The sequence below is a fragment of the Papaver somniferum genome, chromosome 11 (assembly GCF_003573695.1).
Source record: "Papaver somniferum cultivar HN1 chromosome 11, ASM357369v1, whole genome shotgun sequence".
Taxonomy (NCBI): domain Eukaryota; kingdom Viridiplantae; phylum Streptophyta; class Magnoliopsida; order Ranunculales; family Papaveraceae; genus Papaver; species Papaver somniferum.
In genome coordinates this window covers 24,690,926-24,762,478 of record NC_039368.1, presented here as the reverse complement: position 1 = coordinate 24,762,478, position 71,553 = coordinate 24,690,926, and the positions used below count along the sequence as shown (strand labels likewise).

General features: G+C 37.9%; 6 protein-coding genes across 7 annotated transcripts; 4 read left to right on the top strand and 2 right to left on the bottom strand.

Moving 5' to 3' along the window:
* Positions 1 to 8,724: 8,724 nt before the first annotated feature.
* Positions 8,725 to 12,348, top strand: LOC113322992. Its single transcript, XM_026571207.1, has 3 exons — positions 8,725 to 9,153; positions 11,322 to 11,429; positions 11,750 to 12,348. The coding sequence occupies exons 1-3, from the start codon at positions 8,833 to 8,835 to the stop codon at positions 12,059 to 12,061; spliced, it is 741 nt and encodes a 246-aa protein (XP_026426992.1). The 5' UTR covers positions 8,725 to 8,832; the 3' UTR covers positions 12,062 to 12,348.
* A 1,039-nt stretch (positions 12,349 to 13,387) lies between these two features.
* Positions 13,388 to 14,446, bottom strand: LOC113324229. Its single transcript, XM_026572549.1, has one exon. It carries the CDS (start codon positions 14,444 to 14,446, stop codon positions 13,388 to 13,390), a length of 1,059 nt encoding a protein of 352 aa, XP_026428334.1.
* Positions 14,447 to 39,170: 24,724 nt separating this feature from the next.
* LOC113323584 (nuclear transcription factor Y subunit A-4-like) lies at positions 39,171 to 45,596 on the top strand. 2 transcript variants are annotated; one of them, XM_026571906.1, is made up of 6 exons: positions 39,171 to 39,485; positions 40,644 to 40,899; positions 42,401 to 42,507; positions 42,624 to 42,692; positions 44,127 to 44,267; positions 44,754 to 45,596. In XM_026571906.1, the coding sequence occupies exons 2-6, from the start codon at positions 40,656 to 40,658 to the stop codon at positions 45,120 to 45,122; spliced, it is 930 nt and encodes a 309-aa protein (XP_026427691.1). In that variant the 5' UTR covers positions 39,171 to 39,485; positions 40,644 to 40,655; the 3' UTR covers positions 45,123 to 45,596. The 2 variants fall into 2 exon arrangements, with proteins under 2 accessions (XP_026427691.1, XP_026427692.1); XM_026571907.1 differs by lacking the exon at positions 39,171 to 39,485 and having other exon boundaries at positions 39,571 to 40,899.
* A 302-nt stretch (positions 45,597 to 45,898) lies between these two features.
* Positions 45,899 to 50,322, top strand: LOC113321835 (GTPase LSG1-2-like). Its single transcript, XM_026569764.1, has 7 exons — positions 45,899 to 46,246; positions 46,349 to 46,456; positions 46,561 to 46,647; positions 46,953 to 47,046; positions 47,653 to 47,709; positions 48,846 to 48,925; positions 49,006 to 50,322. Exons 1-7 carry the CDS (start codon positions 46,023 to 46,025, stop codon positions 50,105 to 50,107), a joined length of 1,752 nt encoding a protein of 583 aa, XP_026425549.1. The 5' UTR covers positions 45,899 to 46,022; the 3' UTR covers positions 50,108 to 50,322.
* A 246-nt stretch (positions 50,323 to 50,568) lies between these two features.
* On the top strand, positions 50,569 to 52,675 carry LOC113321836 (33 kDa ribonucleoprotein, chloroplastic-like). Its single transcript, XM_026569765.1, has 4 exons — positions 50,569 to 51,084; positions 51,184 to 51,285; positions 51,683 to 51,991; positions 52,184 to 52,675. Exons 1-4 carry the CDS (start codon positions 50,671 to 50,673, stop codon positions 52,322 to 52,324), a joined length of 966 nt encoding a protein of 321 aa, XP_026425550.1. The 5' UTR covers positions 50,569 to 50,670; the 3' UTR covers positions 52,325 to 52,675.
* A 233-nt stretch (positions 52,676 to 52,908) lies between these two features.
* LOC113321837 (putative deoxyribonuclease TATDN1) lies at positions 52,909 to 56,323 on the bottom strand. The gene is made up of 11 exons (XM_026569766.1): positions 56,188 to 56,323; positions 56,057 to 56,077; positions 55,867 to 55,967; positions 55,722 to 55,779; positions 55,511 to 55,635; positions 55,297 to 55,367; positions 55,054 to 55,164; positions 54,776 to 54,858; positions 53,946 to 54,162; positions 53,471 to 53,554; positions 52,909 to 53,256 (listed from the first exon to the last, which is right to left on the bottom strand). Exons 1-11 carry the CDS (start codon positions 56,207 to 56,209, stop codon positions 53,187 to 53,189), a joined length of 963 nt encoding a protein of 320 aa, XP_026425551.1. The 5' UTR covers positions 56,210 to 56,323; the 3' UTR covers positions 52,909 to 53,186.
* Positions 56,324 to 71,553: the final 15,230 nt, after the last annotated feature.

Genomic DNA, 71,553 nt, shown 5'->3' with positions numbered 1-71,553 from the left:
GGTACGCATACCATAAAAGATCTGTGAGTTCTTGAACTCATTTTTGTCTTAAGGGTATCCATTACCGGTACACGTACTATGACAAGAACATTCACGAACATGTACAATACACATACCAAGTACACGTACTTACCCTGTCGAATATTTTCAGATGCATCAGAATTATTTTTATGGGATAATCGACACTTGAACAACTCTCTAAAAGCACAATTTAGACATTTTTGATCATACGTGTGATTCAAGAAAAGTCTTAAAGTGTTATATGAAAATGGTTAAGCTTATCGTTCAATTCGCTAGTTTTGGCTAACCTACATGAACAGGTCATTGTACACGGTTCGGTTACAGTTCATCCTAACCATAGTGTATATTCTATTATGTTAATGTTAAAGTAAGGTTTTTTTTAATCAAACGGTGATTATTGATTGTTGGGTTCCAAAGCTATCTTAGCTTAAATCTAAAGAAACCTTAACCTTGAAAGTTTATAAAAGGAGAACCTCAAATAACTGGGATCCTTGAATCCCCTACACTATTCTTGTGTGTGCTAGTTGTAAACTAGAGTCCCCATCTTTTTAAAACCCTTTTAGGGTTTAGCAACTAAAAAGACTTCACCTGGGGGTTAGTGAAGTCAGGTCCAACTATCTTTATCTTGATAGTTCGAGTATCCTGATCTTGTTTTGATTGTTGAGTTGCTCATTCAAACAAGATAGATATAAATCACAAAGTATTTTCGTCTCAGACTTTGTGATTCCATAAGTTTCGACTTGTGAGGTGAATAATAATCTAGGCTGCTCTTCGGGAGTCATAAGACCGAATTTTGAGGTTTGCAAGACTTTTTCTTCTGCAATTGATTTCCTACCTCACTTTGATATTTGATCAGAACGAAAATCACGTATATGCTTATATATGGGAGGAAGATTAGTTTAAAGTCTTCAATTGAGTTGAAGCAACTCTTAGGCTGTAAAGGACGTCAGCTAAGGGAATCATTTGTGCAGAGTCCTATTGGTATCAAGAGGCGTAAGGAGCGCGAATGTAACTGAATTGTTGTAGACGGTTCGATTCTGTCTTAACTACATTCTAGTCCGAAGTTCTGATAGTAGGCTAGTGTCTGTAGCGATTTAATACAATTTTGTGTTCAAGTCTGGACTAGGTCTCGGGGTTTTTCTGCATTTGCGGTTTCCTCATTAACAAATTTTCTGGTGTCTGTGTTATTTCTTTTTCCGCATTATATTGTTTATCTTTATAATTGAAATATCACAGGTTGTATGTTAATCAATCAAAGTAGATATATCCATCCTTGTTTGTTGGATACGACTTGATTGATTCTTGGATATTGATCTTTGGAATCGTTCAAATACTCTCACACATAATCAGGTTCACGGATTTGGTTCTTTGGAGTCATACTCTTGTCTAATCTTGGGCATTTAATGTGTCTTGTATTTCTTTCTGACTTCTCATTCCCTTCTTTTGCTGTCGATTTTTGATTGGTCAAGGTTTAACTTAAATTTGATTCATTCATTTCTTTAAGGTTAGTCTTTCGAGAAATCTTGCTCACGGACTGATTCAGACAGTCTATTTAATTCGTATTTTCTTTGCATCTCTTCTTCTTCAATGCCTTAACTCCTCTCTCATTTCTTCCTTATTGTGTTGTATTGTTATTCTATCCTTTTGTTGATCTTATACTTTTTATTTCTTATTCAATATGAGTAGTTATAATTTATATAAACATCTTAGTGGTCTTTCAGTAGCTCAACGCAATGCAAACTATACGAATGTAGGTCTTCTACCAACTCCTCCTGCTTTAATGAGAGATTACGGTATAAAAGAAAATAGCATTCTAGCTAGAATTTTTTCGACTGAGTTTTATTCAGCTGAGGACATAAGAGGAGTTTTACGCTATTTCTAGGGTATTAATATCGGCTTTCAAATTCGTGAAACTGATCCAAATCTATTCATCCTTACTTTTCGTACGACAGAAGACTTGAAATAGATAACATTGAACATGCCGTGGTACCCTTATGGCAATGTTTTTTCTGCTACTTCCGCTTCTTCAGGAATGTGCATAACAACTGAGGTTGTTAAACAAATCCCTCTTTGGTCTAGCATTTCCAATACTAGGCATGAACACAGATTTGGGGAAAGACTAGGTTTAATTGCTAGAAGTGTAGGATCGGTTAGTCAAGTATGCAAAGGAAGTGGATTTTTTGATTTCCTACCAAGAGTCTTAGTTTGGGTAAACATCGAAAAACCGCTTGTCATGAAGCTGCTAGTCAAGGTGGATAACTACCCATTTAGAGAACTTGTTTTCACATATCATAACCTCCCTTCTAGATTCTTCTCCCATTGATTTCGATCCGGCATAAGATCAATCAATATGTCATTCTTCAAAACAGACCTTTGGAGGATATTTATGATATCTCTATGCCATTGCCGGTTCCGGGGGATGACATTTTTTGGCTAGATAACACACCTATCCAGATCTGGAACCCTAAAGACAACACAGATGCTCATGGCAATATAGAATAAGTGGAGCAGTACTTAGCTATTCCAGGAAATAGGGAAAATCTGTATGAACTATTTAGAGAAGAACATCATATGGTTGCGCAACCTAGTCTTATTCCTCCTGCTGTTGATTGTCCTTATGAGGTGCTGGGACCGGTCATTTATGATGAAGGTATGTCGTTAGCTTCCAGCTCCATCCTAGGAAAAAGAACGTTCCCTTTTAACATACCTGAAAATTTTATCCCTTTGCATGATTCGAGTACTGAGTCTTTTCGTTCGGATAACTCAGAGACTCACCGAGTTATCAACTCTATGGAACCGACTGAAGCTAACCCGGAACCAGATAGTGAGAGATCCCGTGTTCCAGTTTCTTCGAATAGTCTTAACTTAGTACTAGAACTTCATTTGGTTAATAAAAGATTGTCTTTCTCCTCACCTCCTTTCGAAGATGCTCAGGAAAATTTGGCCTCTCCAATTTCTTCTGAATCAATATCTTCGTCTCTTTTTGCATCTCATGATAGCATTAATCATCCTAGCCTACATCCATTACATGCATCATCTGCATCTCCCAAAACTCAGCCTAAATCTACATTTAAACTCTCAGTCCCGGATTTCCCCTCTTCTTCATCTTCTGAAGGTCTCCGTATCTTGGATTCGGATACGGATAATTTACTTCAAAATGATCAATACGAATCAAATCTTAAGAAGAAGACACATGCAGCAAATAGCTATTTACCAGTTCCTTTCATATTGGATTCCCCATCTGAGCAAAAGGTCGACATTCAGGTAACCCTAATCTCTATCATTTTTCTTTTTAAAATTCTTTATTATTGTTGTTTAATTTTGATTGCTTAAACCTCTTTGCATATCTCTTAGACTCCCATCTAAGTTAGAATTATATTTCCCCTTTTTAGCTTGTGATCTTATGTGCCTTTGTATTAACAATGAAAATTATAGCATGGAATGTGCAGAGTTGTGGTAACCCTTTCACTCAAAACCATCTAAATCAACTGATTAATATAGATAAACCTGAAATTTTATTTATATCTGAAACAAAATCTCAGAAATGATTAGTTAAAGACCTTCTTAAAAATTATCCTAATACACATATTGTAGACCCTATAGGACTAGAAGGAGGCCTATCTCTAGCATGAATTGATGGATTCTCCTTTTAAATAATACACTGGAATATTAACATGATCAATATCCTTGTTCAAACTAATTATGAATCTCATAAGTGGTTACTAACTTGCTTTTATGGAAACCCTTATCCTGCTAATAGAAATTTAGCTTGGTATTTTGTTACTGATATCTCTGAACAAGTAGACAAACAATCAGTGTCTTGGATTCTCTTAGGAGACCTTAATATGATTTTCTTCCAAGAGGACAAAATAGGGGGATTACCCTTTAAAAAAAACTGATTGTGATTACTATCACAATATCCTTAGAAAAGCATGTCTTTTAGATTTAGGATTCAAAGGTTATGAATATACTTGGAATAATCATAGATAGGATGTTGCTAACATGCAAGAGAGATTAGACAGAGAAGTAGCTAATGCGGAGTGGAGCTCTCAATTCCCTAATGATGAGCTCACACACTTAGTGGGAGCTGGTTCTGATCACTGTCCTATAGCTTTAAACTTAGATACTAATTTCATCAAACTAGAATATACATTCAAATTCTATGACACATGGAAAAAGGAAAGTTATCGTGTTCAAACTATTAAAGAGTCTTGGAATCATGTTATTAGAGATAACCCTACCAACTCCCTGGTTTTGAACCTTCAAACTCTTCAAACTAACCTAGACTTTTGGAAGAAAAACATCTTTGGTCTCCCTTCTAAACAAGTCAAAAGTATTTTATTCCAAATAGATAACTTGAATAAATCCAGCCATGTTTACAAAAAAGAAGATAAGATAAAGGAAAAACTTCCTCAATTAGAAAAACTCTATGATATCCAGGAAGCAATAGCAAAAAAACAATCTAGGGATAATCTAGTCCAATTAGGGGGGGGGGGGGGGGGGGGGGGGATACTAAATTTTGTCATACTAAAACCATGAAAATAGGGAAGTGGAATAATATAGAATGCCTGAAAAGGAGTAATAATGAAATTATCTTCAAAAGATCTGAAATTCAAGAAACTCTTTCTGACTATTTTTTAAATCTTTTCTCTGCTCCTTCTCCTCCTCCCTCCCTTAATCCTATTTTATTTCGGAATATTCATCCTTGCTTTTCTTTAGAAGAGAATGTTTCTCATAACTCTGTTACTTCAGCTGAGGAAATTTGGTTAGTTATTAAAAAACTAAAACCAAACAAATCAGCAGGACCAGATGGTTTCCCAGCTAGTTTTTTCAAACTCAGCTAGGAAACAGTAGAAGAACAAGTGGTATCTGCTATCCAGCACTTCTTTGAATCAGGAGTGCTTCACCCTGAATTCAACAAAACTTTTCTTTTCCTTATCCCCAAAAGTAGACATCCCAAAGACCCTAGTGGTTTTAGACCTATAGGTCTTTGCAATACCATGTATAAGATAATAGCTAAAATCATAGCTAATAGGATGCAACCATTACTAAACATTATAATCTCCCCTTTCCAGGCTGCCTTTCTTTCTAAAAGGAAAATCTCTGACAATATTGTTATTGCTCAAGTGCTAATTCACTCCTTTAAGAAAAAGAAAGTGAAACATGCTGGAATGGGAATCAAAATTGACATGTCTAAGGCTTTCGATAGAGTAGATTGGTAATTTTTGATCACTGCAATGAAGGCATTTGGTATTAACAAAATCTTTTGTAACCTTATACTTCAATGCATATCAACTACATCAATTGCAGTTTTACTCAATGGCTTCCCTGGGAGTTATTTCAATCCTTCCAGGGGTCTTAGGAAAGGGGATCATCTTTCCCCTTACCTGTTCATAATTTGCATGGAAATCTTCTCCAGATTTCTCATAATCTGGTGAAAAAGAGAAGTTAATAAATGGAATTAAAATAACCCCTAAGAATAGACCTGTTTCAGACCTTTTCTTTGCTGACGACTGCCTCCTTTTCATTAGAGCTGACCTTATAGAATGTCATAATATTCTAGCTATAATTGACTCTTTTGGTAAAGCTTCAGGATAGTTAATAAATTTTGATAAATCAGGGGTCTTCTTTAGCAAAAAAGTTCAACCCAAACATCAAAGAATGATTAGTAAATTACTGAAAATGAAAAAAAATAGACCTAAAATACTCTTACTTAGGAACTCCACTCTTTATTAATAAAGCAAAGATAAAGCTTTTTGAAGGAATAATTGAAAAAATGGAACACAAAGTACAAGGTTGGACAGGCAAAATACTAGCTCAGGCTAGTAAAATGGTACTTAATAAGGCAACACTGGCTAGTATGGCTAGCTATCAAATGAGTTTCTTCATTTTACCAAAGAAAATCACAAAAAATAGATACCTTGCAAAGAGATTTCTGGTGGGGAAAGGAAACTAATTACAAAGGGTATTACCCAAAATCTTATTCTTGTCTTTGTAAACCTATACGCAAGGGTGGGTTAGGATTCATAAATGCTCATAAATTTAACTTAGTTATGATAACAAAATTAGCTTGGAGGTTTCTAACCGAGCCTGAAGACCTTTGGGTGTCACAAATAAAGCTTAAATACTTCAGAAAGTCCTCTGCTTTTAAAGCAAAAATTCCATCAACTAGTTCATGGATTTGGAAGTGTAAGTAAGGGAATCCATCTTGTTGAACAAAACAATATTTGGGAAATAAGAGATGGCAACAACATTAATATATGGGATGATAGATGGATACCAAATTGGAAGAAAACCTTAGTACTTTTAGAACAACTACTAACTCTCACTTAACACTTGTGAAGGATCTTATTGATCCAATCACTAAGAAGTGGAACTCCCCTTTAATTTTTGAACTGTTTCCATAACATATTGCTAGGAAAGTCATTAACATTAGAATAGCCATAAACAAAATAGATACACTCAGATGGCTTCTTACTAACTCAGGCATTTTCACTGTTAAGTTTGTGTATAACAAACTTAACGAAAGAACAGTGAACCACTACAACTTAGGACAGCCATACTCCTTTTGGAAAATTTATGGAACCTAAATGTGTCTTAAAGAATTAAAATCTTTGCTTGGAAGTGTTTGTAAAATTCTATTTCTACGAATCTGAAATTATCTAAATTTATGAAGGATATTCATCTTAATTGTTCTTTTGGTTGTCAAGATTATGAATCCATAGAACATTTGTTGCTTTTTTGTCCCTTTGCCAAGTCTGTTTGGGCAGCTGATTGATCTGAACTTTGACAGTTCTATTACTTTCTTGGATATATGTAAGGAATGGTTAGGAAAAAAGACCCAACTATACCCATAGAAATAATATTGACAAAAGCCGGGTTCATTTGGAAGGAAAGATGCAATAGAATCTTTGAAAAACAACATCAAACAAGATCTCAATTAGCTTTAGAAATACAAAGATTTTTAGATTTCTGGTATAAGAATAATCCTTTTTTTAGACAGATCACAACAGATAAAATTGAGATTCCTAAATGGATTCCTCCTAGGAGAACACAAAAGAAATTCAATATAAATGTTGTTTAGATTTATATGGATATGCCTGCAGGTTTTTCTTTAATCCTTAGGAATGATGCAGGCAAGTTTGAACAAGGCAGAGCAGGACCAGTCACAGCTTCTACCCCAGAAGAAGCGGAAGCTTTAGAACTGTTGCAGGGAGCTAAATGGGCGACCGAAAGGGGATTGACAAACTTCAGCGTGGAAGGAGATTGCAAGAGATTCTTTGACTACTTAAATAAGACACCTTCTCAGATTTCCTGGCATAATCAAGCAATTATGGATGAAGTAAAAAGAGAATTTAATCGTTGCCAAAACTTTTTGGGTTTCTTTTACATCCCTAGATTAGCTAACAATGTGGCAGATACTCTTGCAAAAGAGGCAAAAACCTTCTTTAGTCTTGTTGATTGGAACAGTACTACACCTAATTGTATTTTGCAAAGTTTAGAAGTAGATAAATAAATGCAAGGGATGGAAATCCTAATCCAACATTAGAAGGCTCTACTATCAATGATGTAAGGGTTTCCTAACTCCCTAAGTTAGTCTTTTGAATGTATTTGAACTTACAAAAAAGAAAAAAAAAACTTTTTACATCTCTGTTAATCTCTACTTTTTATACATGTATAAGTTTTATATCTCTGTTAGTTTTTATTTGGTACTCAAGATCAAAATTATGATGCTAGACAACGAGATTCATATATTTTACAACGTAACAAGTTAGTTTTATTAGTATTATCTAACTCTAATAGTCATGATACGATACACATCTCAATTTTCAGGCGATTAATACAGTTATAGATTCAATAATTTAAGTTAGCAAACTCATTTTATGCCATGCAATGATGAATTTTTTTTCAGAATGAATAATAAGGGTCGAGCATTCTCAATATCCAATGCATGAATGTCGGTTGTGGAGATAAATCATATGAAAATTGACCTACTCTTTACACATCTTCTACCAACGGAATATCAGCCAGAAGAATAAAGTCAACTATCTATTACAGTAGTTTCAATTTTCCAACAAAATATTAATTCGAACTTTAATACATTTTCATATTATTGTCATGACCAATATGGAGACAATAATATATGCTCAGTCACATTAATGTAACAATTTATTTGAACTTATAATATTTTTCTGATTCAGTGAATCAATCAGCTTCATTAACTTATTTATTATCCTTGAAAACGTATTTTAAACATATGATAGATATTAATTTATACGCAGAAGGATGACAAAACCTAAAATAGACAAAAAGATCATACTTTTGATCAGTTTCAGTCAGTATCACATATACGATCGTATCCCACCTGCAAACACCAATACGATACCGATAAATCATGAATCCGAAATCCGAAAACAAATTTTTTTTTCCCGAATGAGTCAGGATGGACTAAAGAGTTTATCTCATAATATAACAATTTTTTTACGTCCGCTTACCAAAGCCTCGACACAACCCACATAGGCACGATACCCGTAAACCATGGATCCAAACCTCATAAAATTTGTTACCAGCATCTCTTGCCGGCTACAACCCTCTAACCGATCAAGTCGGAGGTTAATCCACCGCAAGAAGCGTCTTAACTGTTTATTTCTTGGATTCTGTTCATTTATTGGGCTCCACACTTTTTAAATTATTCTTTTCTTTCTCTACTTTGGTTAATCATTTCTGATCTGTCAGCTCTAAGAAAGAAGAAGAAACTTCTTCTATATTCAGTGTTCTGAAGTCTAAACTCAATTACAGAGAATTATTCAGATGAAAATATCTACCACGAATCCAAGCATGAAAGTCATCTTATTGATGATGATCATGGTTATTTCGGTTGTTGTTGATGCAGCAGATGATACAAATAGGGTTTATCAACCATGTACAGATACAAAAATTCAGAGATCTGATGGTTTTAGTTTTGGAATTGCATTTTCTCAAAGGGAATCATTTTTCTTGAACAAGAATAAATCAATTCAACTTTCTCCTTGTGATACTCGTTTATCTCTATCCGGCTCTCGTCTTGCTATATTCAGACCTAAAGTTGATGAAATATCTCTTCTTACCATCAATACCACTTCTTTCAATCCGGTATGTAAAATTTCTTCATATTACCTCTTAATTTATTATGTACTGAATTTTATTCATACCCTAGGGTTTAGGACTGTTTAATTTGATTAGGTCTGGGACAAATTTCACGAATTCAGATCTGTTTGGTTTTACTATTTATATGTATTCCCTTAGTTTGAGCATGATCTGCTTATATGTGTTAGGGTTTATGAGATCCTTGTTGATACATTACCTGACATTTATCAATATTAGTATCAAAATGAGGAAAAATTAGGATTATTGATTATAAGTAGGACACATTGTTCCTGTTTATATTTTTTCTTGGGGAATAAGGTTTAGTTATATTTGAGTTCTGATACTAAGAACTTACAGGTGTGTTTACAGATTTAATTATACTTGAAATATATGGTTGATTTGCAAATTACCTTCATTAGGAAGATCTGGTGGAGGATTACATATGTAGATTAAAAAGATTTTACTTCATCATCTGCATTTGTAGAGTAGGTGAGGCAAAAATATATCAAGGGGTTGAGTGACAGGAACAAAACAATGCGTTCCTACTGGAGTCTATACCTTGGTAATCATACCCAGTTTGATCTGTTTGAGAGCTTATTTGGAGGAGCCCATTCCCTTAGTTTTTGGAATTGTTTTCACTTAATCATATCACTAGATTTGGCAATCAACTCAGATAATCAGGTTATGTAGGTCTTTAGCCGCATGAATTGTGATGAGTCTTTAGAAATTTGATAATTTATATGTTTTCGATGGCGGGTGTTTATGATTCTAGTGATAAAAGCTCGCCTGAGGGTTTCTCCTGGTGTGATTATACTTACATATGGAGATGGGGAAAGTTTCTACGTTGAGAACTAAATATAGTCCCGCTCAGCTCAGTGTCTTTTACTTTCGAGAAACGTTTTTGAAGTCTTAACTTCTAAGGTTGAAAAGGATAAGAGCAAATGTAATCCATGAGTGCATTTTTGTCACTTGTTTGGTGGATTAACTTTCTTTATTCTGGTTCTATTATAACATGAGCAAATATTTTTGACGGGGTATATTTTTCCAAAACTGTAGAAAGTTTTTATTTTTATTTAAACGGAATGTGTCAAGGGTTTCCGGTTTGAGGATTGAGTTATTCATGTTTAAGCAAATTTGTAATTTCAAATGTAATATCTTTCTGGTTGTCAGTTAGCCTAAGAAGGTTTGTTTCTTCATAAAGTCCAATTTTCATCCCTCATTCATCTTATAAATTACATAGTCAAACACAATAGAAATGGTTTGTGCTAATATGTTTGAGTAAGGGATATTGATGAATGGGATAAACTATCAAAAGATGGTGTTACTGGCAAGTGAGGAATACACTGGAAGTTGCCATATCATGAAAGATACTGAAATGATCAAAGGGACCCAATGACTACACTGTTGTCTTGAAGTATATCACTCTTTTATTGGACAAAATATTGAAGCATAGTTGTCCATGGTTGTTGGGGTATCAGTATAGCACCCGGGATGCTTTAGATTTGCTTTAAGTGGATTTTGACCAGGAAGTGAATGCGGTCTTCTTTTGATGTGGATTACCTGGTCTTAAAAAGATTATAGAGCTTTGTAGAAAAACTTCAGATGCTTATTTTTTTTTTTCAAAGGTGAAAAAGTAGGAAACAAATGGGAGTTTAAGCACGGCTTCTGGGACCATGTAGCTCACCCGAGTATACACCGTAGTAGTTTACGCACTAATCCGACCCCTACGCCCACTACTAGAAAGCGAGCGATCCGCCGGAAGAAGAGTAGAGAAAAAAAGTTTCTTTTTGTTGTTGTTGAAACAACATACAGAACTTTAGGTTTGAACTAGTTACTGCCCGTGTATATGCTGTATGAGTTTGAGCATCATCTATGACCCGGGACTATCTTTTTCATTTACTTCTTCCCTTTGATCTGAGGATCTTCCTTACAGAAAGGTTTGTCTATCTGAAACAATTTAGAGTTGGGAGTTGGTTGTTTTTCACCGTGGTGTCGTTCTTTTGAAAACTGGAAGACTAAGTTTGAAGAATTATTTCCTGTTGTTTGATTTTGTATGTTTTCTGTTGAATTAAAGCAATTGCTCATTACAATTTGAATGTGAAAAACTCTTTGGATTCTTGTGGTAAGAGGACACACTCTTCAACTCTAATGGTGTAGTTTTATGAACTTTACAGAATTCTTTTGGTGGCCACATGGTAGCATTTGCTGGCCGGAAATATGCAGCAAGATCACCCCCTGTTTTTGTTGCAGATAATGACCACATTGTAACCAGCTTTACTCTGGTACGAGCCTTTCTAGTAAACTCATTCAGTAGCAAATCTGTTTTGAATGTTGGTATCTTATGAATCTGCTGTGAACTTCATAAATGTGTATGGATATCTGACATCATTATACTCGAAGTACCATTATTTTTTTAACTTGTCTGAATCTCGCAAAGATACATCTTATTCCTTCAATTAAGTATTGTTCAACCAAAAAATTTGACTCCAAATGGGATAAACAGTATGGAGATAACATTAAATCAAGGTTACATATGTTATACTACTTTCCGTCTCTTCAACTCATAACCCAATCCAATGATTTAAAACCTGTACAACTGCAGGTACTTGAGTTCCAGAAGGGGACATTGCAGAACTTGTTTTGGAAGAATGATAAATGTGACTCATGCAAAGGCAAGACAAACTTTGTCTGTGTCAACAACCAATATTGCGCGATCAAAACAACTAGTTGTAAACTCAATGGGGGTAAAGTTGACTGCAGCCTCGGCATTCAGCTAGCATTCTCAGGCACTGATAAACACCTTTCAGCTCTAAATTCATGGTATGAAGTAGAAAAACTCAGGCAGTACTCCCTCTACAAATTGTATTCAAATCTCAGGGGTTCTCTCACTGATCAGTTCAACAAAATCTTCTGAATTGCTGGGTAAGGTAGCTCATTGATTATACTCCCTGTATGCTGCCGTAATTACTTATATATTCTCGGCGGCACATCGTTCATTTTTTCATTTTCTTTGTAATATGCTGATGTGTTGTTTTCTTCCACTTCATCTCTTTCAGTTTTACATTTTTCGGTTTGTGAAATTCTGTAAATTCACTTCAGGTTTGTTGTGTGATAGTTGTAGCTGATACTCATCATTGTATTGTATTTGCCGGAAAACTTTAATGAACATTTGAATCTCTATCTCTGTTCTTTGGTTGAAAATATTGGGACTGTTTCGGGCTTTGGTTATTTTAGACAGTGTTTTACCCAAGGGACTCAAGAATGAGCCAGCCAAAGGAGGTAGGCTGGGCATATTGAGGTGGGCACTAAGTGCGAATTCTTTTGAGTCGCTTCCTCTTTAGCTCGATTGAGACAGATGCTTTACAGTTGGATGGATGAATCTCTTTTCAAATGGCAATGAGCACCTGAGGAATTGGCAACCTTACATTTCCTTTTCTCCCTGATGTGCTGGACAATTGGTGGACAAGTCACCTGAGTTTGGGTCCTAGCTTCTTTTTCTTGTTGAAATGTTCCTCTGCTTAATGTATTGTTCCGGAAATTTTAGTGTTCACTATCTACTGTGAGTGTGGCACAAACCTAGATAAACAGCATCTTTTTCTTAGGGCCAATTACAGAATGGTCATACTTTTTATAATTCGTTCACAAAATGATCATACTTTTGTATTTCGATTACAAAATGGTCACACTTCCATCCGATTTAACATTTTTGAATAAAACGGTGTTAAGTTTTCCTATAATACCCTCTTCCAAAATACCCTCTTCATTTATTAAATTGGTTGATGTGGTGGTGATGAAGCGGTGGTGGTGGTGGTGGAACATTCCATAGGGGAAGCGATGAACCCTTTGGGTGAATACGGTGTAACGATTCTGAATGCGTTCTAATGATCCTGAATGCGTTCTAGCGAACCTGAATGCGGCGTAATGATATGTAAGTGGCGGCACCACCACTTACAAATAGCACCACCGTCAAAAAAACTATAATGAAGGTAGAATTTAAAGTTATGTATAAAAGGATAAATATGAAGGATATGTAGGTAATTTTATTATCATATTTAACTTTTTATTGCTAGGAAAAAGGAATTTCATTACTTGGCGAGAGTTTACAATATTTTGGAGAAAATATGGACAGTTATTTCCATCCCATTCTCCTGACACATTTCCATCTACTATGCTTGGCAGCTAAATCCGCAGCAGTATTAAAAGATCTTTTGACATGTTTAAATCTAATCAAATGAATATCCTATAAAAGAAATAAACAATCATCTAGAATTGAGCAGGAAGTCCAACTAGCTTGGCCTCTGTCATTATTAAGATATGCCACGACATTTTTGGCATCACTGACTAAGTAGACATCTTGAAGATTCTTCTCCTTGATCCATTTAGCAGCTTCTAGAAGAGCACCACTTTCAACATCTTCAGAGCTTGCTTTTCTTCCAGATACTAATTTGCACCCTTTGAATTCACCTGTATTATTCATTGCCACAATACCAATTCCAGAATTGTTAGTGTCTTTGTCAAAAGAGGCATCAAAATATAATATTAAACTGTCTTGTGAAATCTGATGCAGGAAAATAGGATTATTGTCATGCACTGGAGAAGTAGTATTGGTATTAGGAATGGACACTAGATTATTGAAAATATCTGCAGAAATCTTAAGAGCAGTTCTAGCTGTGATCTGAGGATTAGATGTTTTGTTTTCAAAGACTTTAAAACACCTATCCTTCCAAATACACCAAGCAGTATTCATAGCAGTAACTAGATGAGTCTGTAATTGGCTTGATGTGAGCCATTTAGTAATCCAGTCTTTTAGACTAATGTTAGAATTCAGGTCCTGCAAAATAAGATTACTGACAATAGGGATGTTAGACCAAACATTTCTAGCAAAAGAACACTGAAGGACCATATGCTCAGGGGTTTCAACAACATCAGAATTACACACCTTACATTTATCATGATTGCTATTATATCTAGCTAACTTGCTACCTGTGAGAATGATATTTTCAACACATTTCCATAGGAAAATCTGAGTTCTAGGAAATAGAGGAGATTTCCAAATAGCTCTATAGACCTCAATATCAGGATTATTGGTCGAATTATGAGGTAGTCCATTAGCAAGTAATTTGTACACAGATTTGACAGTAAGAATCCCATACTTGTTATAGGGCCAAACTAGAGTGTCATTACCAGGGATAAGAACTCTCATGCTGCAGATTTTCAGACAATTTTCTCTAGTGAAGAAAGCTTGTACCAATGGAACATTCCATTCTCTAATGTCATGCATAATAAATTCAGAAACCATATAGTTAGTATTTGATTGGTTAACACAGAGAGGCAATGAAGGATTAAGAATCCAATTATCAGAGAAAGCATTCACAGACCTACCATTCCTAATATCCCAATGGGCATGCTTTTTAAGGATATCTAAACCATGACATATACTAGACCAAACTCAAGACATAGTCCAAGGTTTCTTATAATGGAGAGGATAACAATTTTTGAAATACTTACACTTTAGAATTTTAACCCACGGTTCATTAGGACTATGAATCAAAATCCAAGTTGTTTTAGTGAGAAGAGCTAGGTTCATCTTCCTTAAGTTTCTAAAAGCTAACCCACCTTGAAGCTTATGGGTGCAATACTTTTCCCACTTTTTAAAATAATAACCCCTATGGCTAATTTTACCCCACCAGAAATCTCTTTGAGATTTCTCTATTTTGTCTATGATAGTGTCAGGAAGAAGGAAAGAGTTCATATGATAATTAGCTGAGGACTTAAGAGTATGCTGAACAAGAATAAATCTGCCTGACTGAGTGTTGATACATGAAAAAATAACTCCCCTTAACTGGGCTAGGGTGCCTCAAAGAAGGGAAAGGCCACACATGGAACATGGGGACTTAGGAACTAGGGCCCAAGTCCACCAATGAAGTATCCATGAGATAGAAAGGACAATGGAGGAATTAACAAGGAAGAATGAGGTCATATTAGAAAAAGGATGGCATTTGTAGTAATTAAGGAGGTATAGGACATATGACAAGATGTCATAAAAAGAAGGGGCTTTTGGAAAGTCTATATAAGGAAGGACAAGGTACAATAGAAAGACAACTCTCTCACACACTATTCTAAGGAAAGTGAGGTCATCTTGGTACACTAGGACGGGTAGAACCCAACGAGAATTCCGGTATTAACATTTGGCGACCACATCCGGAGGCTCGTTCCTAGTCTATCATGATGCAGCCGAGTGGTACTACCCCAAACGCGACTAGCGGTCAGTTGAATAATCTACCCCCTAATATAGAAGGGGAGCGGATAGGGATAGTGACGGACCCAATCTTACAAGCGAGAAGACCTGAAGCGACACAGGATAAGGATAACCAACTAGAGGGCGGAAGCACATCACTCGCCCAGCCTACTTTAAATAAAATGCAGAAAGAGTTGGAGGAACACATCCGCAGAGAAAGAGAGTTGAGAAGATTACTGAGAGAAGCTAGAAACGAGCAAAGCGCCAAAGAAGACTTGGAAAGCGCCGAGGATAAAGAAGAAGATCACGGAATGATGACGCAGGAGGCGATGGCCAGATTTTTTGAGACAAACTACAAAGTGGTAAAACAGAACAATTACGATTTTATGGCAAGCCCATACACCCCCGAGATCGTGGAATATCAATATCCAGAGGATTATACTTCATCAAAGTTCAAAGTGTATGATGGACAAGGGAATGTGTGAGAACATCTTAGCAGATTCGTCGCTTCTATGAACGGTCGTGCCTCTGATGGGAAGTTGTGTCTAAGGGAGTTCCCGATGTCGTTGACTGATACGGCCTTCTCGTGGTACGACAACCTAAAGCCCGGAAGCATCAGCTCATGGAAGGACCCGTCCACACACTTTAACAGAAAAATTTATTCTGCAAAAAGGAAAGTCACGACCATCGACTTGAGTAGATGCAACCAACGGTTAGGGGAAGACATAGGGAAGTATATCACTCGGTTTCGTCATTTCGCGCTGGATTTACATGAGGACGTTAAAGAATATACACTAGTGGAGATCTGCGTACGCGGAATGATACCATGTTTCAAGAAAAGCCTGGTGAACTTCCGATTCCCAACCTTCGTCGAGCTGGAAGAAGCGGCAGAAAGAATCGCCGATTGTATCTAAGAAAGCAACTCGGATTATGTTTGGTGCAACGCGGTCAACACCTTTCTAACAACACCAAGGAACACCCGCGCAAACAAAAACCAAGAGGGATCGGGCGCGCAAACAAATCAGTCATACAGGGATCAACCTCTTCCTTCCATGTAATAAAGAGAAAATCGTCGGACTTCTAGAGCAGTGGGCTGCGAATAAAAAAATTCAGTTACCTTCAACGAAGGCGTATCCCACCGATACCCAGAAAAGCAACACCAGGTACTGTCACTTCCATCGAAGAGTACAACACCCCATGGTCGATTGTTATAACCTAAGAAGAATGTTTCAGAAGAAACTGGAAGTGGGCGAGATCGAAATGGGAGATCCCGAGGGAGGAAAATCAATCCAAAATCATGTAATGATGCTTTCTCATTATCCAAGTGGAGACGAATGGCAACCATGGGAAGAAAAGGATGAAGAATCATGCGAGGTTACCGTAGAAGGCCACGCATTTACAAATACAGATGGTGTCTCTAGCAAATTCGCGGGTACATTGTTGGCTCAACAGTTTTTTGACTCACTGGGTTTTAGCGAGGATCAGAGCAGGGAAGCGGCCAAAGCTATTGCGGCAATTGTGGCAGGAAAGCCTTATGATTCCCTTCCCAAAGAAGTTATCGTGTTCACAAACGAGGATATTTGCTATCCGGGAGAGCATCTTAGACCCTTATACCTGACGGCGTATATTAATAAAGTTCCTTTGAAGAGGTCCTTCGTAGACGGTGGTGGTGTGCCAATGGAAAACACACAGAAACTTGCAAGTATACAAGGCCAAGTTTATAGAATAGAAGGAAAGCAGGGGAAAGTCCACAGGGAGTGGGAGCACTATAAGAGAAACCTAAGCTAACAATGGAGACAGTGAGCAGGACAAAGCAATATGGCATACAAAGTGGCAGAAGTAAAGAACCAAAGCAGCAAGGTAAAGCAAAGCAGCAAAGAAAACAGCTAAGAACCAAGGCTTGGAAGCCAAGGGCAGAGGTGAGTTTGTGCACTGACTTCAGTGCACAATAGGCTTCAAAATGCAAGAACTAAGCAAAACAGTAAAGGAATGTAACTAAGCAGTGAATAAAAGCAGAGCAGGAATTGTAAATGACTGAAGAAAGGAATTGTGGCTAAGCTAAGGCTTAGATTCCACCTTGTGTCCTAATCAAATAGCATATTCCTAGGTTGAGTTGAGTCCTATGCATACAATAGAAAGTAAAGAAAAACAGCTTGCTAACAGAAATACCCCTAGTATTGACTGTCTTTTGACAACACAATCAATCACAAGCAATCATAGCACTGCTTTCTTCCCAATGCACAAGAAAAACAAGCATATGGCATCCTATCCTAGCAATTTACCATTTGACAGTGCACCAAGGCTTCATCAAAGCCTTAGCTTGTTGCTAATTAGCTCATACTACACATGATAATAACAATAACATTCATAATATAAGATAAATTAAACACAATAATCAACATTCAAAATAAATCAAAACAAGCACAACTTTCACTGTTAACTGCATAGATGAACTGAAATTTGGAATTGCATGAATTTTGTTTCAAGTTTCTACTGGCTAGTCCAGAGAACATCCCCTCCTCTTCTCTCACACAAAACATTACAAATATATACTCCCCCTATCAGAATTAGGGTTCCAACCCCTTTTCCTCAAAAACAGAAAATTAGGTAAAATTGATTTACCTAATGTGTTGAGATACTCACTCCATCTCGTCGACCCACTCTCCAATTACTTCTTCTCGTTCATCTCATGCTCCAATTGTTGCTTTAACATCACTTATATCCCCAATTTCTCACCTAGGGTTTCAGTGAGAAGAGAGATGAGAAATTGGAGAAATTAGTGGTTGATAAAGAGATAGCACGTGATGGTGATGATGGGCTTAGGTTTAGGGTTGGTTTGGTGGCGTAGATGGTGGAGTGATTTGGGGAGAAGATGGTGGTGATGGAGACGGACATGGTGGTGGTAGGGTTCTGAAGGAAGAGAGATGGGAAGAAAGAAGAAAGGTGCGTTTGGCTGGGTATAGGGTGTTCGATATTGGGTGTTAGGCGGGTTCAGCGAGGTTTGATGATCTGCGACAAGGAGCGATGGATGGGAAGATGGTAGGTGGATCCAACGGCGATACGGAGGTAAGCGTGAGCGACCGTCGGATGAAGAGTAGAAACAAACGGGACCCAGATGGAGAGGTACTGTAGTGTAAGGGAGTTCGAGTTTGATGTGCGAGAGCGACCGTAGGATGCTATGCGATCCAATCTGACGGCTGAATGAGGCGGGTGGATATAGAAAATGGGTTTGGGTAAGGGTTTTGGGCCTTGGGTATGCCAAGCCCATATCTTCTTTAAGAACAATTCTTCCTCTTCAAGCCCACTTCTAGCTTTTGGTCTTGTGCACGACATTTTCGCGGCTTCCTTGCGTAATTCCTCCCGCTTTTCACTACTTTTCTTCTCTTTTCGCTCCGCAATTCATCCAAACTTTATTTATTACCTAAAAATGCAAAATTAAGTAAGAAAAATATTTATTCTTGAAAACAATGAAAATACAGAATATGGGATAAAATGTAGAATTATGCGCAAAAGATGAGTTAAATGCCAACAAAAAGGGAAAATTATACAATATTTGGCACTCATCAAATACCCCCAAACCTGAATTTTACTTGTCCTCAAGTAAAACAAAACTAAGGAAATCCTACTATACCACTGTCGCTGGTCTCTCGAATGCATTTAGCGTATGCACTAAGCCTTTTAAACCACTAAGTGTCCCTAGTGGACGAGTTGAAGTCTCGTGAAGGTTTGCTTAGAACGTACCTACAAAGTTCTAGGTCAAAATATAAGCTCAGATTCCATCAAATGTGACATGTGCAAAACAGTTTAAGCTCACAGCAAAATGGAGATGTCAATCTAGCTATCGAAGGCACAATCCTAGCACTGATAACAAAAAAGACATGTGATAAGAGTGTAAAGTGTATCTACACATGTGTAAAGAAAGATCTGAAGTTATGACTACTAATCACCAAGAGATAGTTTCTCAGGCTAAGAACCAAGGTCGAAATCTAGCTAGCTGTCCGGACTTTACGAGAATTGTGAATGAGTTGGAGGTATTTCACAATTACTCGCGTTGTACATCAATGGCATACACCCTCCTTGCTTATTACAATGAAACAACAAAATGACTCTTTACATGACTCTTATTTACATTGACTACTCTTTTATTTTTGGAACAAGAGATGATGGAATTGATAAATACTTGATTTTTTTTTTTTTTTTTTTTTTTTTTGATAAGGAAACACTTTTGATACATACAAAAGGAAACAAAAATTACATGACACTTTGCAAGAGGTAGCCCTTTTTGATGCACCCAGTTAAATTCGATGGTTGTCTTTCTTAATGTAACCTCCACCTTCTATCCCAACCAACCAAAGAACAAGCTAGTCAAGTTTCGTTCAGTATTCTAAAGTGATTGGCAATCGTAACTTCCTATCAAACACCTTGAAGATCGAGGCCATACATGTATTGGTAGATCGTGCGCGTGCAAATTTCTTATCACTATGTGAATTGTGCTAGAATCAGGGTGCCTAAATATCTAGACTAAGACTCCTAATAATTACATATTTGCACAAGAGTCAACATTTCAAGGTAAATGAGCTCCATTTTTATGATTTTTCATTTTTAATTTTTTTTTAATTTTTCAATTTTTTCAAAAAAAGAAGGAGTTCGTTTTCAATTATGGCAATTATCATGGTATCTACTCTATACCCCCAAACCTAAACTAAACATTGTCCTCAATGTTTCAAAATATGGAAAGAATTATAAAACAATATATGAAGAGGAACATGCTGAGTAGAGTAAAAGGAGAGAGAATACCCGATTGTACGTGCAAGCTCGATTAAAACTCCGTTATTCAAGGCAAAAATCCATCATATTAGGAGTCACAATGGATGAGCACAAAATATATACAAAAGGAAATTTAACTAACACATTATCTACAAGAAAATTTGGTTTTTAATGGGATTGGACTTTTTGGAAAAAATTTGGTTTTGTTGGGAAACATTTGGTTTTGATGGGAAAACGAAAAATTTTGGTTTTTAGGGAAAGATTTGGAAAACTTTTTGGTTATTTAGGGAAAGAGTGGACCAGTTTAGTCCACATAGACTGGGTCCTCCAGGTTGGTTGTTTCAATGTCGGGTGGAAATGGCTCAAGGAATGGCTTTAATCTCTGCCCGTTGACTTTGAAAACGTTCTTGTTGGAGACATCCTCCAGCTCTACAGCTCCATGAGGAAAAACTGTGCGTACTAGGTACGGACCCTTCCATCTGGAACGCAGTTTTCCTGGAAAAAGATGTAATCGGGAGTCATACAGCAAGACTTTCTGACCAGGAGTGAAGGATTTGCAGAATACGCTTGTCATGAAACATCTTCATCTTCTGCTTATATAACTTGGCACTGTCATAAGCCTCATTTCTCAATTCTTCCAACTCGTTGAGTTGAAGTTTCCTTTGAATTCCAGCTTCGTCCAGAGAGAAGTTCAGCTCTTTGATTGCCCAGTAGGCACGATGTTCTAATTCCACAGGTAGATGGCACGGCTTTCCATACACTAGACGATAGGGGGACATGCCAATTGGTGTCTTATAAGCTGTTCTATAGGCCCACAAAGCATCATTCAATCTCAATGACCAATCTTTCCTGGACGGGTTGACCGTTCTCCAGAATGTGCTTAATTTCCCTATTAGAACTTCCACTTGTCCACTAGTCTGAGGGTGGTACGGGTACAGTAGCAACCTTGTGAGTTATGCCATACTTGCGTACTAAAGACTCAAAGTGTATTGCACGAAAATGTGAACCCCGTCACTGATGATAGCTCTAGGGGTACCAAAACGTGCAAATATGTTTCCTTTAGAAATGAAAGTACCACCTTGTGGTCATTTGTTCTGGTTGCTATGGCTTCTACCCACTTAGAAACGTAATCAACTGCGACTAGGATGTACAACTTGCTGTCAGACATGGGAAATGGACCCATGAAGTCTATCCCCCAAACATCAAAAATCTCCACAATCAAAATGGGGTTCAATGGCATCATGTTTCTCCTCGAAATGCTTCCTAGCTTTTGACAGCGTTCACAAGCAACACAATAATCATGGCAATCCTTGAACAATGATGGCCAATAGAATCCACACTGCAAGATCTTTGCAGCGGTTTTCTTGGCACTGAAATGGCCTCCACATGCTTGGTCATGACAGAAAGATATCACATCTTTCTGTTCAGTGTTGGGGACACATCTCCTAATGATTTGGTCTGGGCAGTACTTAAACAAATATGGGTCATCCCAAAGGAAATGTTTGACTTCAGCCAGGAATTTAGAGCGGTCTTGTCTCGACCAACGTGAGGGCATCCTACCTGTAGCGAGGTAGTTAACAATATCAGCAAACCAAGGAAGGTCTGAGATAGACATCAGCTGTTCATCTGGGAATGATTCTCTAATCAGCTCAATTCATCAATAGACTCTAAAGTTAATCTAGACAAATGATCAGCAACCACATTCTCACAACCTTTCTTATCACGGATTTCGAGATCGAATTCCTGTAATAAGAGTATCCATCGAATAAGGCGAGCTTTAGCATCCTTCTTGGAAAGAAGATACTTCAAAGCCGCATGGTCTGTGTATATGATGATCTTAGACCCTATCAGATAAGATCTAAACTTGTCTAATGCGAAAACGACGGCAAGCAATTCCTTCTCGGTAGTTGAATAATTGAGTTGGGCATCATTAAGGGTTTTGCTAGCATAGTATATCACATATGGTAGTCTATCAACTCGCTGTCCTAAAACAGCACCAACAGCATAATCAGAGGCATCACACATAAGTTCGAACGGAAGCTTCCAATCGGGTGGTCGGACTATAGGAGCGGTGGTGAGAAGGGTTTTTAATTCCTCCCATGCCTTCACACAAGCAGCATCGAAATTGAAGGCAACATCTTTGGAGAGAAGACTGCACAGAGGTCTGGAGATTTTGCTGAAATCTTTGATGAATCGCCGGTAAAAACCAGCATGACCTAGAAATGATCTGATCTCCTTCACAGAGCAAGGTTGTGGTAGATGTTGAATGAGGTCAACTTTAGCTTTATCCACTTCAATTCCTTTTTCTGAGATGATGTGTCCTAGAACTATTCCTGAATTCACCATAAAATGGCATTTTTCCCAATTTAGAACAAGGTTCTTTTCTTTACATCTGGATATCACGGGGCAAGATGCTTCAAACATTCGTCAAACGAGGAACCAAAAACAGAGAAATCATCCATAAAGATCTCGAGAAAACTATCTATCATGTCAGAAAAAATGCTCATCATGCAACGCTGAAAAGTAGCAGGTGCATTACACAACCCGAAGGGCATACGTCTATAAGCAAACGTCCCAAATGGACACGTGAATGTAGTTTTTTCCTGATCTTCGGAGCAATGTGAATTTGGTTATAACCGGAAAAGCCATCTAGAAAACAGTAGTGACTGTGTCCAGACACACGTTCTAGCATTTGGTCAATGAAAGGGAGCGGGAAGTGATCCTTCCTTGTTACTGTGTTCAACTTCCTGTAGTCGATGCATACTCGCCATCCTGTGGTTGTACGAGTAGGGACTAATTCATTCTTGTCGTTCTGAACTACAGTAATGCCTGACTTCTTAGGCACAACTTGAATGGGACTAACCCATTTGCTATCGGGATTGGGTATATGATACCCGCATCAAGTAGTTTCAGGATCTCTCCTTTGACTACATCTCTCATGTTAGGATTAAGTCTCCTTTGCATTTCCCTCGATGGTTTGGCATTCTCTTCAAGGTTAATGTGGTGCATGCAAATGGTGGGACTAATTCCTTTGAGATCTGAGATGGTCCATCCTAAGGCCTCTTTGTGTTCCTTAAGTACTTCTAAAAGCTTACTTTCCTGTTCCGTGTCTAAACATGATGAAATAATGACAGGTAAAGTATCAGAAGAACCTAGGAATGCGTACTTCAACGTACTAGGCAATGTTTTCAATTCAAGCTTGGGTGGCTCAACAATGGATGGAATAAGCTTGGAATCAGAGAGTAAGGGTGGTTCCACTTCATATTTCCTTTCAGTGACGTCCATTTGAGGTACAGATTCGAGCAGAGATAGGACGTCACTACAGTATGCATCATCATAGGAATCTGAGGTTAAAGTTCTCCATACATGCTTGAAAGGGGTCGACGGATAGAATGTTAGTCAACGAATCTTGCATTAATCCTTCAATCATATTAACTTCATGCACATCATCATCATCAAGATTCACAGGTTGTTGACTAATATCGAACACATTCAATTCTACCGTCATGTTACCAAAAGACAGTTTCAACACTCCATTACGACAATTAATGATCGCGTTGGACGTAGCCAAGAAAGGACGTCCTAAGATGACAGGAATGTGACAGTCTGGGTTTTGTACAGGTTGAGTGTCTAAGACAATGAAGTCTACGGGAAAATAGAATTTGTCAACCTTGATCAAAACGTCTTCGACCACTCCACGAGGAATCTTGACAGATCGGTCTGCCAGTTGTAGAGTGATAGGTTGGTTTCAACTCCCCAAGACCTAACTGCTCATAAACAGAATATGGCAGTAGGTTAACACTTGCACCTAGGTCTAATAACGCTTTATTGACCGTGTGTTCTCCTATAGTGCAAGAAATTGTTGGACATCCTGGATCCCTAAACTTGGGTGGAGTTTTGTTCAGAATGATGGAACTCACCTGCTCAGCTAAGAAAGCACGTTTTTGCACATTGAGCTTGCGCTTTTGAGTACACAAGTCTTTGAGGAATTTGGCATAAGCAGGGATTTGCTTGATTGCTTCAAGAAAAGGAATGTTGATGTTGACTCTCTTGAACAGATCTAACATCTCATTGTAATGGGTACTTTTCTGTTGATAGATCAATCTTTGAGGAAATGGGGCAACAGGAGAATGAGTTGGCAAAGGGACATTCACAGCAGTAGAATTGTCAGATTTTCCAACTTGCTCAGGTTCTTTGGTTTTCTGGGGTTGTGGAGATAACGTGGAATTTGTATCAGATTCATTAGGTTCGCCCACGTTGTTCTCGATGACTTTACCACTTCGGAGGGTGGTAATGGCATGGATTTGATCGGGTGAGGTTTCAGTGTAGGATGTTGTGCCTGCTTGAAATATCCTCTTTGGATTTTGTTGGGGTTGGCTCGGAAGTTTACCCTTTTCTCTCTCACACATTTGATCTAGATTTTTCTGACTTTGCATCAAACTCTGGAACATTTCCTCTAGGGTGGATAATCTCTTGTCGGTATTGTGTTGAGGATATGATTGTTGTTGAGAGTTTGATTGTTGTTGAGGGTTTCTCGGGTGTTGATAACCTTGATTGTTCTGATATCCCTGATTGTTTTGATAGCTCTGATTAGGTTGAGATGGTCCTCCCTGAGTGGGTCCTTTTGACCATGAAAAGTTAGGGTGGTTTCTCCATCCTGGATTGTAGGTCTGTGAATAAGGGTTATGCTCTGGTTTTTGAAACATGGCATGTGCCTGTTCAAGCCTAGATTCCTGGACTGCAAGCAAATCGGGACAATTTTGGAATTGATGGTTGGGATCGTTACAAGCGGCACAAACAGACGAAGCGACATGTTCTCGGAGAGTAGTGGTGGAAGGTTTTGAATTTTTATGTAGTTCTAACTCTTCTAATCTCCTAACTATTGATGCCATGTTTGCTCTTCCCTCGAAATCCGCTTCAATCCTAAAAGCCTTTGCTTCGGATGTAGTCTTTCTGGTTTCACGGATGGATTCCCACTGTTGCGTCTTTTCAGCTACTTCAATCAAGAAGTCCCAAGACGCATCAGCAGTTTTGTCTACGAATAGACCATTACACATCGACTCAACCGTTGTTCGGGTGGACACATCTAGACCTTCATATAAAATTTGCACAAGTCTCCATTTTTCAAAACCATGATGGGGACATTGGAGCAATAATTCATTGAATCTCTCCAGGTATCTAGCTAAGGTCTCACCTTCTAATTGCACAAAGTTATTCAGACTTTGACGAATTGTCGCAGTCTTGTGGTTCGGGAAAAACTTTTTGAAAAACTCCTTTATGAGGTCATCCCATGTCATGATGGATTGAGGCTGTAAAGCATAGAGCCAGGCCTTTGCCTTATCTTTCAGGGAGAAAGGAAAAAGCCTTAACTTTAGGGTTTCGTCGGACATTTGAGTGAAACGCAGAGTTCCACAAATTTCCTCGAATTCTCTCACGTGGTGGTACGGATTTTCATTCTCAACACCTTTAAAAATAGGAAGCATCTGTATTGTGCTTGATTTCAGCTCATAATGGCCATTAGCCTCGGGTAGCACAATACAAGAAGGTTGACTGGCTCTAGTTGGGTACATATAATCCTTGAGGGTACGGGGTTCTCCCATTGTTTCTGGTTGATCTGGACTGTCTCCCTCAGAACTTAGAATTTCGATAGGTTCGTCTGGGTTAATTCTAACAAGTCTGTTTGTTTGGTCTCTGTAGGTCACAATCATGTCCTAGTAGGTACCTTAACTAACATGTTGGTCAGACAGAGCAATCGGAAATAATTTGGCCCACAAGGGTTATGAAGATTGGTTTTGAATGGGTGTTGGACTAACAAGGGATTTTGGTTTTTTTTTTTTTTTTTTTTTAAAATTGGGCTTTGGAAATTTTTTTGAACTAAACCTAGCATAAATTAGCACAACCCATAAAAGAAAAAAAAATAAAAACAATAATAATAATTAAGACAAGCCCATAAAAGAAAAACAAAAATAAAAGAAAAATAAAAATAAAAATAAAAATAAAAAAAAACAAACAAAAAAAATAATTACAGTCCCAAATATAAAAAAAAAAGAAAAAAAAAATAAATAAAAATTATTACAATCCCAAATAAATAATTAAATTAATTATTACAAGCCCGAATTTGAATTTAAATGAGGCCCAAGTGGGTTAACTCATGGGTTAGGCTTACTTGGTTTTTGGAGGGAAGCCCAAAAATAGGCTTTTAGTCCCCTTTTAGTTGCACAGCCCAGTTGGGCTTTAGGATCGTCCTAAGCAGCTCACGTTCAAGCCCAGCAACAAAGGTTGGAACAGAGCCCAGCAGCAGAAGGTTCACAAGCCCGGCAGCAACAGAAATAGGCGAGCCCAGTTGACAGCTTCAGTTGGCAGCCCAGTTGGCAGCAGCAGGCTTTGGCAGCAGCAGGCTTTGGCAGCAGCAGGCTTTGGCTTGGCAGCAACAGCACAGCACAACTTGGCAGAGAAGGCACCAGCAGCAGCAGCACAGCCAAGGTGGTACCTGCAATGATCACAGAGTGCAAAGATAGTCAGGCCAACCCTGCAATGATCACAGTGCAATCATTGCAGTGCAATGATTCCAGGCAAGTATGCAATGATCTGCTGCAATGATTGCAAGCATAGGGTTGCAATGATAGTGAAGCAGGCCTGCAATGATTGCAAGGCAGAGATGCTAATGGAACTCAGCAGTGGCAACACCACTCCCCGGCAGCGGCGCCAAAAACTTGGTGTGCCAATGGAAAACACACAGAAACTTGCAAGTATACAAGGCCAAGTTTATAGAATAGAAGGAAAGCAGGGGAAAGTCCACAGGGAGTGGGAGCACTATAAGAGAAACCTAAGCTAACAATGGAGACAGTGAGCAGGACAAAGAAATATGGCATACAAAGTGGCAGAAGTAAAGAACCAAAGCAGCAAGGTAAAGCAAAGCAGCAAAGAAAACAGCTAAGAACCAAGGCTTGGAAGCCAAGGGCAGAGGTGAGTTTGTGCACTGACTTCAGTGCACAATAGGCTTCAAAATGCAAGAACTAAGCAAAACAGTAAAGGAATGTAACTAAGCAGTGAATAAAAGCAGAGCAGGAATTGTAAATGACTGAATAAAGGAATTGTGGCTAAGCTAAGGCTTAGATTCCACCTTGTGTCCTAATCAAATAGCATATTCCTAGGTTGAGTTGAGTCCTATGCATACAATAGAAAGGAAAGAAAAACAGCTTGCTAACAGAAATACCCCTAGTATTGACTGTCTTTTGACAGCACAATCAATCACAAGCAATCATAGCACTGCTTTCTTCCCAATGCACAAGAAAAACAAGCATATGGCATCCTATCCTAGCAATTTACCATTTGACAGTGCACCAAGGCTTCATCAAAGCCTTAGCTTGTTGCTAATTAGCTCATACTACACATGATAATAACAATAACATTCATAATATAAGATAAATTAAACACAATAATCAACATTCAAAATAAATCAAAACAAGCACAACTTTCACTGTTAACTGCATAGATGAACTGAAATTTGGAATTGCATGAATTTTGTTTCAAGTTTCTACTGGCTAGTCCAGAGAACATCCCCTCCTCTTCTCTCACACAAAACATTACAAATATATACTCCCCCTATCAGAATTAGGATTCCAACCCCTTTTCCCCAAAAACAGAAAATTAGGTAAAATTGATTTACCTAATGTGTTGAGATACTCACTCCATCTCGTCGACCCACTCTCCAATTACTTCTTCTCGTTCATCTCATGCTCCAATTGTTGCTTTAACATCACTTATATCCCCAATTTCTCACCTAGGGTTTCAGTGAGAAGAGAGATGAGAAATTGGAGAAATTAGTGGTTGATAAAGAGATAGCACGTGATGGTGATGATGGGCTTAGGTTTAGGGTTGGTTTGGTGGCGTAGATGGTGGAGTGATTTGGGGAGAAGATGGTGGTGATGGAGACGGACATGGTGGTGGTACGGGTTCTGAAGGAAGAAGAGATGGAGAAGAAAGAAGAAAGGTGCGTTTGGCTGGGTATAGGGTGTTCGATACTTGGGTGTTAGGTGGGTTCAGCGAGGTTTGATGATCTGCGACAAGGAGCGATGGATGGGAAGATGGTAGGTGGATCCAACGGCGATACGGAGGTAAGCGTGTAGCGACCGTCGGATGAAGAGATACAATGAAACAAACGGCATTTGATGGAGTTAGGTACTGTAGTGTTAAGCGGAAGTATCGAGGTTTGATGAGCAGGCAAAGAAGCGACCGTAGGATGCATATGCGATCCAATCTGACGGTCGGGAATGGAGGCGGGTATGGATATAGAAAATGGGTTTGGGTAAGGGTTTTGTGCCTTGGGTATGCCAAGCCCATATCTTCTTTAAGAACAATTCTTCCTCTTCAAGCCCACTTCTAGACTTTTGGTCTTGTGCACGACATTATTCGCGGCTTCCTTGTGTAATTCCTCCCGTCTTTTCACTACTTTTCTTCTCTTTTCGCTCCGCAATTCATCCAAACTTTATTTATTACCTAAAAATGCAAAATTAAGTAAGAAAAATATTTATTCTTGAAAACAATGAAAATACAGAATATGGGATAAAATGTAGAATTACTGCGCAAAAGATGAGTTAAATGCCAACAAAAAGGGATAAAATTATACAATATTTGGCACTCATCAGGTGGCGCATCGTTAAATTTAATCTCTACGCATACACTAGACTTACTCGGAGTACAACGATCGACAATTAAAATGCGCACCACGATGGTGAAAGGATTTGTAGGACATACTCATACGGCAATCGGGATCGTCCATTTGGTTATGAAGATTGGTCCCATTCGTGGACTTACCCCTTTCTATGTACTAGAAGACAACACGACATTCCATGTACTTCTAGGACGAGGGTGGTTACTCAACCATAAAGTGATAGCGTCAACGTACCATCAGTGTGTCAAGAATAACATAGGAGGAAGGCAATTCCAGATACCAGCCACGAGCCACCCCTTTGGCCTAGAAGAAGCTTACATGGAAGAAGCAGTTTTTTATGATTTGGCTGAGGCGGATGAAATCCCCGAGGTAAAACTTACCCCACTACCAAAATGGTGCGAGGAAGAGAAGACGGAGCCACCCAAGTCAGTCTTCAGCCCGTCCAGGATGACCTTCCCAGAGGAAAGAAAGTGGAAACACGAAGATCAACCTAGGTTCCAGCATTTCTCAATACCAGATGGGGGACACGTGTACTGCTTATAGAAATTAACCGAGGGAGCGTCTACAAGCACGCAAAACTTCGACACACCCGACGTAGAGGCCCCCTCAGACGACCAAAACCTAAACGAGCTACCATATAATAAAATTGATGATGAAGAATTACGGGAACTACTTAATAGGAGTACATAGTCTATAGGAGAACGGGCTCCTAAAGATCTTTCCATGGATGACGTAGAAGAGATTAACATCGGAACAGAAGATGATAAGCGACCGATCATGATCAGTAAAAATTTGGACGTGGAAGAAAGGGAAGCTCTGATCGCCTTGCTCATGGAATACATAGATGTTTTCGCTTACGATTATGATGAAATGCCGGGTCTAGATAGTAGCCTCGTAGCTCATAACCTTGGAGTGTCTCCTGAATTCCAGCCAATAAAATAAATAAGTAGAGAGTTCCCGAGGGCGACCTCCCTCGCAATAAAGGAGGAAGTGGAACGCTTGTTGAAAGCCAAATTCATCAAACCTATCTAGCGCCCGACCTGGTTAGCCAACATCGTCACAGTGGTGAAGAAGAATGGAAAGATCCGATGCTGCGTAGACTATAGGGATCTCAATCGGGCCTGTCCCAAAGATGATTTCCCACTACCCAACATTTACTTAACGTTGGACGCGACGGGTGGCAAGACGCGCTTATCTTTCATGGGTGGATTTAACGGATATAACCAAATAAAGATGACCGAGGAATATGCAAAGAAGACTGCTTACCAAACTCCATATGGGAATTTGTACTATGTTGTGATGCCCTTCGGTCTAAAGAACTTCGGTGCCACGTACCAGCGCGCTATGACATCCATATTCCACGATCTACTGCATCAGACGGTAGAGGTATATGTGGACGACATCGTAGTTAAGAATTCAGAGACTCAGATCCACGAATCTCACCTAAAGACGGTCTTCGAAAGATGTAGGAAGCACCAACTTAAGATGAACCCGCTCAAGTGCGCCTTTGGGGTTACGTCTGGAAAGTTCTTGGGATTCGTTGTAACCAATGAAGGGATTCAAGTGTATCCAACTAAAGTCGAGGCGATTATGACTATGGTACCACCAACTAATACCAAAGAGATCCATGCGTTTATAGGACGGATATCTTATACACGACGCTTCGTGCATGGTTTGGCTCAGATAATGTCGGTATTCTTGCCTCATACTAAGGAAAGGGACTATCTTTAAATGGGAAGAGACTCAAAAAGTCGCGTTTGAAAAACTAAACCAATGCCTCGTCAGTCCCCAAGTTCTCAAACCACCGATAAAAGGGGTGCCTCTTTACTTATACACAGTGTTCACGAGCTCAGCCATAGGGGCAGTCCAGGCGCAAGATATTGGAGGAAACGAATTATCACCCATCTACTACGTGAGTCGGGTTTTAAGAGACTTGGAATTGAGATACCCACGAGTGGAACAGGCATGCTTAACCCTCATCTACGCAACACAGAAACTAAGTCTGTATCTTCTGACGCATAAGACGATCGTTGTAGCCGCGGAAAATCCCATAGCATATCTCGCCTCTAAGCCTGTCCTGACTGGGAGAACAGATCGATGGATGTTACAATTATCAGAGTTCGAACTCGATTATCAGCGACCTAAAGGAGTGCGAGGACAAGCGATCGCTGATCTAATGGCCATGTTCCCTGGGTAAGGAGATGACGAAATTTATGACCGGGTGCCGGGAGAGGTAGCTGCCGCCGATTTTAACAAACGTTGGACCATGTTTTTTGATGGGTCGTCATATTATACTGTTGGAGGGGCGGGAGTAGTGTTCGAAGCACCACAAGGAGAATTGTTCTCATATTCGTTCAAGTTAGCCTTCCCCTGCAGTAATAATGTCGCCGAGTATGAAGCTTTGATCCAAGGGCTCAAGATGGCAAAGGAGCTTGGCCTAGGAGGCATCGAGATAAAAGGCGACTCGAGGTTGGTAACCAACCAAGTCAACGGGGATTTCCACGTCAAAGAGACACATCTAGCTCTGTATCGAGCGAAGGCTCAAAACCTGATAAGTCAAACAGGGTCGACCCTAGATCATACAGATAGAGGCAAGAAAAAACACGCAGACCCCCTGGAAACATTAGCTAGCAATATACAACTAAACAATAAGGACGAAAGTACAGTAACAGTCAGAAGGAAGGAGCTGCCCAGCACCTGGAAAGAAGACATGGCCTTCGAAGAAGAAGACGATTGGAGGAGGACTTACATTGATGTCTTGACCAAAACAGAGGAGGATCGCGTAATGCCTACCAAAACTCTGAAACAGTTCGTGTTGATCCAAGGAGCGCTTTACTATCGAGCAGCAGGGGGATCTCTTTCCAGATGTGTGGGTAAGAGAGAAGCGGAAAAGATACTCCAGGAGATACACGCGAAAACATGTGGGAAAACCGCAGCGGTTCACCTCTACAGAAAGCTTCAAAGAAGAGGGGTATACTGGCCCAACATTTCGGCACAAGCAGCGGCCCTCCAAGACAATTGCGCTGATTTCCAAGCCCCACCACAACCCGCAGAGGTCTGCACAATCGACGGGGTGGATTGGATACAACCATACATGGACTTCATCCAAAACAGCAAATTACACATCGACAAGCAAACGGCTCTAAAAATTCAAAAGAAAGCGGCGCGTTTCTTTATGCATGAGGGGATCCTCTACCACAGAAGCTACAGTAACGCAGTACTAAGGTGCTTATCAGACGAGGAGGTTGCTGAAGTAATGACTCGGTCACACAATACAAAACATCAAGGAATGCGGAAGTTGTTCTTGCATCTCTATGAAGGCGGATTTTACTGGCCAACCATGGAAAGTGATACCGCTGAACACGTCAGAAAATGCCTCAACTTCCAAACACATGGGAACCTGATCAGAGCACCCCATACCCTACTACATAGCGTGGTAACGCCATGGACATTTCACAGTTGGGCTTTAAACATTATAGGGCAGATCAACCCAATGTCCTCGAAGCGCCATAAGTACATAATAACCGCCACTGAGTATACCACGAAATGGGTCGAAGCGATACCTCTCAAAGACTATGTCGGGCGAGCATCATGACATTTATCAAAGAGTACATCATCTGCATATTTGGTGCGCCCATGACTATCAGGGAAGATAATGCAAAGTCGTTCGTAAACAAAGATGTGACGGATTTGCTACATCAATATAATGTGAGGCTTCATACGTCGACCCTACTATCCTCAAGAGAACGGGCAAGCATAGGCGAGCAATAAGACACTGATCCGGGTCTTGACCAAGACAATGGAAGACCATCCCATAGAGTGGCATGAGCAGCTCCTGCTCGCGGTATGGGCATACAGAATCTCGAAACGAAGTTCCACGGGGGCTTCACCGTATTCTCTGGTCTATGGGGAGGACTCGATATTGCCGGCAGAAATTGCAATTCCATCCGCCAGGGTAGCAATGGCTAGTCATACGACTCCGGACGAAGTAAGTCGCTTTGCCCATTTAGGCACAACAGAAGAAAGGAGAGCCCGGGCAGAACGGTTTGCTGAGGCATACAGGAAGTGCACAATAGATTATTATAATCGGAGTGTAAAGGAAAGAAGATTCGAGGTAGACGATTTGGTCCTTAAGATCGCTCCTCATGTGCAAAGGAATGCTAGTGCAGGGAAATTCGCCGCAAATTGGGAAGGACCTTTCAGAGTAAGAAAGGTAGCAGAGAGCGGGTATTACAAGCTCAGACGCATGAACAACACGAAGATCAAGTCACCGGTCAATGGTAAATGGTTAAAAAAGTTTTATGCATCAACAGATCAATGTAAAACCATTATTTTGAATAAAGACCAACTTTTGATACATGATTTGTGACATCTACCAAGGTCGCGCGAATACCAATGGCGCCCGAAACGACTGGAAAAAAATTGCGGGAGTGCTAATGGCGCCCGATCAGCTGGCAAATTTATTAAAGGTTGCAGGAATGCCAATGACGCCTGATCGACTGACAAAAGGTTGTGGGAATGCTAATGGCGACCGATCGACTGACAAAAGGCTGCGGGAGTGCCAATGGCGCCCGATCGGATGACAAATTTACTAAAGGTTGCAGGAATGCCAATGGCGCCTGATCGACTGACAAAAGGTTGCGGGAATGCTAATGGCGCCCGATCGACTGACAAAAGGCTGAGAGAGTGCCAATGGCGCCCGATCGGCTGACAAATTTACTAAAGGTTGCAGGAATGCCAATGGCGCCTGATCGACTGATAAAGGATGCGGGAATGATAATGGCACCCGATCAGCTGACAAGCGATTATAGGAATGCCAATGGCTCCTAACCAATTTTAACACATACATCTCGCCCTCCCAAACCCTGTTGAGAAAAATGAAAGGGGGAGTAGGCGCGTTTAACATACATCCCGCCCTCCCAAACCCTGTTGAGAAAATTAAATGGGGGATTAGGCGCGTTTAACATACATCCCGCGCTCCCAAACCTTGTTGAGAAAAATGAAGTGGGAGCAGGCGCGTTCAACATACATCCCTCCTTCCCAAACCCTGTCGAGAAAAATGAAGGGGGGACTAGGCGCGTTTAACATACATCCCGCCCTCTCAAACCCTGTTGAGAAAATTAAAGAGGGGAGTAGGCGCGTTTAACATACATCCCGCCCTCCCAAACCCTGTTGTGAAATATGAAGGGGGGAGTAAGCGTGCTTAACATACACCCTGCCCTCCCAAACCCTGTTGAGAAAAATGAAGGGGGAGTAGGCGCGTTCAACATACATCCCGCCCTCCCAAACCATGTCGAGAAAAATGAAGGGGGGAGTAGACGTGTTTAACATACATCCCGCCCTCCCAAACCATGTTGAGAAAAACGAAGGGTGGAATAGGCGCGTTTAACATACATCCCGCCCCTCCAATTCCTGTTGAGAAAAATGAAGAGGGGAGTAGGCGCGTTTAATATACATCCCACTAACAAAAACACAAAAAAAGGAGGATAGAATAGAAATAAGCATATCCTTAATTAAACCTACATTACATAGAATGAACACCCGAGTACCAAAAAAAAAAAGCATGTCACTCATCATTTGATAGTAACACGCGACAATGAGCAATGTCTGCATCTATGGACTACATCATCAAGAGCGCTTCTTCACGCTGATCAATAGCAGTAGCTAATGCATAATTGACTTCATTAGCCAATTCGGCGAGTCCCTTTATCTCACTGGGAACTTTTGATTTACGAGAAACAGCTAGTGCCTTCTCTCGATCATGATAAATCGTGTACGTCTTGTCCACATGCATTACCCGAGAAGCCAATAACATATCTATCTCCACCCTCAAAAGGAGCAAACGCCTCAATTCACCAGGAATATCGAAGGAGCGAACAAGCGCAGAAGCTGCTGCAAGGGTTAAAGCATACCCATGCAAGTGAGGAAAACCCCGCCCAGAAATAGATAGGAGACAGTAAGCAATGGCTTGATCTATACTTGCCATCATGACAATGGACTCTTCAAAGAGCTGATCCGCAGCTTGAAGAATCTTAATCGTCTCGTCTAATGCATGTCGAATCTGGACGTACACGCGCCCGTTCGCCCGAATCCTTTTTGTCATCTGAAAAGTATCGTATTGGTCAGAAAATTGGGCCCGTTTAGCATCTCTGTCAACCTCCCTTCGTGCCTTGAGCACTTCAATCTCCTCTTTTACTAGAAAAAGCCTCGCGAGTTCCTCCTCCTTGTACCGGAGGTCAACCATCAAGGGTACTGGTGCTAATGAAAGAACATAACCATGAAGAACATACGCCATCTAGAATAAAAGAAATAAGCAGACAACAAAAGAAGGAAGCAGACAAGTTGAGGCTTAAAGAAGCCAATGTTTCTCATTTATAAAGAGCCACGAAAATACGAACGATTACAACGAGCTCAAGACCATGGATGATACGTGGACAACATTAAAGAGGGACCGAATCTCGAGAAACCGTGCCTTCAAAAAATCGGATACTCCCACAATTTCAAACCCTAGAATTCTAAAGAAATACAAAAAGAAGGGAAGAAAAGCAACAAAGAAAATATGTAATCTAGTCGGACAATAATGAACGACAGCGAGCAATATCAACATCCATAGCCTCCACCATCAAGCGACTGTGGCTGACTTGTATGTCATCCAAGCGCAAATCTTGATCAGCCTCGTGAACTCAGTTCGTGATAGCCTGAATGATTTTATCTTCGGCCCCAGCCCCATGGGAAAGTGAAAGGGTGTCCTCATGTTTATCATACTCTCTATGCGTGTTGTCTCGGTGGAACGAACGAAGGGTCCATAACATTCCTGCTTCCTCTCTTAAAAATAGCAGACGGGCCAGTTCGTCCTCAATATAGGGATTATGAACGAGCAAGGTGGTCTCCGCTAAGACCAAAGTGTGACCGTGGAGTGGCCGCATCACCAGGTTGGAAATCCAGAGGCGACAATCTGAAGTAGCCCGGTCTATCGTAGCCACCATCGTCAGGGAATCCGCGTACAAATGGTTGGTCGCGCCATGCGCGGTAGCGGCATCATTGAGAGTGCGTTGAGTCTCTGGTGACACACGACCCGATGGTTCCGTGTCTAGCTCCGCTTGATAAACCTCAGATACCTCCCTGAACTTTGTATTCGCGCCATTCCTATTAGTAATTCTCCGTTCCCGTAGCGCGACTTCAGCCTTCCCGAGAAACAAACGCTTCATCTCGTCATGCTTGAACATCATGGAGGTCAATGCAGGAATATGCGCTAAAACTAGCACATACCCGTGGAGAGAGTCAGCCATGAGAGACGAGTAGCTCACAAGGGAAAGGGAAGAAGAAATCAGGGAATAAGATGAGAAGATACTAGTTGTACATATAAGTGTATATATACGTGTATATGAGAGAGACACCATTTACGAGGCAGTAACCGGCGATCTTCTCCATGCGTAAAGAAATGCACACGCTAACTCGACCATATAGATATGACTATAAGGTTATCTTACGACTAACCTCATAGTCAGGGGACTAATGTTGATACATGAAAAATAACTCCCTTTAACTGGTCTAGGGTGCCTCAAAGAAGGGAAAGGCCACACATGGAACATGGGGACTAGGGCCCAAGTCCACCAATGAAGTATCCATGAGATAGAAAGGACAATGGAGGAATTAACAAGGAAGAAGGAGGTAATATTAGAGAAAAGGATGACATTAATAGTAATTAAGGAGGTTTAGGACACATGGAAAGATGTCATAAAAAGAAGGGGCTTTTGGAAAGTCTATATAAGGAAGGACAAGGTACAATGGAAAGACAACTCTCTCTCACACTATTCTAAGGAAAGTGAGGTCATCTTGGTACACTAGGACGGGTAGAACCCAACGAGAATTCCGGTATTAACACTGAGCAAGGTGTTTGCCTTTCCAATTAGCTACTCTAGCATCATGATGGGTATTTAAGTGTGACATAGACTCAGTTCTGTTTCTAGTGATGAATAGAGGAATGCCAAGAACTTCTCATTAAGTTCTATTTTCTAACATTCATAGACCTAATAAGGGAAACACAATGATCAGGGGAGATATTCTTACTGAAAAAATAAGCAGATTTATCAAAATTTATCATTTGACCATAAATATCACTAAAGTCGTTAATCAGAGACATTAGGTTACTAGTATCATTGTGTGTAGCCTTTTGTAAATAGAAGGCAGTCATCTGCAAAGAGCATATGAGATATATTTGGAGTATCATTAGTTACTTTAAGGCCATGGATGATATTGGACTGCTCAGCATGGATAAGGTACCTTGAAAAGGACTCCATACACAAAATAAACAAGTAGGGAAAAAGAGGATCTCCCTGTCTTAGTCCTCTAGTGGGAGTGAAAGAAGAACAAGGAGATCCATTTAAGAGAATTGAAATATTAGTTGTGCTTATGCACTGAAATATCAATTGACACCAATGTTCAGAAAAACCAAATCTCTTAAGGACAGCTATTAAAAACAGCCATTCAACCCTATCAAAGGCCTTAGACATGTCAAGTTTAAGGCCCATGATACCACACCTATCTTTTTTATTCTTCATAATATGCACCAGTTCATGAGCAATCACCACATTGTTTTGAATGTTTCTACCAGGAACATGTGCAGCTTGATAGGGTGATATAAGTTTGCTTAGAAGAGGTTTCATTCTATTCACTAGAATCTTAGAGATAATTTTTTAATTAGTATTGCAAAGAGAGATGAGCCTAAAGTCAGAGGGACTACTAGGTTTATTCACCTTAGGAATTAAAGAGATGAATGTGTGATTCATTTCTTTAAGGAGATGTTTGGTGTTAAAAAAAGCTTTTAACTATTTCCCATACATCATTTTCCAGCAAAGCCATGTTTTGTTTATAAAAACCCGGCGGAAACCCATCTGGACCAGGGGCAGTCCAAGATGTCATTTGCTTAATAGTATTCATAATCTCATCAAGAGTAATGGGACTCAAGAGCATATCATTGTCCTCATTAGTGATAATCTGTCAATGCAATTTAAAAAATTCTCACAAAGGATAGGATTGGTGGTGGTAGAAATATTCTTGAAATGGGATACAAGAAGGTCTTCAAGAGTATCTCTATCCTCAGACCATTGCCCGTTGGGGAGTTTTAGAGAGCTTATATGATCAAAATGCCTCTTCCTGTTAACATTAGTATGATAGTAAGAAGTATTTCTATCATAACTTTTAATGAAATCAACCCTAGTTTTTTGAGCATAAAATGATTCTTGAGCTTTTTGAGCTAAGTCAAGATTATGTTCTACTTCCTTTATGGCCTCATTATTCTGAATAGAACAAGGTTTGCTATTCAGAGTATTGAGCTGATCAGTTAAATTTTTGACTTTATGATCAATGTTATCATAATGGGAGATATTCCATTTTTTAAGCTCATATTTAACATTTCTAAGGCAATGAACCATTTTAAAAGCATGAGAACCCCTAGCAGAAGTTTTATAAGCATCTCTTATTACTTGTTGACAAGTAGGATCTTTAAACCAACATTTAAAGTATCTATACGGCCTTTTCCCTTGGTGTTCATTACAATTAGTAACCAAGAGAATGGGTAAATGGTCAGAGCCTATTGCATCAATATGAAACAATTTTGAACTGTTATAGTGATGCAGCCAATGACTATTAACCATGGCTCTATCAAGTCTAGCTTTCACATTATCCTCTCCAGATTGTTTATTTGACCAGGTAAACTGAGACCTTATATATCCTAAGTCACTTAAGTCAGTTCTGTCAATGACTTGTTGGATAATAGGATAATCGGCAATAGTTGGTCTAGTATTGGAAGATCTCTCATGAGAAAACATGGTTAAATTAAGATCTCCAATTAAAACCCAAGGAAGGTTGATGGTTGATCCAATTAAAATAATTCTATTTATTTTCGTTATCATATTTAACCGTGAGTCACCACTTAACTCTCTATTTAACAGAAATATGATCATTTTGTTAATAGTTTGTAACAGTATGACCACTTTGTAAATCAGGTCTTAATAGTAATGACTGTTTTGCAATTTTTCCTTTTTCTTACAGTCAACACTTGTTTCATCTTCTCAACCAACATCTATTCCAGCAAATATCGGTTGCCGTTAATTTGCCAGAATACTGCAAAGAAAATCCCAATTTACACATGCTGCCCGTGATATTGCTCATCATCTCCTCACTTTATTGAGTTATTATGAAGTTTTAGCTGTAGTATTATGAGATTTGTAGATTAAGAAAGAAATGGTCCCAACTTGTTATAGAATTGGATGCAGGGATGTGTCATTCATTATTAGTAGTTTAATCAAGTCCGAAACATAACAATTAACAACCTCAGTTGAACATGTAAACAAACCCTTATGAAAAGGATAAGCAGATGATGTCTTTAAACAAATATTATAGCTTTTTCTTGCAAATAATTACAAAACTTTGCATGAATCCTTTTAAGTTTTAACCATTGGTCTCTTTTCCATGTTGCCACTAAAAAAACAGCTATTTCCCCTTTCTCTCTCCTTTTCTCCATTTTCCAGTTCTCTCTTTCCGCCTGCACCTTCATATTTGCCGACAAATTCTAACAAGGATATACCGTATTACCAAGAGTGGCTCCTCAGTTCCTGAAGGGTTTCATATCCCAGTTGCTCCTCCTCGTCCTGAATTGTGAGCCCCCACTTCTCTCTCTGTATAAATACTTCACTCTTTTGAAAATTATTTTATTCAGTTCTTCATCTTTTCGCTTACATGCATAACTTTTTTTGTTGTTATGAGAATCTGGGTTTATTTCTTTGCTTTTAATTTACTTCATGATCCACTGAAATGGAGTTATAAATTGAGTTTGGGTCAATGTTTTCTTAGTTGTGGGAACTCCTTAGTCCTTACTTTGTACTCTATTAAGGAAACTCGAAGTGGATTGTTTGTTTGGAAATGAAAAGTGATCTAGTTTTTACTATTATAGTGTGTCTTGTTCATGATTTGTGACCTCATGTTGTGAACAGCTAAGGGTTCCACCCAAACGAGTAGAATTCTTCATCTTCCACCTCATGGAGTACTTTAGGTATCGAGATGGTTTCAGTCTTCATCAGTATTTGTATAGAAAAGAAATCATGAAATTTTTACTAAAAAACATCCACTCTATCTTATTTTATAAATATGTTTTGGTTGTCTCCTTTAAGTGGAATTATTGATCATCCAATTCAACAAGATTGTCTGCGTCAGTGCTGAGATCACCCCCACAATGTTTCTTCTTTCACTTATTTATCCAACTATGGATTAGTGAAGATTCCAATTGGAATTTTGATTTGTAGGTAACACAGTTGGACCCTCAAATCTTAATTTCTATTAGTAAGATTCTGGGTTCATGTTATTGGCTATTTGAGATGCACACTATCAGTTGAGTTGCATCAATTGGTGCTCAAGTTCAAGAAGACGGTTAATTGCTGAAATCACCCCACTATGTATTCTTCTTTTACCTATAATTGGGTTAAAGATTCAACTTTATTGCAGTGAAGATCCCAATTGGAATTTTGATTTGTAGGCGACCTAGGTGTACCCTCAAATCTTATTGTCTATTTGATAAGATTCTAGGTTGATGTCATTGGCTACTTAAGATGCACCCAATTATTTGTGTTGCATCAATTGGTAATCAATTCAAGAAGATAGTATAAGTGTTGCCCCCACAATATTCTGTTCCTTCTCTTGCAATTGGGGTTCAAACCTACTTTTCTTCAGTGAAGTTCCAATTGAATTTTTTTGATTACTGGCTAGGTTCATCCTTTAAAGAGAATCTTTCTATTAACCCGTATCTCGGATATTCTTCAGTTGGTACTTAAAATGCACACTGTCTGCTTTAGAGAATCTGGAGGAATCGTTGCTAATGCTTCAGCACTCCCTCCCCTGCCTTGGTGGGGTGTGCTTGGACCTCAAGCGGTGGTGTATGGTGAGGCAGATGTTCAGGAGAAGTGCATATCTCTGGACAGGAACCAACTCTCAGTCACTCCTCACCAAGGACAGGGCGAGGCAGACCACGGTCCAGAGAAAGTGAACTATAATGCTTCTCAAGTCACTGTCTGTACTGGTAATATTCCGTCTTCATCTGACTTTTTGATGGTTTCTTAGTCTTTTATATTACACGCATTAGAGATGTTTTCTACCATCTTCCTGTCTTTACATTTGTCTTTAGTTTTCAAATGTGCACAGCTATGGTTTGGTTTGTTTAGTTTACTTATGAGTACAACCTAGAAATACTTGGATGTATTCTGGTTATTTTTCTGTACGACATATTTTCAAGAAAATTACGCTTCTTTTTAAAAAGTTCTGAAAGTTCTGACCCTGACAGAATGATAATATGGAACTTCTGTTGAGTGTTATTCGATGATTTATTGCATCGTCAAGTTATCCACCATGGATAGTTGGCCAGGTAGCATCAGTCCCTTATTTTCTGAAGATAGGTGCATGTCTATAAAGCTAGAGAGAGATAGTAGATGGTGAACAATCTGTAGTTTGACATGATGGGGAGAATATGAAAGACTGCACATGAAAATAAGTTCCTCTGAGCTTGGTTGAACACGATTACTTGTTAGGTTGCTAGGAAGTTTTGATGACTCTGGGTCAAGGACGAGCTATTACTGGACTCTTTGGTGTATATAGATGAGGGTATCCTGTTTTATTGCCTATGCACGCGAGCAACATATGAACAGGGAAACATTGATCCCAAACATGCATATGATACTGAAGCAAAATGCCCCAGCAACCATAAGTAAATGAAAGGGTTCCTCCATTCTAGTGAGGAGACTGTTTCTACCTTTGGTTGACCAGATCGAACTTTTTACTTAACAAATTATTGGATTAGACATTTAAAAGATTTGCTTTTATTTCACCGTTAGATTTCAAATAAACTTCAATAAAATTTATGAGTTTAATGGTTGCATGGTTAATCACAAAGATAGTTACATGATTTTGACCTCGCCGTATAAATAAATTTTATAATAATAACAGTGGAATAAGTGAGCCACAGCGAGTGAATTTATCTTTATGCTCATACGGGAGGAATTTCAAGAGTTCCTCAACCTTTTGTGGTCGTTCTATGTGCATTCCTCACCAAATGTTCTAAGTAGACTCTCGTATAACCCATTTTATAACATCCTTGCATATTCGTGTTCTCTGGTGGTTTCGAAATTCTGACATGATAGGTCTGGTCGTCGCCAATTTTTGGGTTATCTAATCATTTAAGGAGGATTTTAAGCTCGTCTTCTGTGCCTATTTTTTTTCTTTTTGTTTCACTAGCTCAATAAAATCTATAAAGGGTTGACATTTCAGCTAGTGCTTTTATGCAAATGCGGCCAAAAATGAAATATATTTTTTCAATGTTAAAGAATCAGTTCACTTGACAATGGTAAATGCTCAGTTTCACTTAGTTGTTTCTTGATAGTTTCACATGTGGTCTCAAAAAATTTCTTTTAACAGCAGCGTACAAAAGAATGATAGCACCGGTTTGACACATGACTGTATTAATTAGTTCTTTACATGAAGCACTTCAGTTTCTCCGTTGTTGACTAACTGAGACGTTCTTCGTTCAGGTAGTAGCAGGGATTCTGGGAAGGGGAGGGAAGTTTTACAAACCATCTCTCAGCAGTTATCACCCAATGACCATTCTCATTTCGAACTAGGACTTGCTCAACCATTGGTTAGAATTTCCATTTGATTTATTTTTTGACATTACGATTATTGATTGTTCACACATAGGGTTGCATATAGGTTATGAAGTGGCTTGCTTTCTGTTGCTGAAATGCTATTTGGCAGGTGTGTTCAAATTACCCTTACATGGATCAGCAGTATAGCTTGATTGCAACATATGGAGTTCCCACTACGGTTGGTTTTCTTATGATTGCTGAGCAATGATTAGGGAATCAGTTTCTTATTAATTTTTCCAACTCGTCATTCATTTCCTGTTACCTCTACTTGTAAGTGTCGAAATGTGTGAATGTAAACATGGAGCACTAAGAACAAACCATGCAAGGGTTGTCATACACTCTGTAACCCAATCTAGTCTGCAAAGTATTCTAGCCTTCGTAACATTGATGTCCAACCCATAACTAAACAATCTAATTGAACATTGGGTCTGCTACAAAGGCTTAAGTATAAACTGTTAGATATTCAGCTTTTTAATCATCTCTTAACATGATTATGCACACAAATTATTGTCAGTGAGCATGATAATTCTTATCCTTACGCTGAAAACATGATAAACCTAGTATCAACATGTTCTGCAGCTTCATATATCACTTTCATACTTACGGATTTGGCTAACCACAAGAATGAGTGAGTATAAACAGCTTGGATACTGGCAACAAATAATATTCTTAGACAATTTTGAATAGACAGTATTGACATAGAATTAATATGGTAATTAAAATAGTCATGGTGACACATACTCTAGAGCATACCAGACACCATGCATAGTAATAATAGTATAATGTTCATACTGCAACTGATATAATCATCATCATAAACAGAAGTTACGGAATCATACATACAATTAACAGATCATGAAAAGTAATGGGTTTAATGACTTGGATTTGTACTTCTATGCCCTCATGCCTGAGATGATGGAGAAAATCAGAGGAATTTTTTCTTTTTGATGCAAGTCAGCAAGAGCCTAGAAGAGAGTCCTAGTGATAACCATGTGTCGTTCAATCTTTCCATCACGAGTTGGGTGACACCTCACAACTTTGGCGGCTGGACACACACATAGTGTAAACTTTATACTAGTTCACTTAATCTAGCATTAACCATGAGCACATTCTTAAGAAACTTATTCATGCCTTAATCTGGATTACTAAGAATGTAGCTTAAACCAATCTTGATGTGTTGCTAAACCATAAAAAAAGAAAAAAAAAACATAAACAACCCCATAAAAACCAAACCCGATGATTCCTTGGTTGGAGATAGGTTCCTGATCTATAGAGGGAGTCCTGATCTGAAAAAATACTAGATCAGATCCACAACCAATTAAATGTTGCTGGATTGGTGCACGATTTACTTTGGTTACGCAGTGGAGTCTGACCTTATTTTAAGAAGACTAGTTTTCTATGATATTAAGTCTAACACAACACAGTTTTCCACTTTTTATGTTCCGTTATTTCTTGCCAAATCTGTGTATCTTCAATGATATTCTAAAATCAGTTACCTTTCCGATCATAACCTCCATACTATTTTAGCAGGTCTCCAGATTATGTTTTAACAGTGCAGCTGTAGTTAGTAGTACAATGAATTCTGATCCAGATCTATTTCATGATTGAACAGGGTCGCATGCCATTGCCATTGAACGCCATGACAGAAAATGGACCTGTATTTGTAAATGCTAAGCAGTACCATGGAATCATGCGACGTCGACAATCCCGTGCAAAGGCGGAGCTCGAGAATAAAGCCATCACAGCTCGTAAGGTACGTCAGATTGACTTGAAGTCTCTCATTCCATGAAAAAATACCTCTTAATGCAGGTAGTCACTTGGTCCTGGCTTGTTCCATAACCTTGTATTTGTGGTTTACAATTCCACGGTTTACCTTAACTAAGGTTCCACTTAGAAAAAGAATTACCATGTTCACTGTTCATTATCTTATTATTATAGACAATAGATTGGTTTTAGGATCATTTTGTTAGATCACTGCTTTCACCTGAACTAAACATTTTTGGAATGGTCCGCATGGAATTTTTCTTCCACCTATCTGCTCACCATCTATATAGATCTGGAGGAGGGTCACCCAGGACGAGTCACCCATGTGAATGATGGAAGTATAGAGTTGAATTGATAGATTTGATCTTCAGGACACTCCTCACACCCTAACCAGATTCAAAAGCTCAAGAGTTCTTAAATTTTCTACTGAATATCCAGATTCTAGTTTTGAGCTGATGCACTCTTGTTTAAACAGCCATATCTGCATGAGTCACGCCATCTCCATGCAAAGCGTCGAGCAAGAGGAGGTGGAGGCCGCTTCCTGAAAAAGAATGACAATAGCGGAAAGGATATGAGTGACAAAGCTGAAGCACGAGGTGGAGGACTTTCTCATCCTGCTGGGTCTCCGAGTTCTGAAGTTTTACAATCCGAAAGTGCAAATTTGAACACACCAGAGGTGACTAGCTTATATACCAGGGCGCATCTGGATCATTTTCAGATTGATCATTTCCGTTCATCGGCTTTCCACAGTCTCTCAAACATGACTGACAGTGGACCAAATGTTGGCATTCCAAACAACTGGGTTACAGCATCTGATGGTTGCTGTAGCCTTCTGAAAGTCTGATTTTGCAAGGGTGCGTGGTTGTTTGAAGTGGTATCACTGGAGTACACATTTCCTGTTTTGATCTCTAATAGCAACCCCACCCTTGCTGCAACTGAACGGTTCCTCAGTCCTTTATTTGGTTGCAATCAGAAGGCAAATCATCCTTGGCTTATTCCCTTCAATGTTTCTAATAGCTGGAAAATCCTGAATATCTGAAGTTTCTTCGGACATTTGATGGCACAGCGAAATCTTTATTGTAGTGTTATATGTACACTAGCTTGGTTGGATATACGTGAATAAACCTTGAAAAAGGTTGGATTGGATTTGTTTGTGTACCTTAAAAATGTTGCTGTGAGCAAACATCTCTTAATGCGGCTTGGTTTATCAAACTCTGTAATATCTCAATAAATGTATGGGACCAGACCAACCAGTTGTACTGTATCCAGCGAGCGAATTATAGCTCATATGCAAGATTGAATGTTTTTTTGAGTATAATGATGATGACAAAGCCAACAGGAATTTGGATCATGCTTGGGTTGGATAACTCATACACATACTCTCCATGGCAAGCATCTGTGCATGGATGGACTGGCTGCGAATAACAAAAAGTGGATGTTGTCAACAACAACGTCAACGTGGTCGACAAAGTCAACGTAAATTGGCTGCGTGTAGCCAAGAACGGGATGTTGTCAATAACATAGTCGGCAAAGAAAGAAGAAGAAAAATCTACTTAACTTTGCCGTGATAACGGCAACGTGTTATAAACCCTCCTCTCTTTATACCCTATAATACAACCTGAAACACCGCTACCAAAATAGAACCGAGAAAGGGTTCCTCTGGGATTACCTTGGTTTCAATTTTTCCAGGGTTTCATTCTGTTCGTAGATTGTGTTTTTTCAATCAACGAAAAAGTAAAAAAAAATGGGGAAGAATGAGAAAACGTCACTAGGAAGAGCCCTAGTTAAACACCATAACCAAATGGTACAACAAATCAAGGAAAAAGGTAGATATTACAGGAAACAAGAGAACAAAGTTCTTGAATCGGTAACTGAAGTTACTGATATTGACGCCATCATTGAAAAAGCTGAGGAAGCTGAACGTCTCTATACTCATGATAATCCTACACCTAAGTTCCTCATCAACCTGTATGTAATGTAACCCTAGCTTTTTAAATTATTATTTTTGGTGTAATATATGTATCTTTTCTGGTTTTAATTCTGGTTTTTAATTTATTTATTGATGTTTAGGGATACAAATGCTAACGAGAATAATGAAATGATGACACCTGAGGAATTGAGAGAGCAACAGTTGAAAGAGGAAAAATTACATGCTGGTAGTCTTCAGGTTCCTCGCAGGTAATGATAGTTTTTCCGTTTTAGGTAATTATTATTAATTGGTGAATAGTTAAGTAGATTGATAGTTTCGTTTTGTTGACCAATATTCGTGTTACTTTTTGTAGGCCGCCTTGGTATCCAGGGATGGAGGTGGATCAGCTTGATTTTAATGAGAAACAGGCTTTCTTAATCTGGCGTAGAAAACTTGCCAGGTTTGATTTTTTATCAGTTTTGTTGAATATATGAGCTTGAATTCTTACAACTTTGTTTAAGCGCATTACTGTAGAGTTGAGGAGGAACCATCTGAAATTATTAGAGTTTGGATAAAAATGGTTTATGAATCATTGTCATAGTTATCAACGTGACTATAGATAAGTGATGTTGATATATACAGACTGACAATAGGTCGAATTACCATTAGGCAATTTTAACGCTGTTTTGGATAAAGAACTTTTGGGCAATTTTACATTCAGTTGTTTGACTTGCTTTATGTTTCTGCCTATTTCCTACTTTTCAGTCTAGAGGAAAATGAAAAGCTTGTTCTCACTCCATTTGAGAAGAACTTGGATATCTGGCGGCAGCTGTGGCGAGTACTTGAAAGGAGCGACTTGGTAAGATTATGCATTTATTTGTAATTTTCTATATCTAGGTAATACTTAAATGTCTTGCAGTTGATGTTGTGTTGGTCTGGCATATACAGGAGTTTTATACTTTGTTGATTGACAGACTTGTCAGTAGTATCTTATAATTTACTTCCAAACGATTGCATAGTTTTTAATGCATCACATGTGATGTTTAAGACTCATTAGAGCTGCTCTGACCGGAGTATCTATGCCATATTTCCATTTTGGATTGGTGTGTAGTCTGTTTAATGCAGCATTATGTTTTCCGTTTCTAAAAAGATCACCATTGACCCAATCTGCAAAAACAGAAACTTACGCTGGGATTTCAGTTAGTATGCTTTAAATATTTAGGTTACTAGATAGGTACCATCCAAAAAGAATATGTCTGCTCAGTTTTCTCATATGCAGCAAAATAACATTTGCTTCATTTTCAAACTTGAGTACTAGGATGTTTACTTACTCAGGTTCTGAGTGATCTTTTCTTTATGCATCCATTTTAGCAGATTTGTGAACTTTATTCTTGTTAGGATGTTCTTGTGTTTACATTTTCTAACACCTTGCGATTATAATCCAACACATTTTTGTTCTTCCCAGCTTGTAATGGTTGTTGATGCACGTGACCCTCTTTTCTACCGGTGCCCTGATCTTGAGGTATGTTTTTCGTAGTTCTCAGTTTGATATCTTTACAATTACAGATGGTCAATCATATGCATTTGGTTTTCAATCCCACTTGGTGCTGATCACTTCGTGATACTGCACATGCATCCCAGTGTTAGAAGATGAACTTAGGCCCACTTTTTATCATTGATAAGATAGAAATAATTGGACAACAGTATAAATTTTGGCTGGAAGTATCTAAATGCAGGGTTCAATTCTGGTTTATAAGTATGGTAAGATAGGAAATGAAAGTGTTACCTGTTAAAAGGAACTAATATTATAGTCCACTTTTTTGCTATTTGAGCTGAACCACTGTTGCTTGTCGTCTTTATACATCCAACAGCTCAGTTAGCAAAAATGTTGAAATTCGTATTGTTTATTCCACAATGATGACTATAGTGAGGCTAAATTAGTAAGATATTTGAGTTACAAGCAGTTAACGTATCCAAAAAAAATAAACTGTGATCAATTCTTTTTGGTGATCAATTCTAAAATTACATGTTTCGCTCTCCCAATTATATTCATACATTAGTAAATTGCTCAAGTAAAATGATGAATGATGATGCGAAGAATCCTAGTTGGTTAGCAGCCATGTAAGTATAATCTTTTGAAAGATTTTCTTCTTTTGGAATACTGTTTTGAAACTTAGTGGTAAAAAAAAAATTATATCGTAGATTCTTATATGCTACAAACTACAAAGATTAGTTTTTGCTCTCTTACCCTTCTTTACATGAAGCTGGAGTTGCTTCCAGTGAGGACCTTGAAACTTAACATAGTGGAGTTAGCACTAAGCATATTTGCTGTAGTGCGGGTCAAAAATAAAGAAAACGAAGAAATTCTGTGTAATATAATGATAGAATCGAGGCCTTGTATGAAAAATTAAAAAAGGACCAGTTTTCTTTGAGTGGGTTCAACTGACCCACCCACTTGCCTAAAGCTGGGTTCGTCTCTGGCTGCTTCAATGTCCATGATTCAGTGTTGAAGGCCTTAGGATTTTCCGAAAGCACCAAACTAAATGGTAGATGTGTCCTACTCCCACAAACTATTAATATGTTAGGAGTTGTTTACTGACTTGCAATATGATGTTTGTTCTCCAAGGATCATGACCAAACTATTTATCTACTGCTTAGGCATATGCACGTGAAATTGATGAGCACAAGGAAACAATGCTCCTTGTTAACAAGGCAGACCTTTTACCACTTTCTGTCAGGTAATTTTGTTTCGAGCTAAACCACTGTATATGTTCTTACTGCAATCTCTTTTGAACTATTCTAACCCTGGTTATTGTAGGGAAAAATGGGCTAAATACTTCCAAGATAATGGAATTTTGTATTTGTTTTGGTCGGCTAAAGCTGCCACTGCCGCTGTGGAAGGCAAACCATTGATAGGATTTGAGGAGCAGGAAAATACCTCGAACAGTGAGACAAAAATTTATGGCAGAGAAGAGCTTTTGGCACGCTTGCAAGCTGAAGCAGAGGCTATAGCTGCTACTAGGAAGAAGAGCACTATGAAGAAGAGCACTATTTCCAAGGGTGCTGACCAAGCAGCTAAACACGTAGTTGTAGGTTTTGTGGGTTACCCTAATGTTGGTAAGAGTTCAACGATTAATGCCTTGGTGGGTGAGAAGCGAACTGGTGTAACTTCAACTCCAGGAAAGACAAAACACTTCCAGACATTGATTATATCTGAAGAGCTGATGCTTTGCGATTGTCCTGGTTTAGTGTTTCCGTCATTTACCAGTTCTAGGTATGAGATGATTGCATCTGGGGTTCTCCCAATTGATCGGATGACTCAACATAGAGAAGCTATACAAGTTGTTGCAAATCGTGTTCCAAGGCATCTAATTGAGAAAGTCTACAATATTACCCTGCCAAAACCCAAAGTGTATGAACCACAAACTAGGCTTCCTCTTGCGTCGGAATTACTTAGGGCTTATTGTGCATCTCGTGGATACGTTGGTTCAAGTGGACTTCCAGATGAAACTAAGGCTTCACGTATTATTTTGAAAGACTACCTCGATGGGAAGCTGCCCCACTTTGAGTTGCCCCCTGGATTTGACGCTGAAGCTGATAAGGAGACTGATGTTGGTCCAAGTTCATCACTTACTGATGATGATTCAGACTTATCTGACGATGAAGATTCTCCAGTTGTAGAAGGCGATTTAGAGCATGCGCTGAAGGATCTCGATTCATACGAGAAAGAGAATGGCTTAGCTGCAAAAAAGGCTGGAAAGCAGGTCAGGAAGAAGACAGCAACAGCATCCTATAAACAGCATAGGAAACCAATGAGGAAAAAAGACCGATCATGGAGAGTTGGTAATGATGAAGGTGATGGTATGCCCGTTGTAAGAGTCATTCAGAAGCCGGCAAACTTGGGACCTATCAAGGCATAGGAACCAGTTTTTATGGCTATGCAGGTGACCTGAGGAACCGCACTTCCAACTTAATATTTTTTTAAATGCGTTATTATAGAATCTCTAAATACTTAGAAAACTGTCAGTTGGACTAATTAAGCTGTATTTGAAGACCATTAGGCTTTATCAACATCATATATAAGCTGTATCTGAAAGAAATATATTTACGTTTTCCAGAGCATTTGGACTTTGAATTGGTGTACTTTCCATAGATTTCGGGATCCAAGAATTGCTCTGAAGATTCCCTGTACCTTAGATCGGCACTATAGACTTGCAGGCCATCATCCAATTTGGATACAGGAAAGTAATTTGAATCCAGGCCGGAGTCGGCATATGTTGACAAGCCAACTCAACGGTTCATAGTTGATTCGAATCGGCCATTATCACCGAGTCTTTGAGTTTTGAATTTCAACGACAATAATGACTTATCCACTTTGATCTCCCACAATATCTTCTTTCTAGCTCATAACAGTCTCACTCTCTTCCAAATATGATAATTATCTGATCAAAATCAAAACCCTAATCTTCTTCCATTAAAATCAATGGCAGCGCCATTCATCTCCATGGCTGCTGCTACTACTTCTATTTCTTCAGTTCGTCTTATCCATCGAATTGTGAATATTACTCTGGATTTCTCACCCATAACCTTAAAATCCAAATTTACAGAAATAAAACCCACATTTCTAAAATTCCAAACCCCAACTACCCGTTTGTCTACTCTCTCAAATTCTATCCATTGCCATGATTCTACCTCTGTTATCGACAGAAAACATTACGAAAATGAAGAAGAAGATGAAGATTATGAAGATGAATTTTCATATGATGATGCAGACGACGACGAAGACCTGCCAATACAAGAAAGCAGTAGATTGTATGTTGGAAATTTGCCATACTCAATGACTGCTGCCCAATTAACTGATATCTTCAATCAGGCTGGCCAAGTTTCTGCTGTAGAGGTGTTTATTTTTCCTGGAAACTTTAAACCTTAATGAATTTTATTTGCTCATTTATCATTTGTTTGATTATGAACAACTTATATTTTCTTGAATTGTTAGATAGTTTATGATAGAGTAACAGACAGAAGTAGAGGATTTGCTTTCGTGACAATGGGGACTGCTGAACAGGCCAAAGAAGCTATTAGGATGTTTGCTGGATCTGTGAGTATTCCACTCAGGAAATTTTCAAGCTTTAAAGTTTGGATGATATTTGGTTCCACTACATTAGACAAACATGAAGATGATAGGAGTTTTATTGTCTTTGAAATCCCTTACAGTTAAAACCTGATTTCAGAACACAAAATTTTACCAGGACTGTTACCTGACCACATTGAAGTGTTCATGCCACTCTATCTAGCATGCCATGCAAGTCAGAACTAGCCCTTTAGCTAAAATGGCATAAATCCTTTGCCTATATTATGTGGTCGGGTAAAGCGGATTACTCCCAAAAACAAAGATCAGTTTAGAGAATGCACTGATTAGGTTTGTCAATGTTTTCCCTGCATTTGGAGAAGTTAATGTTTAGGGCGGTAGTGTTGTTCATGTTCAACTTTTGCAGCAAATTGGAGGACGTACTGTGAAGGTTAACTTTCCAGAAGTTCCACGAGGAGGAGAGATGGAGATTATGGGGCCAAAGATTCATAGAAGCAACAGAGGTTTTGTTGAAAGCCCTTACAAGATCTATGCTGGCAACCTTGCATGGACCGTCAGTTCTGAAGGCTTGAAAGATGCCTTTGCTAATCAGCCTGGGCTATTGTCTGCCAAGGTCATCTATGATAGAGATTCTGGCAAGGCAAGGGGATTTGGGTTTGTCACATTTTCTTCTGCACAAGATGCACAATCTGCGATTGATGCCTTGAACGGAGTGGTGAGATTCATTTTATTGTCAACCATCTGGTATTTAAATCCTTTCTAATGTGATGCCCACCTAAGCCTGACTTGCATAACAGGAAGTTAAACAATGCCATATATGTGGCATTACTCTTATATCCTTTTCGGTTCTAATCTCTCTTCGGTTTGTTGTTTCATGTTCCTGCTTCTGAAATATGCATCTAATTAGGAGGTTGAAGGGCGACCATTAAGGTTAAATCTGGCTGCAGAAAGGGCTAAAACTTTGGCTTCTCAAGTTGAAGAAACAAAATCAGAAAGTGATGCAGAGATCCCTGAAAATGCTATGCAACCTCCCATCAGCATGAATTGACTGATAAACGTGAATGAGTGGGATAACATGGAGAACTGTCATGGTTCTCAACCTCTCAAGGAGATGCTTATATATCGGTGCTGAAGTCATAATTTCAGATGGCAATCCAAACAAAGGATGGTGATTAGAATAGGGGGACATTCTTCGGCATCCTACTTGGAAGTGCTCGGGAGTAGTCTTGAGTTTTAAGAGATGCATCATCTGTGTAATATTCTTGATTGCAAAAAAAAAAAAAAAAAGTCCCCTCCTCTTCGTTTACTCAACTACTTTCAGTATTAGACTAGTAGTATATTGCATATCCTGTATAGAACGGAACTTATTTGAAAATGATGATTTTTCTTCATCCTGAAACAGATGTGTATTGTGTGTTTGGGAAGCCTGGTATCCAGACAGAGGCCCTTATAAATGTAAGAGCTGTGGGAATTGCAGGAGTCAAACACTTATAGGTCTTGGATTTTGAAACAAGACAGATGTAATTCCTGGGAACTCCACTAGGCTCAGTGAATCAAATACTTAATTCCAGCTTTCCACACAGAAAAAGGAACTTTTTGTTTTTTATCAGCAACGCAGAAAAGAAACTTGAATTATGACAAAAACTAGTGCAGACTCTGTAAATGAAGTGGGCCGTATCCCTTATGACATTTCCTTACAATCCAAGGTACAAAAGATTGTGCCATTATGGTCTTCAGGTTACAGAAAAATGTTCATCCAGATGTGGTATTATGTGTCACTAACTGGCTCATTCCTTGGAATTGAATAACTTCACTCAATGCACACAAGGAACCACTGCGGAAGCCAAACATCTTTTGCAAAAAAATAAGTACCCTAAGATGGCACATCACTTGTTCAGCACGAGGTTTGTTTACTGGATATCTTGGTTCCCATCCAGAAGAGCATCTGCTGTTGAGTCCAGATCTTGAGGAAAGAAGACCCTACAAAACCATTCAATGTATGAAACTTCAATGAGGCATACCCAAAAAGAGAGGGAGGTGACCACGGAACACAAGAAAATATCCAAGACCATTACATGGAATCCAATTGGATGGTTATCTCAGATACTGCATATTGCATAGATATCTTTCTTTTGATCGGTAGTATATTGCATAGATATCTATAAGCACAAAACTCGCGGCCACCCAAACTTACCTGCAGGTGTTGTGATAAATGATTTTACTAAGCTGATCTGCGTCGGCAACACCTTTACAGCCAGCAACCACCTCAAGAACCTGCCTGGAAGGTCATCATGTTAATTATGCATCAGAGAGATCCAGAATTCATTCGGGAAAACATAAAACCTAAATTCAACAAAAATACTAGTTTGGTTCAACTAATTCCAGATATGTGAGCAAACTACATAGATAAGACCCCACAACAAAATCAAAAGGAACATCACCAATGTGAATGGCCAAATTAGTAATTAAACAATTGGTGTAAGCTCAAGAGCTCAGGGGTCAGCTGATCGAAGATGGAGGTCAGGAACTCAGACTTGTTTGACTTACTTTTTTTCTACTCATCCATAATATACCCCTAAAGATGAATAACAGCAAAAGGGGGTAAAATGAATAACAGCACAAGGGGATAAACTTAGACGGCACACCACCAAGGAAAGTGCTGTACTTACTTTACTAGACAGGGCTCGTTTCGGCCTTTAACGATACATTCAGGATCATACTTCTCTTTTTTCTTAGAAGGCCATTGAGATTTTACGAACTTAACTCCTGCATGAGTGTTCTTAATTTCACAATATGGTGAATCTGTTTCTATCATCATTCTTTCAACAGGAATTCCTTTTACAACCTCAAGATTCTCAGCAGTTTTCAAAGAGCATCCATTTATACCTGTGACCACAAAAATGGTGTATCAAAATACGGGTGATCTACATCATATGTATTTTAACAGAAAGCTAGACAGGTGATAGAAAAAGTAACAAAATCGAAATTTTGTTCTTGTTCAAACAAGTATATAAGAAGGATTAGTTTCTGCCATCAACCACATGTTATAATTTCGTCGGTGATGTTTCAGACACTACCACTGGTTATCTAATACACTCTATCTTCATATATATATATAGCATGCAGCAGTCAGGCATAGCTCCCAACAAAATAATCGTAATTTTTCACTTGGATTGTCATTTGTCAGGAAAAACAACATGACAAACAAGTCATAAGAATACTTCCTTGAGGTTCTAATAATTTAATGTTTAGGTTACATATATTGCTGGGGTCCTAATTATTCATGTTAAGGTTTACATATGTTGTAGAAGATATCACAAACAATTAATGATCTTGAAGTGGTCTGTCAATGACTTTTGTGTTAGATAGAATAATAACATAATAACACTACTAGTCCATATTAACAGAATATTTATATTTATGGAATAAAACTCAGCCTTACTAAATTAAAATCGACTGAAAATGAATAGCTGAAGATCCAACTCAACTAATTAATCACCTATATAGACATTACTGAAAGATAAGAGCTTATCACGATCGTCAGCACTATCAGTGAATGAATGGACAACCCCAGAAGTAAACCTGGCAAACAAAAATAAAACCATCATCAGGTTAATCCACAAGAAAGTTAAAGCATGAGACTACACGTGCAAAGTGAGATGAAACTAATAGGATAAACTGATGCTGCTCTTCTTGCAGTTTCTTGTATATAAGCCATGTTGAAATCAACCTCTCTAAAAAATGTAAACTAGTGAGTTCAAGCTTAAACGAACTCACCTTTCCTTATTTCGGTCTAGAATGTCACAAAAATCTTCAGCTGCAGCGCGCATGTGCAGGAACATTGGTAGCTTCACAGCATTGGCTAATTCAAACTGCTTCTCAAAGTACCTAATTCAAACAGCTTCAGTGGGGTGGAAATTTCGTATTATGACGCCAAATTAAACTACACTTAAGAGTAATAAAGAAAACACACAAACATGAAATATATTCAAGGTCAAACCCACTAAACTATCAACATACTTCTTTTGAATATCAGCTGGGCAGAAGTGTAGCCTGTCATAATCCAACCCGCATTCACCAATTGCTACTACCTAGACAGGAGAAGAATAGATGAGTAACACATGAATTCAATACAAGCTAAACCGCAAGTGGTGAAAGATAGTTCAGGTTATCTAAAGCACTGAAACAGAGAATGTAACATACACACAAACATGAGCATCGAGAAAACAACAACCTTTCCCTTCTCAATTCCTTCTTTTGCTAATGACACAAGGGACTGAAAATGCTTCTCCTCGTCCCCACTATCCTCAAATTCCTTGCATCTGGTAGGATGCACCCCGACTGTACAAAAAAGTCGTCCTACATACGACAATTGAAACAAATAATGACTAATGAGAAAGCAAACAAGGAGAAATCCAAAAATGATACTAAGAGAAGAAAAAGACCATCTGTTTCAGCTATTGCAAGAGCTTCCCTTGATTCTTCGAGAGACCCACCAGTGACCTAACATAAAAACAGTACCAGAGACATCAACATTGACTAAAAGAGGTAAATTCGGTATAAGTAAATAAAATGTTAGAATTCGCTCACGATAATTCGATCGACTCCAGAATTCCAAGCCCTACCAAGAACAGCAGCTAAATCTCCAATATGACACTGTTTTCCATGGTAAAGACCCTTAAACATCCCATCTGAGTGATAAGTGACAATCAGTATTGGATTTAAACCCTCAGTACCATAAACTGCGACAAGAGTAGAAGTGTTTGTAAAAATGTCTCACCTGTGAAATTAACGGCTATATCTGTTCGATTTCAAGAGAGATGGAGAGAGGTGATTAGATAAATACTTGCTATCAATTGGAAATAGATGGAAAGCTAGTGTATGAATGGGACAAGTTAGTTAGTCACTTGCCTATCATCCGCACAGTCGCCATAGATCAGACCTTCCGAGAACGCTGACTCCCAAAAGAGAGAGAACTTGAATGACTAATAGGCCTTCCGCATTCTCTTTTTTAGAACTTAAAAGAGGAGAGTTTTCAAGAAACCTGTTTTGAGACGCAGTGAATTTTTTTGGAGGCATACTAAATAATGCCAAAATAGGGTTACTAAATAAAAAATAACACCATCCCTTATTCATCTTTTTTGATAATGATATAACTATCCTTACATAATTAGTGTTAATGATTACGATTAAATTTGATTAATTAGGAATTTTAAGAATTGATTAAAAATTAAATTATTAGTGGCAAATTAGTATAGAAATCAAATTTATGTGAGAGAGTTGGGATTTTTGAGAGGAAGAAGAAGAAGAAGAAGTGAAAAAAAACTTGGGCTTTGAGATTTTTGTGATTAAAAGTGACCAAAATGTGTGATTCTCAAATCATAGGTAGATTTCTATACGAGATTTGATGTCCCTTTTATAAGTTGAATTTGTCAAAAAATTGAATTTTTAAAACCCAGATCTACAAACCAGATGAACGGTTCGGCTGATAACTTGGCAGCGGAACCTCTTTTTTATTTTTAAATATACCTAGGTTCGGCTAACAACTTGTCAGCCGAACCTAGGTTTATTTTCAAAAAACAGAGGTTCGGCTGACAAGTTATCAACCAAACTTTACTCTGTAACTGACGAATTTTAGGTTCGGCTGATTCGAACAAAATACGCAAAGTCGCATAAGCCGAACATAGTGTTTCTCCAAATGATACACTAGGGTCGACTCAAAATTGATATTCCAAGATCAGCCGAACTGATCTTCTGAAAATTTAAAACGAAGAAGAAGGCTAGGTTCGGCTGATTCGAACAAAATCTAGCAAAGTCGCATCAGCCGAACATAGTGTTTCCCTAAATTATATACTAGGTTCGGCTCAAAATTGATATTCCAGGATCAGCCGAACTGATCTTCTGAAAACCCTATTTCCATCTTTGAAATCATATTCTATCGATCAAACAAAATCAAATCAATCAAAAACAAGATGGGTTTGTTACAATACATTCTAAAATATATTTGAGAGCAATTGATATTTTGGATTTCGCACTCCAACATCGCTCACTCAGATTCGTGTTTTCTTTGCTTGATTGAATTGGAGTCCAAGATGTTTAAGTTTAAAGGTTATTTTGATTTTTGATTTTAGGTTTTTGAGGATAAGGACACTCTAGTAATTTAAATTGTTTAAGGATATATAGGTAATTGCACTACTTTTAGACACCCCTTATAAACCCACCCTAGATGGGATAATGAATGAGTATGCCTAAAAAAAATCAGTATGCCTCAAAACAGGTTTCGTTTTCAATGGGTGAGCATTTGGGTTGGATAGAGATGAGATTTTTGAAATCCAATAAATTACATATTGGGCCCGTAGACGTCGTATAACATGACATGATTTAGCTACACATATTTGTGCTATATTTAAAAACCCAATTAAGGAAAATTTTGTGCGTAGCTTTAATAAATTAGCACAATGTTCTATTGCTGATGATTATTATGGAGAGGTTGAATCCCTCGAAGCATTAATGCTTAGTATCAACTCATCTTTGACCGAAGCTTACTTTATCATGAGCTTTATTAGTGAATTGAAAGAAGAAATAGGTAAATATTAATAATGTATAAACGACGGTTTAACTTCTGTCCTGACAGTTACTCTATATTCTGTTTAGTTTAACAGAATCTGTTAGTGTCCGTACATTTCATAGCTGTTATTAGTTGTCTCTTCTGATCATGTCTATTCTTATAAAGACCACCGATCTCTTTTGTACTGAGTAGTGTGTTAATCAATAATATTTGTACTATCATTTCTCTATGGTATTATATTTTTTTTTCGATCCTCTTTTCCGCATACAAATCAATACTCTGTAACTAAAATTCTCATCATCATCTGTTTCTTGAGAAATTTTTTTCTTTAGTTTCAATCATCTTCTCCGATTATTTTCTTTCACGATTCAAACTTTTACAGATCAAGAATCCAATGCAATGTCCAATTCTTCAGATATTATGTCAATATCAATTCATCAACTTGCAAATTTGATTCAACTCAAGCTACGAGATGACAATTTCATCACCTGGAAAGCTTCATTAATGTCGGTGATTCGTAAGTTTTAGATCTTATCTTTGATTGATGGATCTAATGTTTGTCCTGCTCAATTTACTGGTAGACGTACAAATCAAGTTGAAAATCCACAGTATGTTGCTTGGTGTGATAAGGATCAAACAATTATCTTATGGATCCCATCTACCATATCTGAGGTTGTTATCCCATATTTTGTTGGAGCATCTGCTTCATATGAACTCTGGAGAAATACTGGATCTAGATTTGCAAGAACTTCAACAACTCACAAAATTCAATTACGTACTCAGCTTCAAGCAATTAAACAAGGTTCAAGCACCGTGTCTGTATTCTTGGATGAGGTCAAGAAGATTTCAAATGAAATAGCACATGCTGGATCAAAAATTTCAGATGGAGAACTTGTTGTCATCATCTTAGGAGGTTTGAACCAATCTTTCTCCTTTTTTTGCACCTCAATTAGGATTTGTAATCCTCATGTGCCAAGTGTGGAGTTACATAATCTTTTGATAAGTGAAGAAGCAGTTGTGTAAGGAAATCACCAAAATTTACCTACCACTACAGCCTTTTACACTGCCAATCATAATTTTACTCAAAAATCTTTTCCTGCTCATTTTAACCCAATTACTGGTCACAGTGCAAATTACTGGGGAAAGAAAACTTTTAATCCAAACTATAAAGCTACTCAAAATTCATATAACAATCAGTCAAAATCTCAAAATCCATATACTACACCTGCATACACTCCACCAACATCAGTTCCAAAACCACAATCATTCAACAATGATAGACCTTTATGTCAAATATGTAAAAGTATGGCCATACTGGTTATGTGTGCAACAACAGATTTAATTTTTCATATCAAGGAAGACAACCTCCTCAAGACCTTCATACCATGCTTGCTACTGATAATATTGGTGGAGAAAATCCTTGGTTTGTGGACTTTGGTGCTACTCACCAGATCACTTCTACTACTTCAGTCTTGAATAACATTGGTTCATACCCAGGAGGAGATCAAATTAATACTGCTAATGGGCAAGGTATGCCTATAAATGTTATTTCTCGTACTTCTGGATTTTTTCATGGCAATAAAGTTTCATTACCCAACATTTTGCATGTTCCTAACTCTGCTCAAAATTTATTTTATGAGCATAAATTCACAAGGGATAATCACTACAGTATTACATTTACGTCTGATAATTGCACTGTGAAGGACATCAACTCAGGGAGGACAATTTTCCAAGGTCCAGCTAGTCATGGACTTTATCCTATTCAATTCACATTAACTCCAGCTCTAACTCCAAAAGCATTGATCTGCAACAACATCACTTCCATTCAGCTTCATCAGAGGCTTGGTCACCCATGTTTTCAATCTTTACAAAGGATCTGTCACTCATATGGGATTTCATTATGTACACAAACTTTATTTTGCAATGAGTGTAACCTACGCAAACCTCATAAACTGCCTTTTTCTATTTTTGTTAATCACTCTAGTCATCCTTTGCAAATGTTGCATATGGACCTATGGGGACCTAGTCATGTTCCTTCTATTAGTGGGTACAACTATTATTGTAATATCATTAATGATTATATAAAATATTGTTGGATCTATCCCATGAATAAAAAGTTAGATTTTAGACTCATTTTTAATTCTTTCAAACTCATGGTTGAAAATTTCTTCAATCTTTCTATCAAATGCATTAGGACAGATGGTGGTGGTGAATTTATTCACAATGAACTTGATGTTCTATCATCTTCCTCTGGTATCTTTCATCAGTTCAGATGCCCTCATACTCCTGAACAAAATGGAGTGGCAGAATCCAAACATAGACACATTGTTGATCGTGGTAGAACTCTGCTACTTCAATCAAACTTATCTCACTCTTTCTTGGTAGAGGTATTCCAAACAGCAAATTTCTTAGTTAACAGACTTCCAGCTGCTGCTCTCTCTTTTAAATCCCCTTTTGAAATGTATTTTCATTCAAAACCAGATTACTCTTTTCTTAGAGTATTTGGATGTGCTTGTTTCCCTTGGCTTAGACCCTACACCTCAAACAATCCTGAACCAAGGAGTAAAATGTGTATCTTTATTGGTTATTCTTCTAGTCACTAGGGATATACATGTTTGGATCCCATTACTGGAAGGGTTTACATATCCAGGCATGTATCTTTCAATGAAAATATGTTCCCTGCTTTGACTTATAAGTTGTCTGTATCAAATTTAACTCTCGCTTCTCTCGACCCCATTCTCCTAAAACCTCCTAAAATAAATTCTCAGATTTCATAACCTACTCATGATGTTATTTCCACAACTCAATCTATCCTATCTGCTTCTACTTCCATCTCTTCCACTAGAGAATATGTTATAGCTAATAATAATCCTGTCAGTAATTCAGGTAATTCTAACATTTCTCCTTCTGTTCATTCTGATGCTCTCTCTGATCAGGTCACATCCACAGTTTCTTCTATCAACACACATAACATGCTCACTAGAGCTAAGAACAATATATACGAACCCAAAGCTCAGTTAAAAATATATTCTTCCCTCAGCTTACATAGCTCATGTAAATTCTGCATATCCACCTACTTGCTCTACTCAAGCCAATAAAAATCCAAAATGGAGAAATGCACTTCATTAGGAATATCAAGCTCATATTCAAGCTGGTACCTGGTCCAAAGTCCCTCCACATCCATCTCAAAATCCAATAGGATGCAAATGGGTTTTTAGGGCAAAACGACATGTTGATGGTTCTTTAGATAAATTTAAAGCAAGGCTAGTTGCCAAAGGATTTCATCAGAAAGAGGACATTGACTATTCAGAGACTTTTATTCATGTTGCAAAACCTACAAGTATCATATTGGTACTCTCTCTTGTTGTTCAGTTTGATTGGAAGGTCACTCAGCTGGATGTGAGTAATGCTTTTCTTCATGCTGATTTGAGGAAAGAAGTCTACATGGTTCAGCCACCTGGTTTTGTAGATCCTGATCATCCATACTATGTATGTAAATTACATAATTCAATCTATGGTTTGAAGCAAGCTCCAAGAGCTTGGTATGAGAAGCTGGTTGAAGTCATTCTTTCTCTTGGTTTGCATGTCTCTCATGCAGATACATCTTTATTTGTTCACAAGGCAGGAACTCAAATTACCATTCTTCTTGCATATGTGGATGACATCCTCTTAACTGGTTCTTCATCAATTTTCTTCCAAAGTGTAGTTTCTGCTCTACAACAACATTTTCATATTAAAGATATGGGTGATTTTCACTACTTTAATTCAAAAGGAATCACACTGGAATGTTTTTATCTAAAACAAAATATATTCTTCATTTCCTTCAGAAGAAAAATATGTTTGGTGTTAAACCATGTTTAACTCCTGTTGTGGCTGATGTGAATAAGAATGACGGAATTCCTCTTACTGATCCAACTGAATACAGGTCCTTAGTCGGTGCTCTTCAGTATATCACTTGGACAAGGCTTGAGATTGCATACTCAGTCAATCAAGTCTGTCAACACATGCAAACACCAACGGAGACACATTTTATTGCACCTAAGAAGATATTAGGATATCTTAAACATACTTTGAACTATGGGATTCTTCTTCAAAAGGGTCTTGTTGCCATCAATGCATTTTTTGATGCTGATTGAGATGGTAACCCTGATGACAGGCGTAATACCAGTGGTTTTTGTATTTTATTTGGAATTAATCCTATTACCTGAAGCTCCAAAAAGAAAGCAACAACCTTGAAAATGCGGGGTTCTAACAACCACACCCAACAATTCGTTTGGAACTGAGAGGACTTACTCCAATATACTTTCTAGAGAATCAACTAGACAGTCATACTCAATCTAGATTAAAGTATATCAAAGAGTTTAATATCTCTAACTCTTAATTCAATCCGCAATTAGCAAATAGAAATCTGCGAGCCTGATTGAATATAAGAGGAGTTACTTGAACGGTACCAAAGACCAATGTTCAAGTGTCAATCAATGTAAATCAACAACCAAAGGTTGGATATTCTAATTGATTGATCTTAACGCACAACCTGTGGTATTTTAATTATATAATAAAATATGATGCGGAAAAGAAATAACACAGACACCAGAATTTTGTTAACTAGAAAACCGCAAATGCAGAAAAACCCCGGTACCTAGTCCAGATTGAACACCACATGGTATTAATACGCTACAGACACTATCCTACTACAAATTAACTTCATACTGGACTGTAGTTGAACCCTAATCAATCTTACACTGATTCAAGGTACAGTTGCGCTCCTTATGTCTCTGATTCCAGCAGGATACTACGCACTTGATTCCCTTAGCTGATCTCACCCAAAACTAAGAGTTGCTACGACCCAAAGTTGAAGACTTGATAGACAAATCTGTCTCACACAGAAAAGTCTGTAGGATTGAATAAATCTGTCTCTCACAGAAATACCCAAGAGTTTTTGTACCGTCTTTTGATAAATCAAGGTGAACAGGAACCAATTGATAACCCGGACTTATATTCCCGAAGAATAGCCTAGTATTATCAATCATCTCACAATAAACTTAATCGACTAGCGAAACAAGTTATTGTGGAATCACAAACGATGAGACGAAGTTTGTTTGTGGTTACTTTTCTATCTTGCCTATCGGAGATATAAAATATCGAGTCAATTCAATTGCACTCAACATGATAGAAACAGCAAGATCAGATCACGCAACTACAAAGATAATAGTTGGGCCTGGCTTCACAATCCCAATGAAGTCTTCAAGTCGTTAACCTACATGGTCTCGAGAAGAAACCTAAGGTTAAAGGAGAATCGACTCTAGTTATGCAACTAGTAACACACAAGAGGTGTGGGTATTAGGTTTCCCAGTTGCTAGTTCTCCTTTATATAGTTTTCAAATCAGGGTTTGCAATCTAAGTTACCTTGGTAACGAAGCATTCAATAATAACCATTAAATGAAAAACCTGATTCAACCAAGCTAATATATTTCAACCGTTAGATCGAACTTAGCTTGTTACACACAAATGAAATGTACCCTCATCTAGGTTTATGTAACCGTACCTAAACGTGTGCACCAGGTTGGTTCACAAAGAGTTAACAGAGGTTAGCCATATGATTACTCTCATATCAAACTTATTCTTCTTAACTATAACTAGTTCAAATGACTCAAATGAAACTAGTTAAGAGTTGTTCAATTGTTTAGAAAACAAAATTGAAATCAAATCGTTTTGATTCACTTGAATCAATCATGAACATTATAGCCACGATTTATAAAGATTGCATTCCTTAAGATTTAAATGTCTAAGTCCATGAACTGAACGACTTGACAAAGTAACCAGCTTAAGTATGTGTACAGGTATGCGTACTTAAGCAACCAGTTTTGAGTTTGTTAAGTTTCCAAACTCAGCAGAAATTTTTGGTTCAAAAACTTCCGCCAGTATGCGTACGGGTACGCATACTTAAGGTGACTAGTTAGGAGTTTTGCCAAAACCAAACTCAACAGAAATTCTCGGTTCAAGAACTTCCGCCAATATGTGTACGGGTACGCATACTTAACCTGTCTCCTTCACCAATTTCGTATACACACATATGCATACTCTTGGCTCCCGGTTTATGGACTTATACACTAATGTTCGAACACACTATATATGCTTATATCCAAAGATGGTTACATCATCAACTATTTATTTCATTCATTGAAACATTCTTCTATAATGACAATAGCCATTTTCACACACTATTAGCATCAAAGCAATTTTCAAGATATTGAAATAATCATTGTAGAAACATTCCAAGCCTACATTAAATGATTGTATCACACAAACCATGTAAGATGTTACTCGGCAATTTTCTCATGATATAAGATGAACGTGGTCGAAGCGAAAGATTACTAACACATATTTCGAGAAATATGTAAGCGAGATATACTCAGCTCGAAATCTCAAATGTGTATAGAGAAAACTATATCGTAACACGACTTATGTCTCAATATAAGAGATAGTAGAAATAGACTTTGCAAGTGATAGATAAGTTCAAGTCTCCACATACCTTTTGTCGAAGAAGTTCCACAAGATCCCCTTAGTAGTTCTTCGTCTTCAAGAGATGAACGTCGAGAGATTTAAGCTCAACTACACTATCTATGTCCTAGTCCGAGACATTTACAAATAGGTTAGAAATCAAGACTTATAGTTTTGATCACTAACATTGAAAAACATGCTTGAGATAGCAACGCATGCGAGTTCGACCGAGAAATTCTCTAAGAAACCTCAAGATCATCCACAGGGGCTGAATATCGTTATTTAACTTAAACAGTTGCTGAGGTAATCTGGGTATGTCAGCTGCTAAAGGACTTACACATATTTCTCCCTATCACTCCCACTATTGCTGGTGATAATATTGGTTCGACTTATCTTGCTACCAATCCAGTTAATCATGGTCGTATGAAGCATGTCGTTGTGGATTTAAACTTCATACGAGAACTTGTACATTCAAAGACTCTCGGGCTTTACTATATCTCCATAAGTTCTCAGGTTGCTGACCTTTTTACAAAGGGTCTCTCTGCATCTCGTTTTGATTTTCTCAGACACATGTTGAGTGTTCATTTGGCTGCCTAGCTCAACTTGCGGGGGGCTAATAATGTATAAACGGCAGTTTAACTTATGTTCTGACGGTTTCTCTATATTCTGTTTAATTTAACAGAATCTGTTAGTGTCCGTACATTATACAATTGTTATTAGATGTCTCTTCCGATCATGTCTATTCTTAAAAGACCATTAATCTCTTTTGTACTGAGTAGTGTGTTATAAATAATATATATACTGATCATGTCTATTCTTATAAATAATATTTGTACTATCATTTCTCTAACTATGTGGCTATGTTTTACCCTATTACACTGTCACAAGCCTTTTCCCTATCTAGATTATAAGAATAAAAATGCATTTTATCTCCTCAAGTCACTAAACTATTCACTAACTCTTTCAATACCAATAAACAATTTTTTTCTTCCAACTTCCCACCTATAGATCGTAACTTCAACCAAATTTGCACCTCTCGCGCAAAAATCTTTCTCACATCTCATTCAAAACCAACCCCAACAATACCATCCATTAAAAGACTCACTCAAGAAAAATAAATAAGAGATCAAGGTTACGTTATAATTGTGATGATGTCTATAGGTCGGGTCACTTCTCTGAAAGTAAACAAAAACTCTTCATGTTACAAATTGATCATAATGATCCACTGGACACTGAAGAAGAGGAATAAATTTTTGAAGAAGTTGTTGAATCTCCAGTGCAGTTTGACATTGAGATATATCTACATTCTCTCACAGGCAATGCAACTGGAGGCACCATTAGAATTTCTGGCATTATTAAAAAGCAAAAGGTATCCATTCTTATTGATACAAGTATCACCACCAACTTCATTAACAGTAATCTAGATTCTACTCTTTAATGTTACATATAACCAACTGCTCACATGATGGTCACAGTTGCTAATGGAGATAGAATAGTTAGTACTGGTATTTGTTCAAAACTTCAATGGAGCATGCAGGGACATTAATCTGTGGAAGATTTTAGAGTTTTACCATTAGGATATTGTGATATAATACTAGGTGCAGGTTGGCTCAAAACATTAGGTGATGCTCTTTAACTTCTCTACGCTGAGTATTTTTTTCAAGTATATAAATAAGAAGACTACATTAAAAGGGACAACTCCAAAACTTTCCTTGTTAATGATGAGTGGTGAGGCAGTCAAGAATTTTTTTTCTAAGAGTTCTCATGGAATTGTACATGACTTGTATTCTCTATATCCACCATTATTCCACCACCCACCACTCCTGAGATACTTCTACCATTGTTACAAGAATGCAATGACATTTTTCAAGAAACTACCCAGTTATCACCAAAAAGAAGCTTAGACCATATTATTCCCTTGCAACCTAACTCTACACCTGTTAATCAAAGAGCATATAAATGTCCTTACATATAGAAAGGAGTGGTTGAGCAAATTGTCACATAAATGCTTCATTCTAGAATCAGTTTAACCTAAACGCGTTGACTCTAGTATTTAATCAAGAGACTCTAGATGATTTATGATACTAAAATATGACATCAAATTTGACATACCAACGCTTGGTGGGTTCAACCGAGCTACGCTCTAATACTCATGTTGATTTTCGCCTTCAAAGGTAGAACGCAGTGATATCCAATTCTCAACTACACACTTTTGTCCTAGTCCGAGACTTGACTAAATGTAGACTAGAAATAAAGATATAGTTTTGACAACTAAATTTGACGATAGCAACACTTGTGAGTTCGACCGAGCAATGCTCTAACATATTCCCACGTTGCATGGGCAATTTTCAATTGATCCCTAAATTAATTTAAACAATAACTTGCTTAGAACTAATATTGTTAAGGATCGTTGAAATCTTTGCTAGAATCATATTTCGATATTTTTAACAAGACAAGCTTGATTCGAAACTTCTTCTTTGTAAATCTACAATAAGTCATACGACATTGTCTTAAAAGATAGAATGGTAAGATAGTGAGTAAAATAAAATTGTTTAGTCTTCATGTACCTTATACAGAAGTTCTTCAAATGTCTTCGCCGATCTCAACTCTTCGAGGGTGATGTTTGATACTCAACTACCAAATTCTAACTTAGTCCGAGACCTAACATATTAGACTAAAAATAAAGATATAGTTTTGATCATCTAACATTGATAACAAGTTTGAGATAACAAAACTTGTGGGTTCAACCGAGCATTGTTCTAACAAATAATATTTGATGCTTGTATCTAACAATAAGAAAAAGTTTAGTTTTTGATGTATGTCACTCACATGTACTCCCACCGTCCCTATTATATAGGGGGAAATTTAGAAATTTTATAGTCTCATTAGATAGGTGGAGTTCCAATTCCAAATTTATATTTTCCACATACACCCTTATTTATAATGCATGGGTATCATAGTAAGTAGGTTAATGTCTCTTTTCTTGGGAATGAGATAAAAGGTAAAATAAGAAAAATGATGAATATTTATGAAATCCATATTTTTTCTTATTCTAAGAGAATTGGCAAATTCCGTTTATATACTGGAGAAGGAGAGAGTATCACATTTATCACATATAATATTTAATATAACTCATATCATGTTATGTGCATAATTGTTAATAATATACCATACATATAATCGTGTAAGCTTCAAATATTTTAATTTGATGGACCGATTTAACAGGAGACCCTTTTCCGAAATACATCCAACAAAAAAATGTGCAGTCGATTGATAACAATCCAATTTCTGGGTACTTATCTGGTTCAATCTCAGGGGCTTGCCCTTGAACCTTCTGCAGGCACGAACAACATGCCAGGGGATGCACTTCCACTACCGCCACCATTACATGGCGGTGGTGTAAGTTACCTTATCTGGATCTTGGCTGGATTGGTTTTGGTAGCTGGTATTAGCATTTGGGTATTATAGATTCATGCAGACACCTGAGCTAGTAGGCATAAGCACCCCAATCAACCCATCCCCTCGCGTCTCACCACTATCTGCATCGCCGAAGCATATCACAATCTAAATGGTTGAGGTGTCGACGAGTTGATATATACATATATATATATATATATATATATATACACACACATATATATGATAGTAAGAGCTATCCTCGTAGAAATCCACACATTTCAACTTCGCCTGACAGATAGACAAAGTTTGTGTTTTGGTAAGTAGAGGGACAAAGTCGGTTGTCCTTCCATGTTTTTTAAGTTTTGATTTTTTGTTCCAAGTTTACCCCTTAACTATAGTAAATAAGAGCCAACTACAGTTACTCTTTAAATCTGGTTTGTATTATGAGTAGTCTTTATAACCCGAATCTAATATGGGTAATATATATATATATAATATAGGTTTTGTTATTTCCTCTAAATTAGCCTTGTTACATTTTGCGCTCCTTCTCATCTATTTTCTTCGCCACTCATTCCATTACTCTTGTTTCTGCTTCTTCTTGATCTTATTATACTCTACCTCTGAAAATTTATTTTACTCAAATCCAATCAAAAGTTAACGCTTTCTAAAATGATGACTCTTGACAAACAAATGCATATGAAATATTAGAACTTGCTCTTAATTTTTCTTTACCATGGCAGTATAAATTTCAAAGAGAAAAAATAGATTTCGATCAGTCCTATAAAATAAATTCGGTAGAGTATAGGATGGTCGTATAAAATAAGTTGGATCTTCTACCCCGTGGGCCGTATAAATTAAAATGAGTAATTGGTCCCGCGGTAGTATATATTAAAATGGGTACTTGGATATCAATTACACACATCTGATATCAATTACCTGGATATCAATTACACACATCTGATATGTTCGTAACATATACACTGATAAATATAACCATCAATATCAGGGACGGTATGAAAGAAGTTAGACTCGGTACCTCTGTATCCAGCTTACTGCCAAAAAGTACTGCAAAATCTGATACTTGGATTAAGAAATGGTCTTTTGAAGCGCCAATGCCCACAAGTTTTACAGCATACATGTGCAGATTAACCATCTTAGGATTCTGGCAAGTATCTTTACTTGATAAAATTCATTCTCCCTAAACACCCACATAAATTCATGTTAGAGAGAACCAAATAAACAATTAATGAAGAAATTGCTAGAGATCTGTAACTGGAGGCAGCTGTACTGATTCATAATTGCATTCGCCATATAATGATACCAGCCATGCAATTAGTTTTATTTCTCATTCTTCCCTAAATACATATATTATTGCAGTAACTTACTCGCAAAACTTCAGCAACCCCTTCTGAAAATATGAGGGTACCCAAATACACCACGATCTTTAAATTATCCACATATAAGTCATCTTACCGTCAGTGGTTGTTTATGGACAAAGTCGAGACAATACGACAAATCGGTATTCACACTCTGTGTGATAGTCTATGGATATGAGATCGAGATAATACAACAATCAAAGTGTGATTACTTGATAATAGGTTCGGACTTAACCAAACTCTATAGGATCACTATCAAGTAATACGAAGTTAGCGTTTGTGTATTTTACTTTTAATTATAATAAAAAATTATAATTGTGGAAATAGAAAAGTAAAAGACACGACAATATTTTGTTAACGAGGAAACCCCAAATGCAGAAAAACCCCGGAACCAAGTCCAGAATTGAATACTCTCATAATTAAGCTGTTATACAAAATCTAAACCAAAACTTCGTATAGTTGAGACCAATCAACTAAACCTAGTTCACTTAGTTTCTTCAGTATCCCTGCACTTCTGACATTCAATAAGTACATGCACTGGAACAATTCCTTTGGATCGTATTCCAAACAGTAAAGATACAAAAAATCTGTTTGGTAATAACTCTATTGATTCTTTCCAGTAAAGATATCTCAATTTATATGCAAAGGGTCTTCCGTTTAAACTAATAAACTCCTTTGCCGGGTTAGATCAATCTATCCAACAAATACCGAAGTAGCAGAGTTTAGATCTGCAATCAATCAGTATAGAACTCAATCAAAGAACTATAAAGCGATGTCGATATCACGCAACTAATCAATCGAATAAATCCGATTCTACTTGGATCCCAGCCGATCAAGGTTTGTGCTACACAATGATATGAGAAACCAATAAGAAATCTTCTTCGTCTTCAAATCTTCTTTAATCTTCAATTAAACCTGCACAACACCACTTGAATCTCTTGTGATCAATCACACACAGAACGGAGTCTTTCAACCTAGCCATATCCCATTTGCATCTCCCATACTCTTGGTTAAAAAGAAAGATAATTGTTGGAGATTCTATGTTGATTATAGGAAACTGAATAGCATTACTATCAATGACAAGTTTCATATACCCATCATTGATGAATTATTTGATGAACTAAAGGGGTCTAAGGTCTTCTCCAAAATTGATCTTCGAGCTGGTGATAAGTGCTTAATTTACAAGTTTAGAGTGTCAAATACATACTTTTTCATGCTATGTTTCTTGCATATTATCTTGTATAATGCTTGTTTTCTAGTTCATTTGTTTCATTAGGTGAATCATCCAAAAAGAAGTGAATTAATTTGTTGTGTAAACGACGCACATTAAATTTTGGCACCGCTGCTGGGAGCAGTCGGTAACTTTTAGTTGTTATTTTTCTTAGGTTTTTTTTAAAATAATTTTTGGTCCTAGATTTTGTTTTAATTTCTTTTTAGGTGATTACTCTTTTCTTTATAATTTTTTTTTTGTGTTCACAATGGACTAATATTATTTATAGCCCGTCTAGAACGGGAGGTAAATTCGATAAATGATATGTATGCACAATGTTTATTTTTAGGTTTTGTTAAATTTAATTTTTATAATTTTGTATCATCGTCATGTTTCCATTTGGAAATAACATGTACGGTGTACAAAATCAATCATATCATAGTGGTAACTAATTTAACACTAATCAATATGGTTTTAAATCTCAGTCTTATGATAATTACCAACCATACCAGGGGTACAATCAAAACCAAATTTTTGGCCATGATTAATCCTCAATGGAATTTGTTTATTCTCATGCATATCAACAATCTTATGAAGGGTATGTAAGTGGACAATCACGAGAATGGGGGATAGTTATACTTCTGACAGTTGTTTTCTAGTAATGTGCAAATGTCAGAGAGTTTGGAACTCAAAACTTATGATACAGAATCAAGACCTACTCATCTTTATCATGTTCTTTCTTCAGTTATTCCAAAAGAAGAGATACAATTAGGAGATTTTATCATGAGTAATGGAGGAAAACGTATTAATATCAGAAAACTCTCTAAGCAATATGATCAGTTAGAAGAAGCTGGAGCATCAGAAAATACTCTTGAAGAAATTAACAAGGTCATACGAACAAAACTTCAACGTCGTTGGGATATTGAAGATTATGAGGTCGAGGAAGACTCTGATGAAGATGAGCAACCTTTGGAAAGTTCTTGCAATAATGGTAAAGTTATTCCAAATCCAGATCATAATAATAATCACTCGCCTATTCAAATGAAGGAGAATGGATATGACATAACCATTGTTATAAATGATGTTAAGTACTCAAACGAAGATTTTACGATTTGCACCAATGAACTAGAGTTTTCTAGGAGAGGATTCTGATTCTGATGACAAAAGTATTGAAGAAATGGAGATTGAATAAAACCAAATTGATTGATTTTGTGGAAGACTCA

Coding starts and splice junctions, on each gene's coding strand:
- LOC113323584 (XM_026571906.1), top strand. CDS start 40,656: ATGCACACTGTCTGCTTTAGAGAATCTGGAGGAATCGTTGCTAATGCT. Junction 40,900..42,400: donor TCAAGTCACTGTCTGTACTG/GTAATATTCCGT, acceptor TTCTTCGTTCAG/GTAGTAGCAGGGATTCTGGG. Junction 42,508..42,623: donor TAGGACTTGCTCAACCATTG/GTTAGAATTTCC, acceptor GCTATTTGGCAG/GTGTGTTCAAATTACCCTTA.
- LOC113322992 (XM_026571207.1), top strand. CDS start 8,833: ATGAAAATATCTACCACGAATCCAAGCATGAAAGTCATCTTATTGATG. Junction 9,154..11,321: donor ATACCACTTCTTTCAATCCG/GTATGTAAAATT, acceptor TGAACTTTACAG/AATTCTTTTGGTGGCCACAT. Junction 11,430..11,749: donor TTGTAACCAGCTTTACTCTG/GTACGAGCCTTT, acceptor GTACAACTGCAG/GTACTTGAGTTCCAGAAGGG.
- LOC113321836 (XM_026569765.1), top strand. CDS start 50,671: ATGGCAGCGCCATTCATCTCCATGGCTGCTGCTACTACTTCTATTTCT. Junction 51,085..51,183: donor GCCAAGTTTCTGCTGTAGAG/GTGTTTATTTTT, acceptor TTGAATTGTTAG/ATAGTTTATGATAGAGTAAC. Junction 51,286..51,682: donor TTAGGATGTTTGCTGGATCT/GTGAGTATTCCA, acceptor CAACTTTTGCAG/CAAATTGGAGGACGTACTGT.
- LOC113321835 (XM_026569764.1), top strand. CDS start 46,023: ATGGGGAAGAATGAGAAAACGTCACTAGGAAGAGCCCTAGTTAAACAC. Junction 47,047..47,652: donor TACTTGAAAGGAGCGACTTG/GTAAGATTATGC, acceptor TGTTCTTCCCAG/CTTGTAATGGTTGTTGATGC. Junction 48,926..49,005: donor CTTTTACCACTTTCTGTCAG/GTAATTTTGTTT, acceptor TGGTTATTGTAG/GGAAAAATGGGCTAAATACT.
- LOC113324229 (XM_026572549.1), bottom strand. CDS start 14,446: ATGGTTTCTGAATTTATTATGCATGACATTAGAGAATGGAATGTTCCA.
- LOC113321837 (XM_026569766.1), bottom strand. CDS start 56,209: ATGGCGACTGTGCGGATGATAG. Junction 55,968..56,056: donor TATAGCCGTTAATTTCACAG/GTGAGACATTTT, acceptor CTTATCACTCAG/ATGGGATGTTTAAGGGTCTT. Junction 54,163..54,775: donor TTTCAGTAATGTCTATATAG/GTGATTAATTAG, acceptor TTGTGGTCACAG/GTATAAATGGATGCTCTTTG.